Below are 72,089 nucleotides of genomic sequence, written 5' to 3'. Positions count from 1 at the left end.
AACCATGTTTTGAATTCTTAGCAAGTGCTTTCCGTCATTTGTTCCGAATGCCATCGGAATGCCCCTTCAGTTTTCAGAAAATGACCTCTGAACACCATGGATGTTGAGAAATTTGGGTAAGTAACTAAAATGATACAGTAATAAGTTGTAATTAAGAATACACAAGACAAACATTCGTTTGGTTTTTTTTTTGCCTAGTAATTTAGCTTTCAAGAGAAAAAGTATGATTTTAAATAATCGTTAGACTATAGTTAGGTATATAAAATCCTGAAGGAAATTCGAAATAAAGTTAAATGATAGGCCCCTATATTTTTTAATTCTTTTATGCAAGTCCACAAATTAAATATTTAAAGATTAGGCCGAACATTGAAAAAATAGCCTCGCAAGTTGACGCAGCTATTTCGAGCTTAAAAATTTAAAAAACTTTCTGTAAACATCATGTAGGACATGATCATCATGATATAGTATAAATGAAACAGATCCTGTAAGAAAAAAATAGCTGTAATTTAATAATTGTTTATTAATATAATGTGGTCCTCTGCTAATAGAATATATATGCTATAAAAAAAATCTGAATCAGGGTGAAGCAGATTTGATACATTACATGGCTGAAGGAATGGGGGGGGGGGGGGCAGGCCCCCTGTAGTTTTGCTGAAATTTAGGTATACTATAGAAAACATTGCTCCTTTATGCTTGGGCCCCCTCAATAATAACCTCTGATGATCTATTTTTCTTTTGCTTTTGGGCCCCCTCAATAATAACCTCTGATAATGTATTTTTCTTTTGCTTATTAAAAAATTTTTGGTTTGTAGCCTCCCCCAACCTGAAACTGAAAAATGTTTGGTTGTGCTCACTCCCCCCCCCCCCCCCCCAACTAAATTACGTACGGGCCTATTCTCCATCCCTGAGGTTTTCTTTCACCAAAGAAAGATTAATTGGTAACAGTTCAGATATATATAGCAATATTTACGGAAGGGAATATTCTCGTTTAATTATGAAGATGTGACAGTAACTCAGTCAAAGCCACAGTGGGTGTTATTGTTAATGTTTACAAATAGTGAAATACTGATACTGTGAAATTTTAATGGATATATAGAAAATATAAAAGTACAACCATTTATTGTAAATCACATACATGAAAAGCTTCTTTTTTTCAATCAATTGGAAATTCTTCATTTTTTCATGAAATTATTTTATTTCGTATGTATGATAATTTATTTCGTATTTTAATTCAGTCAACAAATCATTGTCGCAGCCTAGTTCCCTTCATTATTTTCAGCAGTTCAGTGACAGAGATAAAATGATCATTTGAGGTTTATACCCCCCCTCCCCACCAAATGAAACTGAAAAATGTTTGGTTTTGGTCCCCTTCAACAGAAATTGATTCCTACTTACCATGCTTACAGGCTTAACTATGAAGATGTGACAGGGAGTGTAATAACAATAATTGTTCAGACGGATACATATTAAGCTGATATACGTATCAAATTTTAATGGATAGATAGAAATTAATAAACAATTACAACCATTTATTATAAACTACATAAAGATAATTTTTCAAGCAATTTGAAATTCTTCATTTTTTATGATAATATTTTATTTCGTATATATGTTTATAGGTTTATTCGTATCAACAAATCTGTGTACGAGTTAATAACGCAGCCTGGTGCCCTGCATTTTCAGTGACAGAGAACCAGAATAAGATTGTAGGGAAACAAGCCTTGTCAACTCCTTGTTACAAGGTTTGAGGTTTGTTTATTTTATATTTTAATTTACACTTTTTAAAAATTATTAATATTATGCAAAAATGCAGATGAATATTTACATTTTAATGTTATAAGTCGTTTTGTGGTTCATATTTGCGGTGACTGTCCCACGTGTGTTTACCTGTTTACATTCACCTACTGACCTAGAGTCTTTAAAATATACCTTCTGTAATCATGACTGTTGTAATCTTGTTTTTATGTTAGTTTACCGTATGTAACTTGACTGTTGTATAGATTTATAGCGATCACTGCAAGCTTTTAATATTTAGGTGAAGAGAAATTTCAGACTATCAATCACAGGCACTTGTTTCATATACGGTGCACCCCTACTTATTTTTACCACAAGGTATCTAACTCAATTTCAGGCACCCCCGCTTCAAGCTCGTATTTTGTTCATGTATCATTATCAATCATTAACCTACTTTAAAATGACATCGTTCGCTTCAAGAGACTTTTTTCTTGTCAAATAAATCGTTTCAGACGTCTCTGGTCGAGTCTCTTTATTGTAAAGCACTCATTTATTCCACGAAAATTACCTCGATACATTTTAAGTCTTTAGATGGGATACAACTTCCAGTTGGGGGTAGAATAAAACCAGAGACTTTCGAGTAATTTCCATTCCGAGGTCTCTGGTTTTATCCTTCATTTATAACCCCAACCGCAAATTTGTATTGAAAATTACTTTGATACATTTTAAGACTTTAGATGGGATACAAATTTCATTTTTTTCACAGGTCACGAGGTTTCAACTTAAAAAAATAAAAATTCTCACCGTTAAGATATGTTGGAAATTTTAGCTTGATGTGTTGATAATTTGCCAAATTATTATGTAATAAGGGGACTTTATATGATCACCTGGCGCTGTCGCTTTAGTTCAGTCTTCACAACAATTCTTTTTCAGCAGATGCCCTTCGGGCATGTAGACCTATCATTTTTACCCAGCCCATTCAAATTTGTACATGTCCTACTCAAAATTCTTACATTTACCAGTATTGTGCAACAAAAAAAACCCCATTAGGTACAAATGTTTTATATTAATTTTTTCAGCATCGTAAACCAACCATGACCTGTGATTGCCATTTTCTAAAAGCGTTCTAAAAAGTCATAAATAACTTTTGAGTTGTATGCTGGTCATTTGTTGGCCGGTTTAGCTGAACTGAATTTCAGAAATGAGATCATGACTGTAGTGCCACAGTATGTGGCATTGATGAACATCTCGAAATTTAGCAAGCAACTTTGAGAAAACAAATAGGTTAAACTAAACACTTCAATGATTAGATTGACAATCATTTGACAGGTCGTATCGAGAATGTAGACAGGCAATCCATCGACATTACATATAGCAACGTTTAAGCGAATAATGGGGGAAGGACAGAATAAATGGCAAGTAAAGATCGTACAATGAAAGAAGATTCACATATGCCCTCTTCGGACATGTAATTTGGCAATTTTTACATGCCCGGCTGCAAATTTAACAGGTCCCTGGCATTGGACTCCCAGGTTATTTGGAAGACTGTTAGTTTAGTTTCATGAGGTCCGACAACATTGATTCTCAATGTCTCCTCCCTCTACCACATACACTTATCTTGATAAAATTATATAAATTATATTATTAATTATATAAATTGATATAAATTATATAAACCGGTCTTGTTTATATAATTTTACAATGTCATAAACAGCTGCTTAAGTGCATATAATATTGTAAATGGATTTATATATAGGATTAGGGAAAGATCATCACTTGATTATGGCAGCATATTTAGCTCGTAGGAGTTTATTATCTACCACACATGATCAATGTCACTTTTGGACGTGAATGACTTTTGACACCTTAACTTCAGTTCAAATCAACGTTAACTTTATGTGACGTCTCTCTGAATCTTTTTTGGCATGTAACTTGGGTAAAAACAATTAAGTACTCTTGATGCATTTGATTTCTCTTAGCCCGTTTAAACATTTCCAAGGTCTATACCAGTTTTTGCAGGGGCGAAACTATGTAGAAGTTGGAAAAGAAACCTATCCCCTTTTTGACGTATTTGGTTGTCGAGGGGTGAAAATTTTCAATATTACACTCAACTACATGCAATATTTATTATATTATACTGAATGTTTTATACAAATACAAATAATAGTGAACCTTGAGCGCATAAATCTGTGCAGTCACTATTTTTTGGAATATCACCCGTCGTCAAGCATTGTTGACTGTTGCGACACTGGGCGTGGCTTCATTATTCAGCGGATAATAGTGCTTTTTAACAAATGTTTCTTGACGAATCAGATTAATTCATCTAATATACCTGAAAGTACAATATTAATTAATTGTCATAATTTTCCTATATTACCATTTTTACTGGTAATGGTTTTGAAATGATAGGAACATGCACTGTTCAAAAAGTCTTAAAATGTTGTTTTGGCTCAATTTCTTTGTTAGATTACTGTGTTGAACTAAGGCAGGTCAATTAAAGTAACATGATCCTATAGATTCCATGTACATTTAGTACTGTAAAGTAGACAAATTTATTGTTTTCACAAGTAGTTCTCAAACATTGATTTAAGTTGGTCTCCTGAAGGATGTAATAATGCAATTGGTCTGCTTAAGGTACAGTGTATAATATAGACATGCATATTTTATTTTGAATTTGTATTATGTCAATCATTAGAAATATATGGATCTTAATTAAAAAACATTGTTTTCATTAGAATTTAAGATATATATAATAGGCATATATTCTTCATGCTTTTCCATAGTTAAGTCCTTTTTTACAGGGTCTCTGCTAGAATCATGTGGACCCCAGTGTAACAAATCTATGGAAAGAAAGAAAATCTCAGCTCAAGGGTCAACATGTCTTTATTCCAAGAAAGGTAAATTGATAATTTTTTCTGCTAAAATACTCTTTTATAAATTATAATATCAATGCAAAAGAATGAACAAACAATGTACCTAACAACATTTTGAAAATGAAAGTGCAATAACAGTTAATAATTATGATCAATCGAATGAATGTTAATAATCCAATCAAAGTCCTTGTTGTATATCATTTTTGCTAGGGCTGTGTATTGAGCAAAAAAAAGAAAGACATTTTTTAATGCGATATGCAATATATTGAATTCTTTAACAATTCTGTCAAAAAAGTCTTATAAATCATTATGTATGAATTTTATAAAAATAATAATTGTTTTTTACTCATTTTTAATTTTTTTGTATCACCGTCTTTAAAAATTACACTTCAAATTCAAACTTTTCTTGACTGTAGAATCAACATGTTAAGTAAAGTTGTCTATGTATTTTTATGATTTTGTAATAATCATTTAAGATGTGCTACCTCCTTAATGATTATGTCATTTTTGATCAGTTTTAATTCAAAACAGTTACCGGTAAATATAATCTTTGGTGATTGAAATTCCCAAGTTTTTCACAGAATTACATAAAAAAACTGCCTGCCCAAAATGTATTGGAATTAAGTCACTGTTATTTTTAGCTCACCTGAGCCAAAGGCTCAAGTGAGCTTTTCTGATCAAAATTTGTCTGTTGTCTGTCGTCGTTGTCGTCTTTGTCGTTGTTGTTGTTGTAGTAAACTTTTCATATTTTCATCTTCTTCTCAAGAACCACTGGGCCAATTTCAACCAAACTTGCCACAAAGCATCCTTGGGTAAAGGGGATTCACACCCTCTTTCAAGGGGAGATAATTAAGAATTAGTGAAAATTTAGTGGTATCTTTTAAAAATCTTCTTCTCAAGAACCACTGGGCTTTAAAAGTTGAAACTTAGGTGAGACCTTCATTACATAGTGTAGATTCAAGTTTGTTCAAATCATGACCCCCTGGGGTAGGGTGGAGCCACAATGGGGGATCAAAGTTTTACATAGGAATAAATCTTTAAAAATCTTTTTCTCAAGAACAACAAAGCCACGATTAGTCATATTGATATGGAATCATCCTCAGGTAGTGTAGATTCAAGTTTGTTCAAATCATGACCCCAGGGGTAGGATGGGGCCACAAGGGGGGATCAAAGTTTTACATAGGAATATATAGAAAAAATCTTTAAAAATCTTTTTCTCAAGAACAACAAAGCCACAATTAGGCATATTGATATGGAATTATCCTCAGGTAGTGCAGATTCAAGTTTGTTCAAATCATGACCCCCAGGGGTAGGGTGGGGCCACAATGGGGGATCAAATTTTTACATAGAAATATGTAGGACAAATCTTGAAATTGTTTTTCTTAAAAACAACAAAGCCACAATTAGTCATAATTTATATGGAAGCATCCTCAGGTAGTGTAGATTCAAGTTTGTACAAAATCACGACCCCCGGGCGGGGGGGGGGCACAATGGGGGATCAAAATTTTACATAGGAATTTATAGAAAAAAAATCTTTAAAAACCTTTCTCTCAAGAACAACAAAGCCACAATTAGTCATATTGATATGGAATCACTCTCAGGTAGTGTAGATTAAATTTTGTACAAATCACGACCCCCAGGGGTAGGGTGGGGCCACAATGGGGGATCAAAATTTTACATAGAAATATGTAGAAAAAATCTTGAAAAATCTTCTTCTCAAGAACAACAAAGTCACAATTAGTCATATTGATGTGGATTCATCCTCAGGTAGTGAAGATTCAAGTTTGTATCAATCATGACCCCTCGGGGTAGGGTGGGGCCACAATTGAGGATCAAAGTTTTACATAGGAATACATAGGAAAAAACTTCAAAAATCTTCTTCTCAAGAACAGCAAAGTCATGTTTTGTCATACTGATATGGAAGCTTCCTCAGGTAGTGTAGATCCAAGTTTTTTCAAATCATGACCCCTGGGGGTAGGGTGGGGAAACAATGGGGGATCATAGTTTTACATAAGAATATATAGGGAAAAAAAACTTCAAAAATCTTCTTCTCAGGAACAGCAAAGCCATGTTTTGTCATATTGATATGGAAGCTTCTCAGGTAGTGTACATGTAGATTCAAGTTTGTTCAAATCATGACCCCTGGGGGTAAGGTGGAGCCACAATGGGGGATCATAGTTTTCCATAGGAATATATAGGGAAAAAAACTTGAAAAATCTTCTTCTCAGGAATAGCAAAGCCATGTTTTGTCATATTGATATGGAAGCATCTTCAGGTAGTGTAGATTCAAGTTTGTTCAAATCATAAACCCCAGGGGTAGGGTGGGGCCACAATGTGGGATCAAATTTTTACATAGGAATATATAGGAAAAAATCTTTTCATCAACAGAAAAGCCACAATTAGTCATATTGATATGGAAGCATCCTCAGGTAGTGTAGATTCAAGTTTGTTCAAATGATGGGGGGGGGGGGGGGTTAGGGAGAGTCCACAATGGGGGATCAAATTTTTAACAAGGAAATATATAGGAAAAAATTTTTTAAAAATCTTCTGCTCAAGAACAGTAAAGCCATTTGTTATATTGATATGGAAGCATCCAAAGGTAGTTCAAAATCCAAGCCCCCTCCCCTTTAAACTTTTCAATACTGAAGTGATTTGTGCTTTTTCCTAGCCAATGTGCTCAGGTGAGCGTTGTGTTACACCGTTATGTCGAATACCACGGATATCTCGAAGTGAATCAACGGTCCCGGCTGTTTTTATTATATTTATGATTTTAAAAAACCCCAGTATCTCGAACACGGAAATCTCGAATACCTCGCTTATCTCGAAGTAGATTTACGGTCCCAAGTGCTATAAACACATGCGTTATCTCGAAGTCAAACAAATTCTCGCTCCGCTGAATTCACACCTTAGTACACAATAATCCCATTATGCTAATTTTACGGTCTGTTGAACGTTTCCATTAGGTCTAGCACAGGCTTCATGGGACCATTGCTGATAATAACACCTTATTAGTCCCAAGCTGTTGTTTTTGGTAGTTAAATTTAATTACGCAGGCCAGGTGATTTGGAGGTGTTAATAAAATGCACTCTCAGAGATACTATGACACGATAATGAAACAGCAGCTTGGGGACGATTACTGTACTAGAAATTTAAATTATCGAAAATACACGCTTATACACATCATTACATATCAAAGTAAACACTGAACACATCAAAGTGATATTGAACTCAAGAAATTAAACAATTAAAGACATTATTTTGAGTATAAAAGTCAGTACCAAAAATCAAATCTTCAGTAAATATCATGTCCGATAAGGCCAAATAAAAAAAATTTGTGTGGTTCCGGTTACCCGACCGTCCCTATTTTATACCCCTGACCCTAAACTTTTTTTGGGCAATTTTCATATTTTTTCCGGAATTTTCCCCAATTTCCATCAATGGCTCCGGTTTAAGTTTTAGTTTCAGCAATGACGGCCCCCCTGCACAACATAGTGCAAGTGTTTATTAGTGTTAAATCCAAAGCAAGCTAGCATGTAGGTGTCCCCTACCAATATTGACTAGTATATTATCACACCACATCTAAATGTCATTTGTAAAGTAGTGATAAGTATTATTTAGAAAAATTAAGAAAATCATTTTGTTAAAAAAAAAAAAAAAAAAAAAAAAAAAAAAATTCCCTACCTACCTACCCTAATTTTTTTGGAGGTGTAACCGGAACCACACATATTTTTTTGTTTGGCCTAAGGCAGTCTAACGAAGGACCCCGGTAGCCAACCAGGGGGGATAGTTAGATTATCTGGTGTAAAAAGAAAACTTAAAGTTCATACAATCGAAACAAAGTTTGCTTTTGTTTATTCATATTGGCAATTTCAATAAATTATTGTAGAACGATAATTCCTGTTGTTACATTTAGGCATGTGGGTATATGTACATATCCTGTTAAAGTCTTTGTGTATCACATTATATCATGATATACTTCAGACAAATTAGTACACCTGTAGTTTTGAATACAATTCATACATTGATTTCATTTGCCACAATGGTCTCTTTAATATTGCAATAATGCATTTGGTCTTCCTAATGCATGTATAATGCAGGTACTGTATATACTCTATGTCCAGCTTATAGGTGAGTCATAAAAAGACTAGTATTTTGAAACCAGGTTAAAACATCAGAGCATTGATTTGAAATTGTCAATTGATTCTGGCAAAAAGTTGTACCGATTTATAAGCGGGTCAATAGCAAATCCCTCCAAAATAACCTCAAAAAATACAACTGACTTATAGGTGGAGCACCTTATAGGCAAGTATATATACGGTATAGTTTTTGTTGAATTTTGCTAACAGCAAAACACTATGAATAATGAATTTTGGAAAAAAAAGATTATTAAGTTTAATGATGCATGTATGTAGTATAGAAATATTGTTCATATGCCTGTACATGGTACAAATATGCATTTTACAGAGTGTACATATGCCAGAATCATATGGACCGCAGACTGGCCCTGGTGATTCCGTTAAGAAAAAAGAGGAAAAATCAGTGCTTGTGCTCATTGGTCATTGGACAAAGGTAAATAGATTTATTTCATGAAACTAAACATGTAAATTACTAGGATATTAAAATATCACAATTAAAATACATGTACTGATTTATATATATATGGATTTCAGTTGGTCTCCTTGATGGAGTTAAATGCATTTGTTATCCCTTTTAAGTGGATCATTTAAATATTATGCAGTTTATTTAGAAGCTCTTTATTATCTGCACTGTTCACTTTTACAGGGTGTATGCCAGAATTTTTTCAAGAACAGTCTGAATCTGACATGGAAAAAATGAAGAAAAACAGCCTTCCTGTTTATAAATCTACATTCTGACAAAGGGTAATTTTGTTTAGTTCAATTAGAAGTGCACATTTAATTTCAGTTGCTTTCCTTAATGATATATTATAGCATTTTTATTCCCTTATGAACAATATGTATACTTGTAAAGCATGTATCACAAAATCTTCTGCAAACAAAGTTTTGGGTGTATAGTGTTTGTTGTTTAACGTCCCTCTTGAGAATTTTTCACTCATATGGAGACGCCACCACTTGTCGGTGGAGAGCTGCAAATTTTTGTCCTATACTCAGCACTTACGGCCATTGAGCAGTGAGGGATCTTTATCGAGCCAGCACCTACTGTGACATGGGACCTCTGTTAATACCTCTGTCTCATCTGAAGAACGGGTCTCCACGTCCCACAGTGGGATTCAAACTCGCAATGTAAGGATCAGCTTCTTTCTCCGCGACTCTAGAGTAGACGCTCTAACCACTGCATCTGCTCTACTTTGGTAACTTTGGGTGTATATAAGCATAGGAATCATCATGTCCATCTGTCTGTTCATGTGTTTGGCCACTTTTATGATTAGTTTTTTTGTTCCAATTCTGGCTGAGATAAATTGATTTAAGTCATCTAAATACAAACAAATTAAGGGAAATTACTATGGTATTGGAATGAACATTTTGGAATACTGTCTAATTGTTCCATTGCAGTTGGTTTCTTTAATGTTGAAATAATGCATCTGGTCTTCCTAATGCATGGCATACACTGTATGCATGTGTAATGTTAAAGTTGGCTGAATGTAAACCAGTTCTTGCATTATGACAAAGGTAAATAGATTTAGTTCATGTAACTAAACATGTAAATTATTAGGGTATAAAAATCTCAAGTTTTGAATACTGATTTACATGTGGAGAGTAGTTGGTCTCCTTAATGCAGTAATAATACATTTGGTCTCCCTTAGGCCAACATTTTTTTATTTTCTGTTTTACGGGAATTTTTTTTAAAAATTTGAGTCGGGGGGTCGAAATAAAAATAAAAGCTCGAAATTTAAGCAGTCGGCCAGAAAAATAAAAATAAAATGAAAAAATGCAATGAAAATTTTTATTTTTAATTTAGGATGGAATTTTTTTTCTATGACCTTAATTTGTTAGGAAAAAAGTGTTATTTGAAAAACTTATGTATACGAAACGCAAAATTGGTACTGTTAATGTATCAATGAACTATTTTTAATTTAACTGTCTCTTTGATATTTGGGGCAGGGGGTTCATTTCTAGTATTAACAGCTTGCAGTTTCTAACATTAATGCAAATCAAACATTGAAATCTATAGTCTTCCCTCAGTTGTCAAATATCATAGTGTCACCACAATAAAACTTATAGGACTTCTTTCACATCCCTCATTAAATTTTCAGAATCTTTTATTTTTTGGTATTCAGCAAATTACAAGATCTGAGGATTTTGGACTAGCTCTGGCAAACTTATGGCAAAAATACAGTGAGACATTAAATGGATCAGCTAAAATAAATTAATTCACAGAAGTGCACGTGAGACATGATAAAAAGAAAAGTTGTATAATATTTTTTTCAATGCAATTCAAATTAATATGGTGGTAGTGGAAAAAAGTATCCCAATCTCTCTGCTGAAAACATATTCAAACTTCCTCAATCTGTAGTATATTTGATCTCTTTTTATCCTTATATTTTTCTTTCTGAGCATGCTAACTTTCAACATAATTGTAGAAAATATGTACATCTTTCCCATAGTATACACATGTAAAATACACATGACAATATTCTGTTTACTGCAGAATTCAAAAATTTAATTGTTGAAACTGGTTCTAATCCACAACTTTTGAATGAAAAAAAAAAGAGAAATCAGGTCTTGAATTTAAATAATATTTTTAAGGGCGTATCATTTACAACAATACTTTTCCCTAGTGGTAAAAAAACTTGTCTTACTAAACAAGAGATACATATACCTGTATACCGTCACTATATCAGCTGTTATTAATAGCTAATGTATATTAATTTGTTACATAGCACAGTCAGGGGTGAGACTGAAATCCGTCATTTCTGAAAAATGATGGATAATCGTCATATTTACTAACTACGTATTTTCGTCATTTTTGTCAATATGACTTACTATCGTCATATTTTCTTTTTCAACTTAATTCTGCTATCCTGGTTACATAAAAGCGAAATTTGAATTCACCGCTGAAAGAAGAGTGTTTACGCAAGTTTCATTTCATCCGGGTCACTAATTACTGCCGACCACGTGCGTTAGAACATCAACATGGAAGGTGAAAGTTATTATTTAGCGGTAAAATGTCGAATTTTGGTAGAACTAATTCGCCATTTTTACATGGCTTTTAAACCTATAAAAACATATAGTACACCGTCTGGAAGAATACGTACTTGTAGAGAAAAGTCTCGACAAAAAGTTAAAGCCGTAAAAAAGTAGTGCGCCCCGTAAAACAAGCGAGATATTTCAGTGCGCCCAGACCCTCCATTTTGAAAAAAGACGGCATATCGTCATTTTCGTCTTCTTTCCTATTTAATGCAAATAAATTGACAAATAACTCTTCCACTCTTATTTTTGCTTGGGAAATTTGTACTGTCGACATAACCAGTATTGTAGTCAACTGTATTAGAGAAATGAAGTTTGTTTACGATGTTTTTTGTCCTTTTTTCGGTTGGTGGATCTAACATTTTTCAAAGAGAGGTAACTCGGTATTCTAGAAACACTCTAAATTTTTATGACTGTTTTTCGTCATTTTCTTAAAAATGACGAGTTCAAGTCATAATAAAAATTTTATTTTATGACTAAAAATCGTCATTTTAAAAATGACGGATTTCAGTATCACCCCTGACTGTAGCATGCAAAATTCCATAAAATGACAAAAAAGGATATAATGTCTTGTATCAATCAAGCATATATTTTCGTAGGTAATTTTGAATCTAATATTTGTCCATAAAACGAGTGAACCAGTTCTACAGTGTTCTGTTCTGTCGTTAATTGTAAAAGAAAACATTATTGTTTTAAAATTAAGTTTAAAAAATCTTCAAGACGTAATTCAATGTATTGAAGCAACTGTCAAAGATAATATGTACTCAAAACCTTTCAAAACAAGCGGTTCACAGAGCCTCAATTTCCACGTGGCCCTCTGCATGACATTTGATCACGATTACTGTTTCGTCTATTTCATTCAATCTTTCATTAAAAGTTAATCTGAAATTTATACTTTTTCTAATATATGACACTGACATGTCACTTTTTAAAATGACTATTTAAAAATAGATGAAACCCTCCGGTTCTGACATTTTGGCGCTATGCTCTGCAGTGACTATTCACACTTCGAATACTGTGATTGGATGAATATATTTACCTCAGCCAATGACAAATCGCATTTTGAAAGGATTGTGAATGTTTATTTATATTTCTTTTATTTTTTCAGTGACTATAAATAAACTATCGGCGGGAGAAATAAAAATAAAACTTGAATTAGGGACTTTTATTTTTATTTCATTTTAGCCCAAATTAGGGTCGGCGCTCCCGTAAAACAGGATATAAAAAAATGTTGGCCTTATGCATACTGTATATTATATAAATTTAATGACTGACATGTACGAGGGTTGATCCAAAAGTTCATGGAATTTATTCATATTTTATTTATTAGTGAAAGTGGTTGAATACTGATTTACATGTGGATAGTAGTTGGTCTCCTTAATGCAGTAATAATACATTTGGTCTCCCTTATGCATACTGTATATTATATAAATTTAATGACTGACATGTACGAGGGTTGATCCAAAAGTTCATGGAATTTCTTCTAGTGTTGTACCGATAATCAGAAAACATCGATTGTCGACAAAAAAATGCTACCGATTCCGATGATCGATTATAGTTTTTCATAATCGATCATCGGAAACATACTTCTAATACAATACATTCCGGAATTATCCATTTCTGGTTTAAAATTTATTTCTTCTTAATGAAAGAAAATGGCATCTGCATCTGATACTAGCCAACTAGCACGAAGCAGAGGTGATTAAGAACCGAAGATGCATATATAGGACCTAAAAAAAATTATTTTTGTTTCCTGTAATAACCCGACCGACCCATTCAATTTACCCCCGGGTGAATTTTTTTTCTGCCAAATCTGTGTTTGCTCTTTGGTTGGACCAATCAGCTGATTCTTTTTATTCAAAAAATATTAATTGTATCTTTTATTTGAGATATAAAATATGCAACTTAGTCAACATTTACCTTAAATATAGAGTGATCAATTCCCCCCACAACTTTTTGAAGTTCGTTTTCTGCCGCTAGGCAGCCATGTTAGGTGTCCACTGTAAATATTTTTAGGTCTAGAAAGTGTAAAAGAAGCAAAACAACAAAGAAAATAATATATTATGTTTTTTATATATTCATGTTAAAGAAATAAATGAAATTATTGTAATAGTCTGCTTTTTGTATACAAAACTATGAAGAAATCCGATTATAATCGGTGAAATCGCATCAGAAGCAGTAACCGATTCCAACCGATGATCGATTATGAAAATTAACTGATGTCTCATCACTAATTTCTTCATATTTTTTTTAATTTATTATTGAAAGCGGTTGAATACTGATTTACATGTGGAGAGTAGTTGGTCTCCTTAATGCAGTAATAATACATTTGGTCTCCCTTATGCATACTGTATATTATATAAATTTAATGACTGACATGTACAAGGGTTGATCCAAATGCTCATGGAATTTCTTCATATTTTATTTTTTTATTAGTGAAAGTGGTTGAATACTGATTTACATATGGATAGTGGTTGGTCTCCTTAATGCAGTAATAATACATTTGGTCTCCCTTATGCATACTGTATATTATATAAATTTAATGACTGACATGTACGAGGATTGATCCGAAAGTTCATGGAATTTCTTCTTATTTTATTTATTTATTAGTGAAAGTGGTTGAAAATTACAAATAAGAATATAGACACTTGTTGAATTTTTTTAAATAAAAAAATATTTTAAATATTAATGATAGTAACTCTATGGCAGTTGCCATAACAAAGGATGTTTTAAATTGCAGGGGAGACATTTACTCGTTCATTATCATTTTAATTCTTAATATACGTGATATAAAAAAAAACCTGCGCCAAGTGGCAAATAAAATGAGAATTTTGTCATTATTACGATTGCTTGACCACTAATATACCTGTATGTGAGAGTTTTACTGATTTAACTTGATATTTAGATTATAAGTTGATGATTTCTTGTTCATCTTTTAATTGTTAGAGAACGTCACACTTCAGTCAAGTTATAAGTTTTGTTAAAATCTTAGGAACACTCTGACTTAAAGGGGTATACTACTGATACAGGCTGGAGAAAAATGCATTTAGCAACTGATTTTCCAGTGGCGTGAGAAATTTAAGAACAATAGAACTTCCATGGAGGTTGATTAAAGGTGTGGCTGCTTTTGGAGGGTCTGTTTTTCTCGTAGACAAATTAAGCGTTGATGGATGTTGACCGCTGACATACTGTGCTTGACTTTGCTACTGAAATTGGAACAATATCATATGGAAAGATGGGGAGTATTTTTGAAATACAAGTGTAATATAAAGATAAGTCGATTGGTGGATACCCAGGCTTTTCTTGAGAGAAAAAAGGAAAAAAAGGCAGAATATTCTGTAGAATTACTTAGTTGAATTGAACATTAGGGTGAGATGCTCCTATAACATGACATGACATACTTAACTTGACGTTACGTCGAAGTCTCCCCCGGATTTTACAACTATCAGTGTTCAGAAAGCTCATGTGACCTTATTGGTAATTGGAAGGTGGTGAAATTTTCCAGTATTGTTGCATAATGACTTTATATTATAAATATGCCTATTGTTTGCTTTCATCAAATCACAATAAAATTTTAGAAATAATTAAATTCCATAAACTTTTGGATCAACCCTCATATTAGAAAAAAGATGGATCTAAGATTGAACAGGTTGTAATTCACCTGAGTCATTTAAATTACTTATTGCTATCTGTTCTTGTTCAGTCATCATGTGTCAGGTATTGTCTGTAAACTATTGAACATTTTCAGCTTCTTTTCTGGAACCAGTTTCAACTAATTTCTCTGTTGAAGTACTGTATAGGGGATTAATTTCAGGGGTTGTAATTTTCATGTTTTTCTCTCCTCTGACACGATCGCGGTTTGTTGAATTCGCGGAATCGGTATATAACTAAGGTTACATGTACCTCCCTTCAATGTCTATATCCGTTTAATCCATAACATAGCTAGAAGGCATTAATCAGCGTTATGTATTCACTTCACGAACAACAGGGTAGATTTATATATACATCATCAAGTTTGATAGTTATTTGAATGATTTTTTAAACCAAAATGTCGATAAAAACATGATAATGCAGGTAACAAATACATGTCGTAAAATAGTTACGTACAGGTATTCAAAACCCATGACCCTAGTGTTTTGATTGGTGAAACATGTAGCGTTGGCTATTAAAAAAGTTTTTTTTTTTTTTACAAATACAGGTTATTATCTGCTGGGTGATCAAAATTAATGTAAAGCGTGATAATTAAAATATTTGAATGACAAGTACGATTCGTAATTACTGAAATGACCATGTACTGCACGTATATTTACCTATCGTAGTCTATTCTCGAATTTCCAAATATAACATGTAGGTTATTGAAAACTTATTCACTGTTTCTTGAATTCACGGATTTTTTCACACCGTGAATATAGCGAATACTAACACCACGAGTTATTTTCCCCCTATACAGTATACAGACTTAATATAGAAATGATTTTATCGACTTTCTCAATCTATCATGAATTTAAAAATGTAAATATAAGCATTTAATTGTAAATATTAAACATTTAGCATCTCATAACCAGAGTTGGAAATTACTGACTGCCTGAGGCAGTCTGTTTTTCAGGTAGGCAGGGACAAACTTTAGATTAACCTCAGTGGTCGGAGTCATTTAAAAAGGTAGTTCCTGTTTTCCTTTTTTTTTCAGGGTATAGTAAGTCTATAGAAATTAAGTAAAATATAGTGTATCAAAGGAACACTTCTAGTTAAAAATATGAGATGACCTATAGGACCAATATTGGTTTCAGTCTTTAGAAAAAGCTTACCGATATATGTTCCGGTCACTGACTTTAGGTCACATGTGTGAAGTTTCTTGTTTCTCATGTATTGCTTTCTACATTAATGGTAATCTAACAACCAAGCTTTATGACAAACGTGATGACTTTAACTTTTCAATCGTCAACTTCCCTTACTTATTCAGCAATATACCTTCATCACCTGCATACGGGGTTTATATCTCTCAGTTGATTCGATACGCAAGAGCATCCTCTATGTATGAACAATTTTCAGAAGGAGGTAAGTTATTGACAAACAAATTGCTGAAACAAGAATATCAGCAGTCTTGTTTAAAGTCATCATTTTGTAAGTTCTATGGTCGATACAATGACCTTGTCAGCAAATACAATTTATCATTAAGTAAAATGCTGACTGACGTTTTTCATACTTATTGTTAGGCCATTATTTACACAGTCACTGAATTGTGTATGGATTTTTCTATTGTTTCCCAGTCGTGACAAGGAGCACACAGCTGGTGTGACTGGTCTGCAGGGGATGCTCACTCCTCCATGGCACCTGATCCCACCTCTGATGTTTTGGAGGTCCGTATTTGCTCTGCTCCTATTTTGTATTTTTTGATGGGCTTTTGAGCTTGAATACTGATTGTTATCTCGATATATTTCATTCTACTCAACTGTGTGTTCATGTGATCCTACCTCAGTATTTACAGAATGATACATCCTTTGTTTGAGGGTCATTCTTGATGTCTGACTGAGTAATGGCAATGGGACATAAAACCTTAACTGACCTTACCACATTCTTTTCTAATCTGAAAAACCTCATGCATTTTTAGCATAACATATCGCCAATGCACACATTTTTCCCGAGGAATGAACTGCATCTACTCTGCATAGAACAGTATCTCTCCCACTGGCACAACAGTACTATTACACGTCATTATGTTCTTGAAAGGCAAACACAGCAATTATTGCTCGGCATGATTTTTTTTCATGACACCTGCAGTATCGAGTAACACAAAGTGAATGATTCATGTCCTCGAACAAAGTGTGCTTACAATGAGGTTTAGTTCCGGTTGATTGCGTTTAGTTAAAGAGAATTTATGATCTGCATTTCCATAGATGTCTTTTATATCAACACCAAACATGCATTTAAGGAAGAAAATATATTAAGTAAAATGCAAAAGCCTGTATTAAAAAATCAAAGGACAAGTGCACTTAAACAATGCTTTATGGGCCCTTTTTCAGTGCCATATTACTTTAGAATGTATTACCAAATTGTTCTCTTTTGGCAATAGTTAAACACAAGTGGACATTTCTAATTAAAATCACATTAAAACATCACCTAAATCAGCATGGATTTGAAACAAATGAATTTTTTTAAATGCCTATAGATACCCCAAATCCGGAAAAGTCGTACCGAACCTATTTTGAGTTTCGTTTATTTAAATCATGGGGAGGAGACATTTAAATCAGACACTTGAACAATCTGATGGTGGATCATTGACAGGCGCGTTTGCCGAATGATACTTCTTGTGCTATTTTACCTGAGAAAAAAATCGAATGAAGTTGTATAGATACCTGTGTCCATAGTGATCAAACTAAGAAATTTGCATGCTTGCATTTGAAATAATACAATAAGTACTAACATTAGTTCCTTTAAATTTTAAAATGAAAAAAAGCGTATTTAGGTGGCTTTCAATACCAGTACCATTGTCTTGCATGAATGTTAAAAATGTTTGACACTTTTATTTATGATGACATTTTAACGACACTAAACTCTCCTAACCATCCCGTGTTCCTAAAACCAAATACATACAAACTTCTCTATGCGGCTTGACTTCGATATAATGATACAAAACGTGGTTATGTTTTACAGTGAGCATCTTTGAGGAATGTTTACCTGGGTAGAACTCACGTGACTACCAGTATTTTAAATAATTTATTCCACGGGTGGGTTCAACATAGGTCATACAGGTAAATAGCTCTTGCTTGTTATAGGAAAAACATTGAACTTTTCATACATTTTTAATATTTTAAGTACAAGCCTAATCATGTACAAATTTCCTTCTTTCACACAAGTTTTATATATGTATAATGCATTTTTTGTCAATCGCACAAGTTTGTACAATGTTAGGCTGACAATAAACAAAAGCTTTGAAATGAATGACCATCCTCGATTTACTATAGAAAATCACGAATGTTGGCTGACCCCTACCACATTGTATGGCTTTGCTCTTTGTATATTCATGAATTTCAGCGATAAAATTTGTTGAATCTTATGGTTTAGATATCAATTAATGATCTGAGATGGAAAATTATGCTTAATATAATTCTTCATTTTTTCACATTTTACCGGGGCCCATAAGTGCACTCGTTCTTTAGTGTTTATACAGGTAAAAAGTTTGAAAAAATAAAAATGTGCCAACAAATGGTTTCGAACCAGGACACTAAAAATGTTCATGGTGAGAGTCCGCGGTCTATCGCTCTGGGCTATGCTGACTATGAGGACATTTGTAATAAATATAAACCAGTATGATAGAAATAGGTTTTCACGTTTTTTTGTAGGTTTTTTTTCTATGAATTTCGACCCTAGGCACCTCTAAAAGAACCTTGTTTTAAATAATTGCTTACTAGATCAAAATCTATCAAAATTTCATAATTTAATTTAGGGGCAGGCAAAGGGTGATTATATTGCATCTATCGGGTATAATTTTCTTATCAGAAAATTGTAGAGATATGCAATGTTAATTAATGACAACATTTATTTTTCCTTTTTGCCTAATACTTTTATGATTTTCACTAATAAATTGATTATTGAAAAAAGCCTTTAATATGACTGCTGATTTTATCTCCATCTGTTAATTTTCAACACCTTTTCTCATGATTATAGTAGATAGAGAACAGATTATGATTTCTAACATTTACTGTTACAGATCATTTTCTTGAGATAGGTGGAACCAACAGTCAAATACACACACTTTTAAGAAAAGTAAAAATCTGGCTCAGGTAAAAAAAAAAAAAAAAAATCATTTACAGTTTTAACAATTAGTAATTTTACCTTAATTAACTGGAAAAATCTTATTTGACGAAATACAGGTCAAGAATGAAGAGTTTAAAGCCTAGTAGGGATTTTGGTCAATCATTACAGGTAATCTGCAGTCCCTCTCGAGAATTTTACACTCATATGGAGACGCCACCACTAGCCAGTGGAAAGCTGCAAATTCTGTCTTATACTCTGCACTCATGGCCATTGAGCAGTGAGGGGTCTTTTTCATGCCAGCACCTACTGTGACATGGGACCTTGGTTTATAAGGTCTCATCCGAAGGACTGGTCTCCATGTCCCACAGTGGGATTCAAACCTGCGACATAAGGATCAACTCCTTACTTCGCGACTCTAGAGCAGATGCTCTAACCATGGCGCCACGCTTGTGACTAGCTCAGTTTTAAAGAAATCATTCAAGATATTTTTTATCAAACTTAATATGCTGATACATATATAATTAGTAAGACCTATTCAACTATTTCAAAAACTTTTGACCTTTCCCATGACCTCACTTTCCTTCAATTTGCATTTTGCATGGTTTTAAAACCATTTAAAATATTGATATCTAAGGCTATGCATCTATACATAATTTGGTGAGAATTTATCATCTATATCCATTTTTTTTAAATTTCAATTTCAATTTTAAAGAAACTTTTCAAGATATTCTCATCAAACTTCATACACTAACACAAAATTTCATGTTGCATTACTATACACTCGGCGGGCATACATGTCCTATGGACATATTTCTAGTGTATTGCTATTTCTGTTGTTTGTTTACTTCCGGTCAGTAAGTGCCCCCTAGGGGCAAGCCCCAGTCCCGTTTTCTTCTCCAGGGTTGCAACAGCGCCCCCTAGAAAAACAAGTTGCACCATCCAATCAAATCATATTTTGTGCTGCTTTATGCCAATGAAATTAAGGCTGGACAGCATATGTATTATATTCTGACCAATGGGGTTGCTGTATTTTCAAATAATTAGGATAGACTTACCACTTCAGCATTCCTTTCATCACTGAAGTGATATACATGGTCAAAATTGACTAACTTTCATTTTTGTGTCAACTGCAGAGCAGAACGACACTTAGAGATCACTTAACCTGGTGTCTGTCTGTCCGTCTGTCACACCTTATATCTCCAAAATTTTGAGAGGCAGGGTTTTGATAATTAGCATTTATATATGTTTTTGAGCTCATGATACTATACTTTGAAACTGTATGAAATTCAGTTACCACACAAACTTATATTTTAATACTATGAAAATACATTGGGATCAGTATTCCACAATGAATCGTGTTGACTGACAAAGTGACAATTAAAAAAAAGACAGTCTGAAATTCCTTTCCTCCGAGGATTGTTGGAAGCACCTACATGTGTATTAATAAAATGATAAATAGTAATTCCTCATAATTTCAATTAAATTATTCATTTGAGGACTGGGGAACCATATTTTCTTTGATTGCCAGATTCTATCCCAGTCTTTTAAATACTTTTGGACCCTTTTTTTCCTTGCAGGCAAATGCTTGAACCTCCATGCTAATATTAAATTAATAGCTGACCACTCTTAGATTTATTTACCTCTTTAATGACGATACCTAGCAGGTGACATATACATTCCTTGAAACACTCTAGTTCCTATTTGATTTTCACTAATATAAAGATTATTGAAAAAAGACTAAGGTGCTCTATAGTGATCAGTCTATTCATTCATCTGTCTGTCAAATACACATATCCCTTGTTCAGAATACAGGTGACTCTAAATACTTCAAACTTTATATTTTTTAATTAGATACATGTAGCTGCTTTGGAACATCTGAAATGTCTATTACATTATCACTAGTTTTACTAGTTTTCTTCATGTAAGTTGAATATATTTTAAACTTTTAAATTTTTATTTTTTCCAGGTAAGAAAGAAATTCAGGAGTTCTTAAATTGCCCTTGGAGTTCTTGGATTGCATCAAACTGCTAAAAGACCTTAACAAAAACAGCGTCTTGAAAATAAAAATGAAAATATTCAGTGAAAAAAAATGATGAAAGAGCCACTAAAAATCTTCAAGCCTTTGAGCTGAAATCTGGAAGTCAATCTGTGGACTTTACTAGTAAGTCATAATTACTAAGTCATCATTTGTGTATAATAAATACACTACACTGTAAACACTTGTTAAAATGTGTATAATTTTTAGATATAATTTGTATCTCATAGACTTCAATAGTTTCATGTAATTTAAGTAATAATGAAAATTTCCTGTTGTCTAGCTAGATTAGAAACTATTATTGTCCAATTTTGGATATTGTGAAATAATTCATCTAGTATGCATACACGTGTGTACACTTACGTGTAAATTAATTGTTATAGCAAATTCAATCGATCATTAAGTTGAATGTTGACTAATGTTTTTTACCAAAATTGTTTACACTGAATTGTTTGTGGATTTTTCCATTTGCCCAATCATGTCAAGGAGCACATGGCAGGAAATGCTTTCTCCTCCATTGCACCTGGTGTTTTTAGAGGTCTGTGTTTGCTCTGCTCTAATTATGTATTGTTTCAATGGACTTTAAAGCTTGATCACTGTTGGTAATCTTCATATTTCATATACTATTAGAGTACTTGAAGAAAACTGTAAAGATTTAACATACAGTATAATGCATGTATATTGCACTTTAAGTACAGTGTATGTGGTTAAGAAATGTTAAATCGTCTCATAGTGCATTGAATTTGTTGAAAATTAGAAAATGTGTTGAAATTTTTTTTGAAATAATGTTAGATTGCAGATTTTTTTAAATCATGCAAGTAAGAAATTGCTAAATATTTTTTAGATTTTCTGGACAGTCTAGATGAGTTCTTACTATATACCTAGCATTGTCATCCCAGTTAAAATTTAAGGAACAAGGTTCATTCCTAAGCTCTACCTGGACAAACTTGCATGGATTAAAGCACATTAACAGATTTACTTCAGATGCTTGACCTGATCTACATTTTCCTCATGTGTTTTTTTGTTTTGTTTGTTGTTTAACATCCCTCTCAAGAATTTTTCATCCATATGGAGATGCCACTACTTGCTGGTGGAGAGCTGCAAAATTTGACCTATACTTTGCACTCAGGGCCTTGAGCAGTAAGGGATCTTTTTTGTGCCCACATCAACTGCTAGGCGGGACCTCGGTTTATATGGTCTAATCTGAAGGATTGGTCCCCACATCCCCAGTGGATTTGAACCTGAGACTTAAGGATTAAATCCTTACTCGCGACTCTAGATTACAAACTCTATCCTTTGCGCCACATGGGGGACTCCACAAGATTATGTGTTTTGAGCAGTCCTATTCTCATGTAATTATAAACTCTATGTTGAACAAACCTGCAAAGATGATGTATGTACATGTAAATGTTTCAGAGTACCAATCCTTGATTTGACTTAGATTTTCTGGATTAATGACCAGTTTTTTAGAGAAGGTTCATTCAAAGTAACAATATACTCTTTGGTGATCAGTAAACATAGATGATGTATCCTGCTTCTGATGCTGGATGTAACATACATTTTCAGGGTTATTGAGCAGTTAAATCTAACCCAGACCAACTTGCATAGATTTTGGATCCAGGTGATATACATTACCAGAGTGTTTGTTGAGTGAGACTTTGCCTTACTAGTAGATAACATTTATAGAAGTGAGCTTTGTATTCTTTGATTAGGTATGTTTTTTCTTTGCTCAGGATATATATACCATCAGTGCCAACTACCATACATTTTATATAACAGATGTTAGTAGCTGTTGTTCAACTGAATATGATAAAACTGTGGATGAAAATAATTTGATTTTTGTACCTTTGAATGTATTGAATTAATTTGTAAAAGCTGTTATGATACAATGTTTGATATTTTATAAAAGTTTTTAGCATATGCAATCAATAAATGTATCAACATTTTTATTTTATTATACTTTTTACCCTGCAAACTTCTTAAAAACAGAATAGTAATGATCCATTTAACTGATACTAGGTTAGTGTCACATTGTACTGGTATATCATGTACACTGAACTGTAAATAAGAAACATCTAAATAGGTAAAATCACAGCATGAATCATTGGATTATGTAAGAAGTGCACTATCTTGTGCTTTGGTATGGTATTAATAATAAGTGTTAAACTATCTTTTTTTTTTCAAATTAACAAAGGATATGCTTGAGTGACTGTATTTTGACTAGCAGTAAAAATAAAATGATTTTTAAGCATTTGAATTATTTTGATTCATGGTCTCTGCAAGTTTAATGATAGCAAATATGTATATTGAACATGGCATCCACATATTGCTATACTGGATGGGGCATAACTTTTACTGAATCTTAATCACAACCTTGAAATTTTATGTAGTACATGTACTCTTGGTTTCAACTGGTCAAATGTATTCTTAAATCAGAAAGAATTTAAACTAATATAGGCATAGGTCAGAACTTCATCAATTAGTTGGAAAGCGAATGCTCTCAGTGACTATAATGTTTAAAAGAAGCTGGGTATAAATAGCAGGAAAAACTACTTGATGTCCACTGTGAACTTTGTGTCCTCAACAAAACAATACGGAGTATACTATACTTGGTCTAAAGAATAATCTGTGTCTGCATTCACTTTTAGGTTAAACTGTTTTGGGCATTGAGAGTTTGTTTGTTGTTTAACGTCCCTCTGGAGAATTTTTCACTCATATGGAGATGCCAACACTTGCCGATGGAGAGCTGCAAATGACCTATGCTCGGCACTCAGGGCCAATGGGCAGTGAGGGATCTTTTTCATGCCAGCATCTACTGCGACACTGGACCTCTGTTTGTACGAAGGACCGGTCTCTACGTCCCACAGTGGGATTCAAACATGTGACAAAAGGATCAACTAACTCCACGACTCTAGAGCATAGGCTCTTTCCACTGCACCACGTGGGCGACAGCATTGAGAGTTAAATGTGGATATCAGAACAAGCTACTCTGGGCTTATACTCTCTATATATTGATTGACTGTATGTTGTTTAACATTCCTCTTAAGATTTTTTCACTCATATGGAGACACCACCACATGCCGGTGGAGATCTGCAAATTTTGTTCTATACTCGGCACTTACGGCCATTGAGCATCGAGGGTTTTTTTCGTGCCAGCACCTACTGCGACACAGGACCTCGATTTATACGGTCTCATCTGAAGGACCGGTCTCCCCATCCCACAGTGGGATTTGAACCTGCGACGTAAGGATCAACTCCTTACTTCGCTACTCTAGAGCAGACGCTCTAACCACTGCGCCACTGGGGCAACTACTCTCTATTTAAGTCACTTGTGCAATGACTTTAGTTTAATTCAAAGTTTTGTACTGATCATGTTGAGTCACATAAGCACAAATATCTTTCTGCTGACCTTGACTTATGACCATCCACAACTATTCTGGTTGGAAACAATATGTTAATTAATGCATAATAAGTGAAATTACTATGAAAGAAAAATGGTCTACTTAAACCACAAGTTATATTTATAAAAAATATACACTGGTCTCCTTAAGTCATATGAGAGAAACATAAAATATTAAGGAGACCATTTTTTTCATATATTTTTAGGAGGCATTTATTATGAAAAAATAAAGCAAGAGTCGACTAAATGGTGTTCTATAGTTCTTTGATCTGGTATTTCTTTTTAGAAAAAAGCAAATTTAAAAAATCTGTATATTGTCTCCTTAAGCCATATATAATGGTCTGGTCTCCCTAGTCCTTAAATCAGAGTTATATATATATATATATATATATATATATATATATATATATATATATATATATATATATATATATATATATATATATATATATATATATATATATATATATATATTCTGGCCCTGTAACTGCTTCATGCAAATTGAGCCATTAAAGTGATAAAGTGATTTCTTCGAGCAACAATTACCGTTCACGGTAGCTCAGTCGGTAGACCACTCGCTTCGTGATCGGGAGGTCGTGAGTTCGAATCTCGGCCGCGACTGAACTAAGTCGATACTGTTTCTTCGCCATGCGCTCCGCACTTTGAAGTGAAAGTTGCGGGTCCTTCGGATGAGATCTTAAAAACCGAGGCCCCGTGTCACGGCAGGCGTTGGTACAATAAAGATCCCTTACTGCTCAATGGCCCTGAGTGCCGAGTAAAGGTCAAAATTTGAAGCCCTTCATCGGTATATGGTGACGTCTCTATATGAGTGAAAAATTCTCGAATGGGACGTAAAACAACATACAATCAATCAATCAATCGAGCAACAATTGTTTTAACATTTTTTTGATATGATACAAGATAGTTGGAAGACTTTCAAAACAGCTCAAATGTAACTATTTGAAGAAATAACTTTTCTTTTAACTTTTTTTTTTCATCTACAAATGCTTATTGGCATGAAAATGAATTGAAAGTTTTTTGTCGTATCTTATAACTGTATCACATGCTATTTACTCAACATACTACAGCTAAATCTTATCTTCATAGTAAATAGAAATACAATGTAAGTATTTTAAAAATGGCAATTATTGTCAGTAGTATGAATATCAATATTTTTTCTAATTGTAAAAATATAGTTGTAGATCAGTTTTCTACTAGAAGATGCACAGCTGATGTTTTTATGTATTCCATAACCATATTTGAGATTTGTAGTTTTCCTGTATATATAATTAACTATATTGATGACGTTTGAAAAAAAGTGCAGTGGTAGGTATTCTTAAACAACATCTGATTTAATATTCCATAAATGATTATGATGATGAACTTTGACAAAAAATGCATCGGTAGGAGAAAATCACCATGTCAATTTAGTTACATTTTTGTGAGCAATCTCAGTTACTTCACTGCTGTTTTAACAACCTAAGGAGCTACGCTTCAAAGCAGTTATTACTGGATAAATATATGAACTGAATTTGCCCACGCCCATTAAATGTATGTAAGAATTACATTAAAAATTTTACAGAACTTGAGTCACTAAATGGAAAGTATTTATCCATAGATTGATTTATATATTTTTATGCTTATTCGACAAGATTTATTGGAAAAGAATGACAGTAAGTTTTGATTTCTATTTTTTTTTTTACATTTATTATCTACATGACTTCAGTGTTATGTTATTAAGCTTAATATGTTTTAGTTCAGAAAAAAAAAATTGCATGCGTAAGTGTCAGTTAACATTCGGAAGTTTACCTACTTCTACGAGGGACACGTTGTCTGTAAAGTCGTCGTCGTTATTTGATTTTTCAGGCTTTTCAGTCTGGTTCTGGCCTTGAAAATAAATTTTTCAGCACAATGTGAGTGAGTCATGGACTATACACACAGTGTCAGTTTGACTGTTAGTGCTACTATAAATTCTTAATTACATGATATTTTGTCATTAATAGAGAGACCTTTCTTCGTCCTCATTTCTCGGCCTAGTTTTTCTCAGATTCCGACAGATTTCTCTTCCTTAAGCTGTCCTATTCTAACTGTTAGTGGTCCAATAATAATAAGACACTGTGAGGGTTCAATTGTTTATTTACATGGTAATCAGATCTTGATGACCCCTAAAATTGAAAATATATTATAAACACATGTAAATCTGTATAATAAAGTTACAGTTCCCTGTCAATCTCCACATTTAGTAGTAGCATTCAATTAAATGATGCAGGAATGAATTTAAAATCTCACTACAGAATACTGGTTCTGTTCAACGTTCTAGATCTACAGGTAATTGTAAGTTATCTTAAAATTCTTGACAAAAATGTCATACTTTCACCTTGGAGACCAATAAAAAAAGCCTTACAAAGTCATTTTACATATTGCTGTTGAATATTACCCACAATCCAATTATTGTTTCTGCATTTCAAGACTGTAAACATACAACACATGATACAGGGTATGCATCACAAGATTATCGAATATACATGTACATTACAAGATTATCGAATGTATATCACAATATATTGAACGTACACCACAAGATTCTAGAATATACATCACACGATATTGAACATACATTACAAGACTCTAGAATATACATCACACGATGTTGAACATACATACAAGATTATCAAATATACATCACAGGATATAGAATATATATCACAAAATTATACAATATACATTACAGGCTATTGAAAATACATCACAAGCTATTGAAAATACATCACAAGCTATTAAAAATACATCACAAAATATTAAACAAACATCACAATATATTGAATGTATATTACATGATATTGAATATACATCACAAAATATATACACATCACAAGAAATTGAATTTTCAATAATTCAAAACAAGAAAACTACAAAACTTCCATTATATATTATGTTATGGCAACTAACAATGTCTTCAGATCAAAGCAAAACGTTTACCGACAGCAATTGTATGAATTCTTTGGATGACTAGTTAAATATTAATAAACCTTATCGATTACAATCATTTATATTTTCCCATTCCAGAAAAAAAGCATTTATATGTTGGGATACAAGGCGACTACGTGTATTTATATTTCCCGTTATTACATTCTGCGTCAAGAGCAATGCAAAAAAGTATTAATGCAAAACCCAATAATGGATATTTTAATTTCTTTAATTTTTTTTTAATGGAAAAAAAAAATAAAAATGGAACTCGTAATTAATTTACATTGCCATTGGTCATATGCAAATTTATTTTGTTAAAAAACAATCTGAATGTACACACAAGTACTCCGAAGTTAATATTTTAAAAATGCTTGAGTTTCTGACTGACAGTATCTATGTAGTTTTTGGAAATCAGTTTTTCCAAGAATCTGTTGGAATCCGCATGGGTACAAATTGCGCCCCGTTATTAGCAGACCTATTTTTGTATTCATGTGAAGCAGAATTTGTTCAAAAACTTGTACATGAGAAGAAGAAACGCTTGCTGAGTCTCTTCAACTTGACCTTTAGATATATCGAGGACGAATTATTAATGAACAATAGTTACTTTCATTCATAGATCCCAGTGAACTTGAAACAAAAGACACCACAGAGTCTGACACATGTTTCATATTTGGATATTATTTTGCTACAAAAAGACATTTAGTTGTAACCTGACAACAAAACTTTATGATAAACGTGATGACTTCAAATTTTCTATCGTCAACTTTCCTTATTTATGTAGCAATATATATCCTTATCACCTGCATATGGGGTTTATGTCTCCCAGTTGATTCGATACGCAAGAGCATGCTCTACGAACGATAAATTTTTAAAACGGGGCAAGCTATTAACCATCACGTTGATAAAACAAGGATAACAACAGTCTCATTTCGCAAGTTCTATGGTCGATACAATGACTTTATCAGCAAATTCAATCTATCATTAGGCCAAATGCTGACTGAATTTTTTCATACTAACGAGCACACGGCGGGTGAGACCGGTCGACAGAGGATGTTCACTCCTCCATGGCACCTGATCCCACCTCTAATATTTTCAGAGGTCTGTGTTTTCTCTGCTCCCGATTTGTATTGTTGAATGGACTGTGAGGTTGAATACCGTTCGTTATCTTCATATTTCATGCAAAGGGTATGGTCCTAGGCCGTGCAACAAACAAAATAAGGGCTTCCTTGGAAATAGCTTCCCTCATTTTATAAATTGTTCGTACGTATAGCATGCTCTTGCGCATCTTTTTAATATCAACTTCAGAGTATTTGTGTGTACAATTAAAATGTTTTAGCAAAATAATTTTGGAAATGACAATTGACAAGGTAAGTATATTTACGAGTTCCAGTTTTATGGAAAATGCAGCTGTCTATGATGTCAAAAAAGCCTGGACTTTAATTTATCGTGGGGAATGGTTGTAAAAAGTATTGGAAAGTCGTACGATTTGATGTTATTGATTTTGGTAAAATTTTGTGATTACAAAATTTTCTACAAATTCCTTGAAGTTTTCAAGTATCCAAATCTGATTTACACCACTTCCTGAAAATACTGTAATACAATATTCCTGACGTTTCCCCTTCACTGCTGCAAATACTTTAGTGAGGAGTAAAGAAAGAGGCTTGGAAGAACATTTACTGGAACCCGCTATGTATCTTTGTATGGATTTTTATGGAGTTTGGGAATCCAGTATAAGTATGGTAACTCAAATTCATTTTGATTGTTGGGAATATTAAAAACATTTAAAACTGACATATGGTTTTGAAGAATATCCTCCTGAGAAAGGGAGCTATGGGTATAAGTTGGATTACAACCTGCAGAATTAAATCCTAGTTCCTCTTTAAATGCAATTCAAATAATAAGCCTTGCAATGACAATGTTGTTACCTACTTTGTCAGCTGAGACCAGTACATACTGATCGTGTAATTTATCTTAATATTCTTGTTTCACTTCTGCATTGTGGAAAACAGAAGGAACTCAACTATGTTAAGGAAGGAAATGGAAAATACGGTTTTAGTACATTCTTGATAGGTATTATTTTTAAAAATGTTTGTAACAAAGTAACTGTAAACATTTAGAAAAGGTAATATAGAAATCCATAACGGATAGGTTTGTGGCTTACTCAGTACCAGTTACATCGCATGTATCAGCTGTGTGTCAAGTGAGTGGTATAAAAATAGATGTGTTCAGCTGAATGTAGAAAATGAGGCAAGTGCAAGGGCGTACACATGTTTTTGGAGAAAAAATTGATACATATTAAAAAATATTTACATAGGCTTCCCGAAAAGTGCTGGGAGCTACTTTGAGCTGTTTCTTAAAATTTGCCTAAAATGCTAATAATAGCTCAAAATTTCCACTTCGCCTAAACTCTGTCAAGAATAAAAATAATGTTATGCCGACCAGAGTTAGTTCCCAACACTTTTCAAAATACACATGATATAAGCATTGATATTCGATATTTGAGCTCAAACAGTTTCGTCTATGCCCTTGCACTTTTGGGGTTAGTTAGGACTACGCTTATCGTGTTAGCGATATATCTTACATTCTCCGTCTTTGTGCAGCTCCATATAACACCTAGATAAGTTAATAATCTACATTATTGTTTTAAAAAATTATTTCCTTTTAATTTTGTTGATTAGATTTAAACATTTGCGACGGTTTTATACTTATTTAAGCATTTTTGTAATTATTAAACCAATGGATCCACTCCCCTGGATCACTTGTACTGCGTCAAGTCAAAGCTAGTGACGTCATTTATGACAAAAGATTTGCCTTTAATACTCGGCAGTATTGCTATCAAATGTGATTTTACATGCGTTTATTAATAATTGATAAATAAATGAATGCAAGTTGTTATTTTCGCATCGTGTGGTTAAATAGATTTGTGTCGCTTGTTAAATTTTTAATGACGTCACAATGAAACTTCCCATACGGTGCATCACAAACGTGAAATCAGGCCTTCCTTAACGTAGCTGAGAAAAATTGTTTTCATATTGCCCCTCAATCGCTTAATGCGAGGTTTCAAAATCCATCTGATACTTTTAATCCATTCTGACAAAGGGTCAAGGCTTTTTTTTCCATATTTGGCCAATTGTCTGGCGTAAGCTTCCACAGAATTCGTAAAATTTATGAAATTATGACGCCAGTTGAAAGACGGGGTTCCCTACGCAGGTGAGTTAAGGCTAGGTATATGCATTTCTATGCAAATAATCTAATTAAAATGCCTAATGACCATATCTATTATACAGAGAAAGTTAAAACTTACTGTCTAATACATACTTGGTACCCACGACAAGAGATAGCCAGTTCACATTATGACGTCATATTATGACGTCATAGTTCTTTACTACACAAGCTTATAAGGGATATCAACAAAAATGCTTCGGCGCAAGGGCATGCTATATTTTATTCAACTGAAACAAGGTATATTTAGAAGCAAAGTTTGCCGGTATTGCTGCACAAATATCAACAGCCCAGTCGACTTGCGATCAAATGAGAAAATGCCTAGGATTTGTGCAGCAGTTTTGTTAATCTATTGAATATTCTTCTTAGCATTATACAATTTTTATGTAAAAATAAATAGGGTAATCCCTTGCGCCGAAGCTGTTTTGTTGATCTGTTGTATACCCGCCAGTAAGTAAGATCAATGACGTCATAATGTGTACTGGCTATAACATATCGTGTGTACAAAGTATGCGTAAGAAAATAAATCAACACTTTCTCTGAATAATAAATATACCTCTTATGCATTTTTATTAGCTCATTTGCATAGAAACGCTATATTTTATTCAACTGAAACAAGGTATATTTAGAAGCAAAATATTTCAAAGTTTGCCGGTTTTGCTGCACAAATATCAACAGCCCAGTTGTATAATTTCTATTTGTAAAGTTTGAAGTTGAATTAGGGTAAAAATGTACTGTCCGGTATAACTTTTCTCGACTTGCGATCAAATGAGAAAAAGGCTAGGATTTGTGCAGCAATTTTGTTAATCTATTGAATATTCGTCTTAGCATTATACAATTTTTATGTAAAAATAAATAGGGTAATCCCTTGCGCCGAAGCTGTTTTGTTGATTTGTTGTATACCCTCCAGTAAGTAAGATCAATGACGACATAATGTGTACTGGCTATAACATATCGTGGGTACAAAGTATGCATAAGAAAATAAATCAACACTTTCTCTGAATAATAAATATACCTCTTATGCATTTTTATTAGCTCATTTGCATAGAAACGCCTATACCTAGTCTTAACTCACATGCGTAAATTTTCTTTTATAAAATTTGCTTAAAGGTCCTGTATGTATACCAGGTATTTGTAATAAATACAAGGTGTGGACTTCAATTTGAAATGTGGTGGAAAACAAGACTGGACCTTTTGTGATTAAAAATATTGCTTATATTAACTGCGTCAATTCTTTTTTGGTATATTGAAGTTTAAGGAACAAATTGTTTGAGCAGAATTCTCTTCCGTGAAACGTGGCGGTTTAAAGAGTCTATGATTTGCAATATTCATAATCACAGATTCTAGCCTGTATTCTGGTGTCAAAGAATCCAAATATGGACTTTCCTTGACTTATACAAATAGACGATTTAAAACTTTCAAAGGCACAGAGTAAAGTAGTAGTGAATCAAAGGAGACATCGTGTGTAATAGGTTTATTTTAAGACCGATGCCCAAGACTACGCTTACGTCTCTGAGTATTGTAAAAAGTCCCATAAATTCACATTGCTACACTAAGGACTTGAAAGATTCCCAACACTATCGACATTGTCATTGCTACCATATGGAAAGGTCGTGCTTAGTTTTCTAATCCAGTATTCTTCTCGTTGTCGACGGAAAGGTGTACTCAACGATGGACTGTGAGTATGATGGTGAATCTTTTTTTTAGAATTCTAACTTTAATTGACAAAATAGAATGATCAGGTAAATTGAAATGCTTGTACAGAAGCTGCTGGCCCCCTTTTAAGTTGCTTCTGGCCCCCATATCCAAGCATAAGAGAATCTTGATTCTGTTTAATTTTAATTATCAATGATATATATGGCGTGTTTTAGCTAAAAAAACACGAAATTGAGTGCAGATATTTTTAAAGTATATTTAAATTACTCGGATAATCTCACAATTCTAAATTTAAATTCATTTGACGTTAAACTTTGCTGTAGTTATGTTATCCACCATGCGCATGACTGAGGAAAAACCAGCAATAAAACGGTGATGGAAGGAGAAGTACACATAATTATTAATACATTATATTCTCTTTAATTTTCTCTTTCTTCCCTCAATTTCTACCTTCTCTCTCTGAATCTGTAAAACTGCTGGTTTCCGCTGGTCTACCTGTCTCTTCCTTTGTCACAATTGTTTTTTGATTGCATAAATATAGTGTCACGCGATCGAATTAAGAACGAGTAAATTCAAATCCCCATTATTTTTGTAGAGTCTATAAAGAAATCGGTAATTGTTGAAAATTTGGAAATCTTGGTAATGTGATTGACTTAGAGAAAATTTCTATCTTTATATAAGTTTTAGAAAATAAATTAAGATGTCTTTTAATTTTGGTTTATATAAAAAATATCCAAGATTTTCTCAAATATGAAAGAGTTTATTTAAAAAATATAGATTCATTTGACTATTTACTGCAAAAATCCTAAATAAGTAGCATCATATTTTCCTTGTTTTTCTATTTAATAAAAAAAAAAGCAACAAAAGAACCATGGGCCACAACGCTCAACTTTGGTCCTTCTTTTTTACATCAGCAGGTTCTTTTTTCCCATATATTCTTATGTAAAACTTAGATCACATATCGTGGCCCAACCCTACCCTAAGGGGGTCATGATTTGAACAAACTTGAACACTACCTGAGGATGCTTCCATATAAATCCGAATAATTATGGCTTAACTGTTCTTTTGAAGAAGATTTTCAAAGATTTTTCCTTTAAATTCTTAAAGAAAAAAATGATTGCCCATTGTGGCCCCACCCTACCCCTGTGGGTCATGATTTGAAATCCCGCAGTCTACACTACCCATCCTATGTAAAACTTTTTTCGCCCATTGTGGCCCATCTTACCCCCAGGGGTCATAACTAAAACAAACTAGAATAAACACTACCTGATAATGCTTCCATATCAATCTGATTAGTCAGGGTTTTGCTGTTACCGGGAAAAAGATTGTTAAAGATATGTCGTACGTATTCATAAGTCAAATTTTGATTGCTCAGTGTGGTCCCTCCCTACCACCTGGGGTCATGATGTAAACAAACTAGAATACACACTACTTCCATATAAATGATTGATTCTGCCTTTACTGTTTTGAGAAGTTTTTTAAAGATTTGTTTCCTTTTTATTTCCACTTAAAGAGCTTTGTTTGTTCGTAGTGCCCCCCCCCCCCCCCTTATCCCGGAGATCATGATTTGAACATACTTAAATCTCCACTATATCAGGAAGCTTTCACTATTAAAGTTTCATCTTTTCTGGCCTAGTTGTTCTTGAAAATAAGATTTTTAAATAACCGAACCATACTTTAACTATTTCTTAATCTCTTCTTGGAAGAGGGTGGCCGTTCATTTGAACAAACCTGAATCCCCATCACCCAGGAATACTCTGTGTAAAGTTTGGTTGAAATTTACTGAGTGGTTCTAAAGAAGAGTATAAATTTTAGAAGGTTTACTATGATAACAACGGACAGTTGTTGTTTTTTTTTTTGTTTTTTTTTTGTTTTTGTTTTTGGTTCGGCTCAATTGATCAGCAAGGAGATGAGAAGTGTCTCTTACCAGTGTAATCTGTTTAAAAAAGCTTGCATATTTGTTCTTTTGAAGCAGAGACAAATTTAAAAAAATGACATATATAAATAAGAAATATATGTTTTTTCCCCTTGAAAAGTGTTTCATACCCTCGACCTGATTTCCGAATATATGTAAATATAACTAATTATATATTCTCTGTCCCTTATTTGCTGGAAAAAAAAGATCCAGGAATAATTGGAAAAAAATTAAACTGTTCATTGTAATGACGGAACCCTGGAAGCAGAAAATGGGATCAGGTGCATATAACGAGACACTCTCTTTAATATATGATGTACTTAATGACGCTTGATGAGCATCATCGTCCCTCTCACTTGTGTTCCGTACCTAATTACAGGACTCCACACCTGTTCCCAGTCTGGTGAGGACCAGGGACCATTGAGGAAAGCTTGGTGACAGGCGTTAAACCACCAGCCTCCTCCAAGAAGTAGAGCACAGTTATCGCTCGTACCGCTATTATCGTTACCCAATCCACCGTAAAAAACGTCGTTATCCTTGTCTAAGGTACTGAAGTACATCCCAGACAAAATACCATAAAAATCTGTGTCCACCATACTGTCACCTTAAATAAAAATAAAATGAAAGTAAAACAAGGTATATATCATTACAATACACATACTGTCACCTTGAATAAAGATAAAGTGAAAGTAAAACAAGGCAGTGTATACATCATTACAATACACATACTTTCATCTTAAATAGAGATAAAAGGAAAGTAAAACTATGCAACGTATACATCATTACAATACACATACACGTATTTAGCCCTTTATATTTTAACATTTAACCCATTTAGCTTTTAATAGTCATATACCTAAGGTTCCTTTGATGCTTCCCATCAGGAAAAGTTTGTATTTTTCTGCTTCATCGGAAACAGAGAATCCATCGTACAACTGATACATTTTGGTACCATTTACCAGTGTGATGGAAACATAGAGGTATGAGTTCTTTCCCTTTGTTAACTGATGGATTATGTCATTTCCTGTATGAAAGATATCCTTAAAATCAATTGATAGGTTACTGCAATAAAATAGCATTCTCGAGCTATGACATCTATAAACATTACTTTCAATCTTTTTTATGTGTAGATATTTCAATAAGGAAAATCGAGTATGGTCATGGTACTCCGAGAGATTGTTTTGCTATATTTCTATCACTCTTTCATTTCTTCCCTTTAAATTTATTCATGAAATTAAAAAAAAAGCAGCATAGGTAAGGCTACAAAAAGGAGGCGAGGCCAAATGTATACGGGAAATATTAACGACGATATCACACAAATCTAACATTTTTTTTAAAATACCACAAAATGAAATGCTTTGCGAATTTAAATTGGACAAGAGATTTAAACTACATTAAAACTTATTACAACATGCTGTTTGTCGTTAGTTAAATCCCACATAGAAAGGTTAAAACAAGTCACTATTCGTGATGCATTGTTGATATGACGTCATTTCGTAACTTGACGCAGTTTGTATGCGTCGAGAGGCGGATCAAGTAGTATTTTCACAACGAAAAATGCATTTTATAATAAAATAAAATATTCTTTTGATTTTATTAATATTTTTTCCGTACATTTCCTAGTTAACTGATACTGTCGTATATGTGTATGCATGTACACTGGAGAGTAATGTAATGGTCTTAATAAATCTTCCTTGTGCAAGGGCATACACCACAAGATGAAACACTTCCTTTAAGTTTGGCTTAATGGTGGCTTATAGGTCCTTAATGATGGTTTAATGGTTGTCTTTAAGTCACCATTAAGCACCTTTAAGCTACATTTAAGTAATAAATACACCACCATTAAGTTACCATTAAGCCATCTCAAAGTCCTTAATGGATGCTTAAAGGTAGCTTAATGGTGGCTGAATGGTGGCTTATAGGTGCTTAATGGTAGCTTCTAGACAATCATTAAGTCACCATTAATCCACCATTAAGCCAGACTTATAGGTGCTTAATGTCCAAACTCCATTAAGCTACCATAAAACACCTTTAAGCCACCATTAAGTCACCATTACGCAGTCGATAAAACTGCTTTTACGGGTTAAATATTATTTTTATAATGATTTCTTCACAAAAATTATAAATATCGAGTTTATACATTTGTTAATTCAGCGAAAATAATGTAAAAGAAAGAAAATTTAAAAAAAAGAAAAATAATGAAAAAAAGCATTCCCAACAGGATTCGATCCCACGACCTTAAGATTGGAGGGCGAACGCTTTAACCACTGAGCTATCAAGGCTGTTGAAATTCAAATGAAATATAAAACCTTTATTTTTAACAAAACTTGTTTGGAATGGTTACAGGTACCTGTATATGTATTTTTTTCTGATGTTTATATTTATTAATCAATAATACGAATAATTATATTTATATATATGTATATATTTTAAAAAAAGAAGAAATTTTGATAAAGTTTTATATTACGTTAATATTTCTTAACCGTGGACCGGAGTTCGGTGTGATGGTGTGAAACAACTTTTTGATTTTAAGTAACCGAATTCCTCGTTCTGTTATTCGCAGATTTATAAGCATGAGAAGATTGAAATTCAACAGATATAACAAAAATTCTTATTAAAAAGGAATATATCATCGAAAGAGAACGATTGGGAAAAAAAAACAGATTATAGTTCTTATAAATATGCTGCGGATATTTACGATTTTTGACAATCTTTGCGTAACAATTAAGTTATAAAATATTTTTGTAACATATCATCTTCAGTTTTAATTCTTTTTATATCATTATGGGTATCAAAATAATTGTCTTTTTGTGTACAATTATAATTTCTAATTTGTTATATGCTTGCGTAAATTTTAAGTTTTGTAAAAAAAAAAAAAAAAAAAAAAAATAGATCATCAAAATCTGTCACTGTACATTCCCGTGTATAGTTTCCTGTTAATTGACCGGGGACTTGTGGGGACACCTAATTAAGGTCTATTGTCTAACTAGTCGATATACTGAACACTGATTATTTTACCCCGCTTCTCAATGTGTATGAATCTGGTCGGATACCCTGTTTAATCTGATCGGCTGTTCTTCTGAAAATTGATTTTGAAATAACAAACATTGAAGACCGACTATATTTTGATTAGTTCTTACTTCTGCATTATTTTAAATAAATTCTTACTTCTGCATTATTTTAAATAAATTCTTACTTCTGCAGTATTTTAAAAGAAAGGAAAAAATAATGGCACTTAACCACGAATTAATTCAAATTATTCATGAATTAATTCAAAGATTGGCAATATAATCTATACCTATATATTTTTTTTATATCTTAAACATTTCTCTACCCAAAGAACAATTAAGAGACTTAGAGATATTCCAGAAGAAAATGACTAATCACATTTCCTATGAATTCGGCAGTGGAACGTGGCTCTCCAAACACGAAAGAAAAATATGTGATTTTTTTTTAAATTAATATATATTATGTATTTATGGATAAAAATAATTTCAAAACAAGTATTCAAACAAACTGATTTTAGGGAGCGAAAATTTTAAGGCATTTGGTGAAGCTGTTCTCAGTTCCCGAGTTTATACGCATTGACAAAAATGTTAGAAATAACGAGAAAAAATTATGAATTGAATAAGTATTTGCGTAAATGATACTGAAACAACTTCAAACTTAACAAGTTAGTTTAAAGAGGATGCGTTAAGGTGGTTTAATTAAGTTTGGACATTAAGTCACCATTAAGCTGCAGCTTAAAGGTGGCTTAATGGTAGCTTAATGAAGTTTGGACATAAAGCACCTAGAAACTGCAGCTTAATGGTGGCTTAAAGGAATTAACTTCCATAAGCCACCATTAAGCTACCATTAAGCGATTGCTTAAAGATGGTCTTTCGTCCTGTGCACACAATGGATCATACTTATATTTTTACACACAGACCCTAGAAATATTATGCTATTCGAAAAGTCCTGCAATCCTGCTGAAATCTTGAAATTGAATGAATTATTTGTATATTTAATTTAGTTGACCGACTAAAAGTTCAGCATGCAGCCAAACAAATGTGATTTTAACAATGACATAGTATATTCTATATAGGATTGCAGCACTTTTCAAAAACTAAGATTGGTATTGAAAATATTTATGAGCTAAATTTAGAATGTTAACTTGGTTTTGCCCTTGTACTTCAGAAATTGACGAGTGACCTCAGATCTGCAGATGCTAATATCACGTGACTGCCACATGTGAAAGTCTAAATGAAAACTCTTATCGTCTTAAATGAAGTTTGGTGATAACAAACAGTAATCAAACCCAATAGTCCACTGAAACAATACAAATCGGTAGAAAAGCAAACACGGACCTCTAAAAAAAACATCAGAGTAGGGATCAGGTGCCATGGTGGAGTAAGTATCCCCTGTCGACCCGTCACTCCCGCCGTGTGCTCATTGTCATGATCGGACAAAAGGAAACAAATCCGTAGACAATTCAGTGTTTCAATGATGGCCTAACAATTAGTATGAAAACCGCCAGTAAGCATTCAACTTAATGATATATTGTATTTGCGGACAAGGTCATAGTATCGACCACAGAACTTGCGAAGCAATGATTTTAAACGAGACTGTTGATATTCTTGTTTCATCAATTTTTTTTTATCAGTAGCTTGCCTCATTTTAGAAATCGTTTGTACGAGGAGCATGCTCTTGCGTATCGAATCAACTGGGAGACATAAAACCCATATGCAGGTGAGATAGGTATAATTCTACATAAGTGAAGTTGACGATAGAAAAGTTGAAGTCATCATGTTTATTAAAGATTTGTTGTTAGGTTATCATTAAAGTCTTTTTTCTAGTGAAATATCCAAATATGAAACAGTTGCGTCAGACTCTGTGGTATCTTTTATTTCAATTTCACTGGGATATAACTTGTCGTACATGAAAATGGAAGTAACTATTGATAATTAATTCTGTAAACCAAAACTGTATTGGGTTCATTCCAAAAAAAAAAAAAAAAATGACGACCAAACTGAATTTTTTTTGAAAAATTCAACTACTTATAACATTTTTTTCACTTATATCATCATATTGCACATGCATTCTAGTTACAAATCCTGAAGTGGCAATAGAATAGACAATTGGATTAAAAATTTTCAGAATTTTTATTAGTAAAATTTCTTTTGAAAAAAGAAAATATCATTACACCTTAAAAGACTATCTAAAATACATAAGCACAAGAAATTATAGTTTTCTATGCTTCAAAATGGTAAAAGGGGTATAAATGATTAAATGTAGACCTTGATCGAGTATCTTCTCTTGTATTTGTGACAAAAAAATGGCTTTTTGATTGTTATTTTACATTATTTTTTCAATTCTAGTTTGAAAAGTTTTGATATGAAAAAAATATGAAGCAATAAAATTCCCCAAATTCACTTTTTTGTCCGTTCATGTCAATTCTTTATATCTAAGCCAAAAAAGAATTTTTATACACGAGTTCTCTTACAAAAAATACGAGATTTTGAAGTGACCCTATGTTACATTATTGTGTTGCACTCCAGACATCTGATGTGTATTTTATTTCACATTGTTTTAAAAATTATAATACACAATAACCCATTCTTACTTTGTAAATTAATTTGTCGTTTTGATATTTTTCATCGTATACAACAGGTTTTTCATATTTTGAAGACCTTAAAATATGATTATTTGCAAAGTGTAATATACATAGATTGTATTTAAAAATATATGTGATATTATGAAAACTATTCCCTGAATTGACTGTACAATTTCTCTACGTTGTTGATAGACATAGTGTTGTGAACATCAAATAGTATCAAGCATTTTTTTTCAACTTATTTTTAGTAAAGATAGTTAAAAAGCATTGGTAATTATAAAACAGTTTTGTTGCACGTAAAATTTAAAATTAAAATCATAGAACACAAAAATTCATAATGTGTTGGCAACATCAAGTGGTAATGAAATTGTGCAATACTTATAGTCCAATACTTCATAATTAAAACAGATGAAAGTATTTGAAATTCGCATTTTATCTGGAATTATTCCCTTCTTATACCAAAAACTAGCTTAAATGTATATTTAGAAGATAAAATATATTTTATAGCATATTTTCCTTTAGAGGACAAACACACTAACCCACCAGAGTAGCCCGCGTGGCGCAGTGGTTAGAGCGTCTGCTCTAGGGTCGCGGAGTAAGGAGTTGATCCTTACGTCGCGGGTTCGAATCCCACTGTGAGACGTGGAGACCGGTCCTTCGGATGAGACCGTATAAACCGAGGTCCCATGTCGCAGTAGGTGCTGGCACGATAAAGACCCCTCACTGCTCAATGGCCGTAAGTGCCGAGTATAGGACAAAATTTGCAGCTCTCCACCGGCAAGTGGTGGCGTCTCCACATGAGTGAAAAATTCTCGAGAGGGACGTTAAACAAACAAACAAACAAACAAACACTTACCCACTAGAAAAATTCTACTCATCATTTTTTCTTTATTTTTATTCTTATTGGATGATTTATAATTCTAACATATATTTTTCATTCCTGACCAAAAGCATTGGGGCCTTTAAAGTAGAATAGTGAAGTGAAAATTACATAAGAACTTGTTCTGTTGTTTCAATGAAGTTGAAGAGGAATTACTTGAATTTAATGACAATATTTTAGTGTGTTTATTTTCAACATTCATTAAAAAATCACGAAAAAGATAAAAACACCTCTGAATTGAAAAAAATTAAAAAGGAAGGATTTTAATAACAAAACTGCCAATAATTTAGTATTAAATTATACAATAAGATAATTATATATTAATGAATACTTCTAAGCATGAATAGAAGTGTTTTCGTCACACAACTTGAATCTTTAAAACATTGTGTTGCACTCTTGACCATAGAAATATAGATCTGAAGCACAGACAGATCCTGTAATTGATAAATCTATTTGGTAAAAATGTTCTTTGTGTCTTTATTTTCCAAAATAAAAATCAGAAAATCATATAATGATAATAGTTTTTTCATGCTTGGGAGCAAAACATCAAATGTTGCACTCCAGACATTACTGGGTATGCACATATACTTGACTCTCATTAATGCTGCTTGTGATTTATCCACATTTATAAGTTTTAAAATGTATATCAGTTATTGTTTTACACTTCGAAAATTCTTTTTTGTCTTAATTGTCCTGACATGGTATAACATTTTTTTAAACATCAACCATGACCACAACTTCATTAAACAAAAGTTACTACAGTCCACATTTAAAGCTCAATAATTTGAATATTATCAGGAAAGTCTTTATTTTCAACATGAAGCATTATTATTTATTTTACAGTTCTCCAACAAATATTGAAATTTCAAAATGTCACAAAAAGATGTTGCACTCCTGACAATTTTAGCATCATTTTTGGGCTTAAATTTTTTGTTAATTGAGATATCAACAGGATATTTGGCAGGTATTTAGACACTATCTCAACACATGCTGAGACATAGAAATCTATTTTCGTTACCTGTATTTTTAGTGTGGATTGATAAATATGCGTTAGGTCATTTTTTTTTTGAATTCACCCATTGATGATTAATACTGTATTCGCGTGCGAGAAATATCCAAGAGTTTCGCGACCTACTTTAACGCGAACCATTCATTTTGCTTTATTTTGCTTTGTATTTGTAGAGAATGTTTCCTAAGTCGCGAAACTTCCTCGTCGCGGATTGACTTTAAACGGACTAATCGCGAATAAACGATGACGCGAAGAACAGTTGGTTTACAGTAATACCTATGTACACATATGACAGTCGAATATGCGGTGTATGTAAATGTCGAGTAATGTCGAGTAAATGTAAATGTCGAAAGCCACAGCAACTGGATATCCTGATTAAAAATATATTTTTCCCACACACAAAAAAATCACCGATTTATTCATTGGGCACCTTAACTGTACTGCGAGATAACAACTCCAACATACGGATAATATTTTAATTCCATTAGATATCGAGAAACATGTAATACAGTTTAAAAATCAGAATCTTGGATCGCTTCAGAACTTATGTTACTACAAACATCATTTGAATTTTAATCAAATTTGTTCTTACCGATCCAGACATCCTGTTCCGGTGAACCAAAACCATTCTTATATTCTGCCCAATTCCTGTTAAAGCTGACAGATCCGTCAATTCGTTTTTGAATGGCCTTAAAGAAAAATTAAAAAAAAATAAATAAAATCTTCAATATGACGATTACTTGTAGAGTGCCAATAAAATAATTAGTTTGAGGAGATACTCACAAAACTTTATCCAATACTTTCTGTAGAAATTCCTATGACTACGTACATGTACTTTTCTACAGTAATATCATCATTTCTGAGTAATAATTTCAAGAGTATAAAAACTTTCACTATGTTTGATTATGAGTAATCTCCAAAAAGTTTCCTCACCCTTTTTTAATTCTTGATTAAATTCCTAATATTTCATTTTATCAGAAGTTAATCACAGCAAGTAAAGAGAGAAGATAATTAATTTAATACTCATAACAACGTTCTCCATGAACGTGTCATACATCAGCTTTATATTTAAATATCATACCGTCCATCCTCCGTCCATTGTGTCCATATCACAATCAACTCTGACAGGATGGGAGCTGGTACCAAAGGGATAAATGTCATACACCCCTGTCTTAGTGTAACTATTATCACGAAGGTCTTTACAGTCTGTAGGAAGAGCTGAAAAGAAAGGAAATAGAAGATAACGCACAGTAATCAAGCTCGAAAGTCCATTGAAACAATACAAATTGGGAGCAGAGCAAAGAAGGAATATAAAGTTTGTTTGTTGAAATTTATAGAGGGTCTTATTTGACAATCTTTTAATATAATTTGTGTGACTTTATATCTGTTTCATAGATGAGTCGAATTTCCGTATATATTTACAATACCCCATAACAGGTTTACCTTTTTGCTATGAAACAACCGTTGTTGAAGTTAACTAGAAGTTCTGTGACCACTGAGCTCACAGAATGATACCCAATACCCACCCACCCCTCCCATATGATTATAATGGCAAGTCCATGTTTTGCTTTGGGATACCCGAAATAAGTGTCCCATCAAAAAGTAAAATAGATGCAGAATAGAATTATATAATAAAGATTCTGTGAAAGTATCATTAAATTTTATTCAGCGGTATAGGACATCAACTTATCTTTCAGTAGCTTGCCTCCGTTTACAAAATTGGTTCTACTCAGAACATTCTCTTGAATATGGAATAAGCTGGGAGACATTAACACCATATGCAGATTGTAGCGGAATAAAGAAAGTGGACGATAGAAAATCTGATCATCTCGTTTGCCATACAAATGAGATGGCTCTTATCATCCATTTTTAAGTCACAATAGTTGTTATTTGCCGAAATATTTGCTGTTTTGTCGATTTCGATTTTGTTCATAAAGAATAGCCAAGTGATTGTTACTATATAAAAGCATTGAAGCAATACATGCCGCCCTTTAATACTCAGCCAAGGCTTTGCATTGACGCGTATTCGAATGTCATATGTGTACATCCGGATTTTTTTCATATTTTAACACCAAATAAATATCTCAATTTTAAATTAGTATGCATGTAAATGTTATTTGAAGAAAGCTTTAAGATGGCTATAAGACTGTTTAAAGGTTGTTTAAGGGTTCCTTAAATGTGGTCTACAGACGGCTTATTGACGTTTTGACATTAGGGATCAAAGGGCGTCAGGATAAACAACGTCGTCTTCAAGCAATTGCTTGAAAATTCGTAAAGCCCTATCAAAGATAAGTTTAACGGCGTTGACTCTGCTTAGTTATTTTCTTTGGCAGAAAACTCTTTAAATAATAAATATCAATGAAACTCTTCGACAGTTTTCAAGACCTGTCATAATCAATATTGTCTTTCCAATTATTTCTGTGAAAAGAAAAAGAATAAGAAGTCTCACTAGCGATACATACAATTATATGAAAAGTATTTCCAACCGGCCTCATCAGACATGTCAGACGAAAAAATTGTCTTGTGGGTACGGCATCTCATTAATTTTCCATTGTATCCAAAGAAACCACAATTCTTTTGACACATCATAGAACACTCGCACAACAAACGAACTTTGTATTCTCCTAAAAGTTCATTATCCGACCTTCTGTTATTAAATTCAAGCTTTGCTGTATATATTCTCGAAATAACCTTAGCTTGAGACACTGTAAAATAGGCAATAATTGAGCAGACAACCCCAAAACTGCTCATATTGTAAGTAAAGCTAACGTTCCTATAAGAATCTGTTAGTTGATCTTTTAGCTGCGAATTATAGACATCAGGTCCTTGTATATTACGGAGAGGTGATTTGATAGTTTGTTATGCATTCTGTATTTTACAATTGCTTATATATCGATTTGATGGACGATAAAAAAAGGTTGGTAGGACCTCTTTATGACCTCATTATGAATGATGATATATTCACAGAATGATTTGAAAATATATACTCTGGGGGGCGTTCTGAGTCAATCCTTGTTTTCATTGGATAAAAATGGATTTTTGCACTTGTTTTTTTTTTTACAGATGGAATATTTTAAGAATAGATTTTTGGTGTGGTGCCCATCTAAAATATAGATTTGGTTTTAGCTTTAGATAAGGTTGTAGGTCCACAAAGTGTTACGGTAAGAATTGTTATATACAATTATATATAACATATTTAATGCAAACAGAGAAGATTGCTAGTATGATTTTTGATTTTAAAAATGAGTAATTAATAAACTATGTTTTATTATCCGTTTTTTGTTGTAAATTCAATTCATAAATAATGAATTATTACTTAGAGTCTTACAGACCTAGATGATATTTTACCGGAGATAGATTTAAAGGCAATTTCCCTCCCCTTTTTTTCCTTTTATCACATCATAGGTATGTATTTCAAAAACTTACATGAAAAACAACTAAGATTTTAAAGTGCAGGTGGTATGTATCGAACGAGAAAAGCAAAATAAATGAATAGATTGTTTAATGCGTATATCGGGTTAGAGACTTGAGCACTTGCTTTAGCATTGAAATAAGAAAATATTAATACACTTCATTGACACAATAAGCTACAGACTAACAAAGCCTTTCGAACTGTTTGGTGTTCAGAATAGTGGATCTTCAGTATGGCGTATTTATGACATGTAAGACACAGGACCCGTCATGTATATGTGCATATACTTTGATACCCTACAAATAATTAGATACTTTGATATAACATACTTTGTTCCTAAAGTTACATGATATTCAACCCAAACAAGCCTTGTTATTCGGTGGTTTAGTTAATTAAACAAGAGACCCAAGATGGGAATAAACAAAGCAATAGGTCTAGAGCATTATTAGTTAACACATTTCATCCCCTCTCACATTGGCCTCTCTTAGTGTTTGAAGATTTCTTAATGTACAAAGATACGGTATTTTTGTCCCATTTTCATTTATCTACTATTTAAAATCCTACCTGACCATTAAAAACTATGAATGTACTTTTTATCAAATATTATAAAAACTTTTATAAAAACCTTTTAAGTTACATTATTTACAGTGATTAACTATCGTGAGTGAATAGCAAAGGAGAATAACTTCTTTCAGTAGAAATTAATAAATGGACCAAAGGTTACAGAATTTCAAAACACCCTTGCTTATTTCAACTTTATATACTCTGTTTGCCTCCTAGATGCCCAGGAGCAGAAGAGTAGATTTTTCAGAGAAATAATACATTTTCACTATAGATTCAATATAGCCCCAACCTAATACAAGAGCCCCTTATCCACGTGCCATGATATTCACAATTTTGGAAGAGGCAATCTTGTTCATCATAAACATTCACTCCATATGTCTGGTTTATAACAATGGGCAGAGAAAATTTTCAGTTTGAGGAATAAAGCACTTTAACCATATAATCAATAGAGCCCCCCCCCCCTTCCCGCAGAACCCCTCACCCTGGGGCCACAAATTTCACAATTTTAGAAGAGGCACCTTTGTTCATCATAACCATGCACCTAGTTTATCTCCTTTACATACAGGAGGAGAAAAGAAGATTTTTTGAACAATTGATGAATTTTTACAATATGATCAATAGAGCCCCGCCCTAACACAAGAACACCTGATCCAGGGGCTAAGATGTTCACAAATTTGAAAGAAGCACCCTTGCTCATTTTAACTATATACTTGGTTTATCTTCTACATACCTAGGAGCAGAAAAGAAGATTTTCGAAGAAATAATGTACTTTCACTATATAATCAAAAGACCCCCCTTCATCCGGAACCCCTCACCCTGAGGCTCAAATTTTATAGGCAGTTTCGGAAGAGGCACCCTTGATCAACATGGACATGTTTATCTCCCTTATACACAGGGGGAAGGGGGGGGGTGAAGAAGATTTTAAAAGAATTAATGTATTTTCGCTATATGTTAAATAGAGCCTAACCCTAACTCCAGAACAACTGACCCTGGGGCCATGAATTTCAAAATTTTGGTAATAGGCTCAATGTTCATTACAATCATGCCAACAGTTTGACTGCTTGATGTACAGGAGTAAAGAAGAAGATTTTTAAAGATTAAACTCATTTTGATGGATTTGGCCCCACCTCTCAGGCCCCAGGGGGGCAGGGACCATGAAATTCACAATTTTAATTTCCCTTTACTCATAGATGTTCTATGTTAAAATTGGTTGAAATTGGTTCAGTGGTTGCAGAGAAGTAGCTGAAAATGTTCAAATGTTAACGCACGACGCATGACGACGGACGAAAACAGATACCAATAGGTCACCTGAGTGACTCAGATGACCTAAAAATGATTAGATCTAAACTCTCTATAACGTGCATTTCAGATTTAGCAACAGGGGATGAGCCCTACTGAGTCTGAGAGTATAAATCTTCAAAGATTAAGAAATCTGTGCGAATTCACTTGGATTTTTCAGAAATTACCTTATTCGTCCGAACGAATTTCTAATTTGTCTAGGCATAAAAAATCGTTCTTACAAAGAACTTATTAAAAGAACCAAAATTTTACTTATGCGGAGGAAAATCTTATCCGTGTTTATGAACATACTCGCCCGAACAAATATGTAACTTGTCTGAGGAAATGCCTAATTTCTAATTTGTCCGACCGAAAGCCAAAACAGAACCAAAGCATCTCGTAAAAGTTGATAATTCCTAATTTCGAAAGCTACATTATCGGTGCTTCTATCTTGGTGCTTAGGGCGCGATCTTGGTGTATGGCAGTTAGATCCTCTTTGGTGAGGACACATACATGTTCAGCTGACAGTTCAATACAGAAGATTGATTATGTCACTCTGTTTTTCCGGATGTCAACGTGATCAGACATGAACAGCTGACATGGACAAACAGGTCATGTAATGTTGCCCCGAAGGAAGGGCAAATATCCAATGAACCTCGCGGCGGATCAGGAAGGAGTTTGTTTATGAACTTGTATAAGCGGATCTCATAGCAATTCTTATGTTTGCCAGAAAGAAGGTGGATCATTATCACTGAAGATGATAAATATGGGGATAACGAACAGTATTCAAGTTTAAAAGTCTATTAAACAACACGAATTATAGAGCAGAGCAAACGCGGACCTCCTAATTATCAGAGGTGGGATCAGGTGCCAAGGAGGAGTGAAATCCCCTACCGACCGGTCACACCCGCTTTGTGCTCCTTCTCAAGATTGGGAAATAACGGAAAAATCCGTCGACAATTCAATGTGTAAAATAATGGCTTAAATAAAAATTGTATGAAAAACGTCGGTCAGAATATGACTTAATGATAAATTCTATTTGCTGATAAGGTCATTGTATCGTCCATAGAACTTAAGAAATTACCACTTTATACGAGACTTCTAATATTCTTGTTTCATCAACTTATTTGTCAATATCTTTCTTCATTTTAGATATTGTTCATACGTAGAGCATGCTCTTGCGTATCAAATCAACTGCGAGATACAAACCATGTATGCAGGTGTTGAAGGTATATTGCTGCATAAGTAAGGGAGGGTGGCGAATGAAAAGTTAAAGTCATCACGTTTATCATAAAGCTTGGTTGTTACATAACTGTTAACGACTTTTTCTAGTAAAATATCCAAATATGAAACAGATGTTTCAGACGCTGAGGTATCTTTATTTTATGCTCGCCGGGATATATTGTATCGCCATTAGAATGGAAATAACTATTGTTGTAATTAACAATACATGTACCTCGTCGATATATCTAAATGTCGAGTTGAAGGCCACAATAAGTTTTTTTTCTTCTTTTCACGTATAAGATCTTGAACAAGCTCTGCTTAATATGAATACAAAAATAGGTCTGCTTATAACTGGGCGCAATTGGTACCCTTGGTAATTCAAGTAGATTGTTGAAAGATCTGGTCTTCAAAAACCACATAGGCATTGTCAATCAGAAACTTAAGCATCTTTTTAATATCAACTTTAGAGTACTTGTGTGTCCATTCAGAATGTTTTTAACAATATAAATTTAAAGACTGCAAAAAATTTTAGGAAAACAATGTTACTCGCTATACGACGTTGTCTCAGGTCGTTTTGTTTTTTACTCGTTGTGGATCTCACACTCTTCCTCCAAGATAATTTGGAAGGGAAGAAGTTGTCGGTTATCCACTTCTACAAAAATTGAACAATATCGTATGTACATAGTAAATAATTAACCTGGAACGAATTGTGGCTCATGACTCTTGCTTACATTTACAAAAAAAAGGAAAATAGACGGACTTAAAAAGGTATTTGAAATGCCAGAGTATTGTTGTTTCTAGATGTTCTGTCTAGTGTTCTAAGTTTCTAGCTTGTGTCAATCTGAACTTTGTTGTTAACCAGTTTGTACATGACACTGAGGCTGGCTATCCTTTGCCTCTCTTCTAATGATGGCCACTCCAGCTGATCGAGCATCTCGGTCACAGACGATGTGTTGTGATATCTGTTGTGTACATACCGAGCTGCTCTGCGCTGAATCATTTCAATTTTAATTTTATTTAATTAAATTTTAATATCTGACTTTTGATAAGGATTCCAGGCCGAACTGGCATACTCTACAGTTGGTCTTACTAATGTTTTGTACGCTTTCTCCTTGATGTTGCCATTACTTATATTGATGTTTCTTTTGAGAAAGCCGATGGTACTGTTTGCTTTAGCGGCGATGTTATTTATATGTTGAGTCCACTTCAAATCTGACGAGATGGTAACGCCTAGATATTTTGCAGAAGGAATATGCTCTAATTGGTGGCCATGTAAGATATAGTTCTTCTTGATGACTCTACGATTCCTGGTGATGCTTAGCACGTTACATTTTTCTGGTCGGAACCTCATGAGCCATTTATTTTCCCAGACTGCTAGTTGGTTAAGGTCTTGCTGCAGCTTCTCTGCATCTGGTGTGATGGTCATGTATACTACGGTATCATCAGCGTAGAGTCATACAGTTGATAGAAGGCTCTCTGGCATGTCATTAATATAAAAAAGAAAGAGACTGGGTCCGAAGATCGAACCTTGGGGTACGCCTAGTCTACTGACACCTCTTCAGATGATTCCCCCTCCACGACCACCCTTTGCCTGCGGTTGGTAAGGAAGATTTTGATGCACTGATTGGTCTTTCCATTTATTCCATAATGGTTGAGTTTGTGAATTAGGAGACTATGGCTCACTTTATCAAATGCTTTGGAGAAGTCCATAATAACGCAGTCTGTCTGTTTTCCCTTGTCTATATTGATAGTGATATCATCAATGAACTCTATAAGTTGGGTATCGCATGAAAGACCACGACGGAACCCATGCTGGAATGGGTATATGATGTTGTTAAAATCGGCATGGTTCATGATGTGGCTAGTGACGATGTGCTCCATGATCTTGCTGGAGATGCATGTTAATGACACTGGCCTATAGTTCACTGCCACATATTTCTTTCCTTTTTTGTATATGGGGCAGATGTTGGCTGATTTCCATACTGCTGGTATCTCTCCAGTTTGATAAGAATGATTAGAAATCATAGTAAGTTCTTCAGAACGAAAAACTTAGCTGTCTAAACAAACCTATCCGGTCAAAACAAATTCTGCGTTGCCCAAAAAAAAAATCAAAATGATTCGTCCGAAGAAATGCATTATTTGTCCAGACGTATATCTTATTGGCCCAAACAAATATCTAATCAGGCCCTTCTAATATCTTACAGGTATTCGTCTGCGCAAATAAAATCATTCTTCCGAACAAATATTTTCTTTGTCCGAATAATGTATATATCGTCCAAACAAATATCAAAATCATTCCAAAAATTAATCAACAATTACGAATTAATTAATAGTTGCCTGAATAAATACATAATTCGACCAAACTAATATTTAATTTGTCCTAACAAAGAACTAGTTATTTTTAGTAAAAAAAAAAAAGAAGCTATTTGTTCGATCAATATTAAATTCATCGGATCGATTTTTTTTTATCTGGCCTTCTAACGCCTTCGTACAAACTGAGCCATGAAAGTGATTTCTTCGAACAGTATTTGCTATATCATTCTTTTTTAATATGATGCAAGATAGATAAAAGACTTTCAAATGGGCTTGTGAATATTTGATATGCGCTTTCCATAAATGTGCCAAAAATTGACTTTTCTAAAGAAACCACTTTTCTTTTAATTTTTTTTAATCTTAAAATGCCAATTACCATGAAATTAAATTGAAAGTGATCTGTTCAATCTTTTAATTGTATCACAAGCTGATAACTCAACATATTAATAGAAGAAGAGAAATATCACCTAAGTGTAAAAAAGCTGAATTGTGTGTGTGATAAATTATCTACGGATCAGGCTTAATAGTATATGTGATAAATTATCTACGGATCAGGCTTGTGTGAAATGTGTAACGTGTGTAATTGTGTGTGTTATAATTATCTACGGATCAGTCTATAGTGTGAAATGTTTCGATTCTCGAAATAAAACATTTAAGCAAATGCCAAAAAGTTGTTCCTTTTGAAGAAATGATTATCTAATTTTATATTAACTAAAGTCAATTATTCAAACAAAGGTTCAGTTTATCTATTAGATGAATGTTATATGCATGTGCTAAATGTGTATATTTTAATAGATTCTGCTAACACAGGACGAAAGACCATCTTTAAGGTCAAGATCTAGTAAATGAAAAGTGCCTACAGATTTCTCAAATTTAACAAATGAATTCCTTTAATGATGCTTTATAATTTACGCTTGGTTAAATAAGGTGTTTCGGGGCAAAATTTGTAGATAAATAAGATGAAAAATCGTATTTTAAACTGTCATTTTCAATGAAAAAATAAGAAAACCTGTCATGAATACCGGAGTTTTCTTCCATATAAGACAAAGGAAATGTATTCAGATTGCCTAAAGTCTCTCAGAAAATGGTAATTTGTATGTTCTTGGCCTCTTCTTTAAAATAATATTAAATTTAATATAGGTATCGGGATTACTTTTCACATGATTACAAACTGAATTCCATGAAAATACTTTATTTTCTACATAATCCTCTTAGAGCCGTAAAGTACGGGAAAAAGAAAGTTGAAATTGATTATGACGTCATAATGGACCTAGCACCAAAAAGTTAGTCTAAAGTCATTTACTAGATCTTGACCTTAAGCAATCGCTTAATGGTGGCTTAATGAGGGCTTATAGAAGTTAATTCTTTTAAGCAACCATTAAGCTGCAGCTTCTAGGTGCTTAATGCCTACACTTCATTAAGCTACCATTATGGCACCTTTAAGCTGCATCTTAATGGTGACTTAATGTTTACTACAATATCAGCAGCACCGTTAGCACAGTGGTTAAAACGTTCGCCCTCCAATCTAAAGGTCGTGGGAGCGAATCCTGTTGGGAACGGCTTTTTTTAAATTTATGTATTTTTATTTATTTTTCTTTCTTTTATATTATATTCGCCGAATTAACAATTGTGTAAACTTGACATTTATAATTTTTTGAAGAAATCATTATAAAAATAATATCTAACCCATTAAAGCAGTTTTATCGACTGCGTAATGGTGATTTAATGGTGGCTTAAAGGTAGTTTAATGGTAGCTTAATGGAGTTAAGACATTAAGCACCTATAAGTCTGTCTTAATGGTGGCTTATTGGTGACTTAAAGATTGTCTAGAAGCTACCATTAAGCACAAATAAGTCACCATTAAGCTAACATTAGGCTACCTTTAAGCATCCATTAAGGACTTTGAAAGGCTTAATGGTAACTTAATGGTGGAGTATTCATTACTTAAAGGTAGCTTAAAGGTGCTTAATGGTGACGTAAAGACAAACATTAAGCCATCATTAAGAACCTATAAGCCACCATTAAGCCAAACTTAAAGGACGTGTTTCATCTTGTGTAAGCAATAAATGCTGTGCACGCTTTTCAGCGGAGGAACATGTCAAATGCACCGATATTTATTTTCTAAGTACTCATGAACTATCAAAAAGTACGTAGCCATTGTGTGAAAGAAATTCGAATATCATAGCTTTAAAAGTTGCCTTTTCGTTTAGAATAAAAAAAAATCTCGCGAGAATCCTTCACAATAGTTTAGTCTATAAATGCTTGCACGATTTGGTGTAATGGTTGAATTAAACTGCACCATTTGTTGGCTTATCATAAATTGTGCAGGGACATTACCAAAGTAATGAATAGAACGTGGCTATCTGTTTACGATAATTGAGGTCCCCTTTTCATTTCAAACTAAATAATTTAAATGCTCGTGACATTAATCTTTTGTATAATCGTCATTGTTTAAAACTGGTCAATAAATGCATCAAGTTTTCTACTAATCAATCAATACTGTTTTTATAATAAAGGGGACAATCACCACATACGTTGAATAAATCATTACATTCCTACATTTTTTTTAAAATAAAGCCAGTTCATGATGCCTACAGTTATACATGAGTGGAGTAACGTGATAACAACACAAACTAAATATAATAGGAGAAAGAACCAAGACGTTAATATTTCATTGACTTTTGTCATTTATTAATCAGTTTCTCATATTTTTTTTAAACTGCACAGAAAATTAAAACACGCTTTGGAATAGAAATATAATGATGTTATGAATTATTTCATTTGAGTAAAAAAAAACCTGATTCACTGCTCATTTTTTCACAAACATTATATGATTGTCAGTATAAATTCAATTCATCTGTAAACACACTATTTTAAGGCTAAGTCTATTTCATCTAAGGATACGTTATTTCAAGTTCAAATCTAATTTATCTATAGATATACTATTACTTGATATAGTTCATCTATAGATACACTATATCTTAATCTAATTCCTCTATAGATACACCATATCACCTCTAACTCTATCTCTCCCTTTAATACACCATTCCACCTCTAATTCTATTTCTCCCTTTAATACACCATTCCGTATTTTCACCCTCTGATTCAGTATACATGAATCAAAGGAACTTTCCCCTTCATATAAAGAAATACACGTAAAGTAGATACTCGTTGCAAAGAAACATAAGCACCTGAAGAAGAAAAAAAGGGTTAGAGTTATGTGTTAAACGGTTCAGCGGTCGAGGGGCATTATGAAAACCATCTATCCTTCTTCAGTAATTCAGAAATGATAAAGAAATTAGATAGATAACATGATCAATACTGTCCCAGGTACCAATATAATCTTTGTTTGTAAGACTCATTTTTACAATAATTATTACAATATTACTGCTTAATTATGACATATAAAGGATTTAAATGGCATGAAACATGAACATAACTTTATCTAAAAGTTGCTGAACATATACTGTAACTTGAGAGAATTCAATTTTCTTTCGTTTTTAAGCTTAAATTATAGTGTTTACTCAATCGTACGTTGAAATTGAATTAGAGCAGAGTTTTAAGAATGATTACATTCAATTTTGGCTGAATAAAATATAACGACACAGTATCAATTTATAGGTATAAACATTGTGACATGTTTAATTGGAAACTTTTGTAACCGGTATAAGCGATGTCCCAACTTATTCGATACTTACGAGCATGCTCCGAGTACGATCAATTTAAAAGAAAAGAGGCAAGCTACTTACAGATAAGTTTAAAACAACCTCGTTTAAAGTCAACATTTTGTATATTCTATGGTCGTTATAAAGACTTTGGAAGATTTAGAAAATATAACCTGTCCTTGGGTCATATGTTGGCTGAGGTTTTTCATAGTAATTGTTTTTTTTTTTTTGTTTCTATACTGAATTTGACTACGGAATGTTCCGTCTCTCTGATATACACATGGGCTCACGGCGGGTGTGAACGGTCAACAGGGAATGCTTACTCATCCTTGGCACCTGATCCCACCTCTGGAATTTCCAGGGGTCCGAGTTTTATGCCCTGCTCACAAATGTGACTTCATTATGGATTTTTATTGGATCGATCACTGTTCGTTATCTTCACCTTGTCACAGAAAAGTTATTTGATTTAAGATCCAAAACACGGTTAAAACTGTGTTTTCTGATTTTCTGATTTTTAAAATGTATCGCCGTTACTTCCGGTCGTGACAGGAAGTGGTGCAAAAAAGTGAATGGTTAATGGTTAGCACGTTGGATTTTCTCGCTGATGACCAGGGTTAAATCTTCAGAGTGACTGAATTTCTTTTATCACCTTTTCAGCTTGAATTTATGTTTTTATTTTCAAAATCGGACGGAAGACCTCTCATTGCTCGCAATGAGTTTCTAGTTTTTATTTATTTTTTTTTTGGTGCCCCCCCCCCATAAAAAAGCTTCCTTTGAGCCTGAAAATGCGAGAAAACACACAAGAGTATTAAATATACAAAATTTTCTTTATGGCCCGGTAACATATTGTTAATGGTACGTTTCCTCGACTGGTGGCATCAGACCTACGTTTACGTTCAATACGTACTTAAAACTTTCTTCTTTATACTCATTCAAACTTTCTTTGTACTACTTTGTCCTACTTTTTTAATTTCAACTTTATTTCTGCTTATATTTGTACCATTAAAATTAAGGTAGGAATAATGAAGCAACTTAAATCTATTTCTTAGATAGAATACAGTCTCTGTAAGACTCTGTGGTGTCTTTTATTTGAAGATCACTGGGGTAATTAAAATCGATATAAGAATGGAAATAACTATTGATAATTGATTGTATGTTGTTTTTATGTCCCATTTCAGAATTTTTCACTCATATAGAGACGTCATCAGATACCGGTGAAGGGCTTCAAATTTTGACCTTTACTCGGCACTCAGGGCCATTTAGCAGTGAAAGATGTTTATCGTGCCAACGCCTGCCGTAACACGGGGCCTAGGCTTTTAGTTATTAAGGTCTCACTCGAAGGACCCGCAACTTTCACTTCAAAGTGCCGAGAACTTGGCGAAGAAACAGTTACTACCTATTGACAGCCGAGATTCAAACTCACAACCTTTCGATTACGGGGCGAGCGCTCTACCGACTGAGTTTTCGTGAGGGTTATTGTTAATTGATATAATTAATATATCTTAACATCGAGTTGAAAGCAAGTTCTTCCCCTCATGTAGAAGCTTTTGAATGAATTCTGCTTCATATGAGTACACGAATAGGTTTGAGTATAACGGGCCGCAATTAATATCCATTTGAATAACTATTGTTAATTGATAGAAAAGTCAAACACCTGTGTTTGAAAAAAAGGAAGGCGCTGTGTTATGTTTCATGTTTACTTTTTACCGAGTGTGTTCAATTTGTAAAATTTGCACATATCACTGAGCACGGACTGGCAATGCTATTGACCCGGTTTTGCTTTTCTACTCCGAATTTGCTGATTTTTGTTTAAATAGTTTTCATTTTCATTTAGCAATTTTTTTTACATTAAGGGTAAAGTATATCTCAATAAATTGCAATTGGATAAGATGCAATGAAAAGGGTATATATAACGACAAATAATCGATCTAAAAACAAACAACGTTACAATCTTTGATCAGTGCTTAGATTCGGACCCGCAGAAATACCAGAGGTGGGATCAGGTGCTTAGGAAGGGAAAGGCACATCCGGCGTTAGTTTATTAAGGAGACGAGACATTTAAATTCAATTTGTTTTAAAATCAAACGCATTTTGAAATTTGTAGTTTTAATAATATCGAGATCAAATAAGTTTCTAACAACACTTTTATTACATTTCAGTTGCTTTTGCAACATGTATGTCATGATATTTAGAAAATTTAACTTCAAGTCTGAGTCTATGCCACTTTGAAACAAACTAAATTTATCTTTTGAGGAACCCCTTAGCCTTTGATTGTACATGTCCGGGAAAGTTACAACCAAGATAAGACCGGTTTGGCTTGTTTTGTAGTAGCCGATGCAGGTGTTCTAAAGTACATCAAATATTTACAGGAATTATATTGTAAGTTGTAAAATATGTCAATAAAGTTAGAATCTACACATATTAATATGATTGTTCAAATATTTTCCCTTGGTCCAATTTCCTAGGGCTTTCGTCCCGTATATTGACACATGTATGTCAATGGTGCTGGGTTTTCTATTGCTGCTACAGTACCCTGTCCAATGTGAAAGTGCGTCGGTTTGATGCTGAAATAACAGCATATGGTAGAGAGAGTTAAAACGGTAGTCCTGACGGACACCTCGAGAGCAGCGTACTCTATATGTTTGAATTAACTTTGGAAAAGAATTGAACATTTATCATTGAAATTCGTTGTTTAATTCCAAGACAAAAACCCTACCATAAAGGCATTGTGAGAGCTTAAAAAAGTGATTTTTTTTCCAAAATTTATCTCTGATCTTATATGTGAAAAATACACCAAAGGGAAAAATGAAATTCTGAACAGAAATCTGAATTTTATAAACAGTTCAACATTTCATTTATTTTATTTTAATTTTTTTTTGTTTCTTGTTCTTTGTTTTGTTTGTTTTGTTTTTGCATAAATTTACTTTTATTTAATTTTGTATATATTTAGTTCTCATTGTTTCCTTGATTAATTTATCCTGCCTCTGAAAAAATGTTCTTAAATGTAATTGAAAAAAAAATTACTGAAATCAACATATCATATATACTTTTCGGCATTTTTCTGTTTTCTCTAAAGAGGATCTTCATAAATATTATCAGTTTAGATTCAAGCAATATTGAAGGATTCTAACGTTTGCGTCGATTATCGAAAATCTAAATATATGTATAATCTTTGGCAGGATTAACCCATTATTTTGACAGAGAAGAAAACATGGAAGTATTTTGCCTCACTAAAAATGGACTTTTTAAAGAAAACCACACTTAAACTTTAGTATCTTGAACACGGATATCTCCAATACCATGGATATGTCGAAGTGATTTTCTAAAAATTTCTAACCCTAGTATATTTCTTATTTTAGAACGATGATGCAGTAGTTAATTATTTGGCCCTATCCGAATTCCATATAGAACAACAAATAATTGTCCCAGTTGAGACTGGAAGATTGTGTGGAATTAATTAATCTGTCATATCTGTAATAAGGAACAAAAAAGCAGATAAGGATCACTTTAGAAAGTCAATCATTCAGAAAGGTGGATTTTGTATCTGTCATATCTGTAATAGGGAACAAAAAGCAGATAAGGATCACTTTAGAAAGTCAATCATTCAGAATGCCGGAAAAAGTATCAAATCCAACAAAATTGAAATAAACCCAGTTTTCCGAAAGTTCTCGCAGTTAGTGTCAACAGATGTATTGATGTATATTGTAGTACTATATCTTAAGGATAGGAACAAGTCCCATCGAGATAACGAGGTTTAACTGCATATATATTTCAGGTTATCCCCTCTAAATATCTTGTTAATCAAATGATGCATACACTAACTATTTCTATGGAGGATTTCTTCACCTTAAATGTCTAAATGATTTTTATTTTTTTCGCGCATGTATTTCTTATAATAGAACAAATATACAGTAAATTAGGCTCCGCGGTATTCAATTCTTAATATATATATGGTACAATTTGTAGAAACCCCTCATTTTTAACATTTTAAAAAGTCTTATGCTTTAAAGTTCTTATGAAAGTTCAATGCTACAAAAACTTGAAATCAATATTTCAAAAAAAAAAATTATAGAATAAACAAAATATACATAATTTTTAATTTAATGAACAAAAGCGCTACAAAAAATTACTCCAATAGTATTTCTATGAAAAGAGCTTGATAGATTATCCCCAAAATCTAAAAATAAAAATAAATTTGAAGGCTAATAATGAAAAAAACCCACCAAAGGCATTGGATTATTTAAAAAAAGAGTAACAAGAATGTTGAACATCACAAAGAAGTCTGGCAGAAAAGATTTACATTTGATAAATTCTTTGGTCATTATAGGGTCCTAGTAAGAGAAAACAACCTATCATTTGGTAGTCTTTCATATCAATGGTACGCTTTTTTTAGTATAAAATTTGACTATCCTCTAGTCTAACCTATCAATAAAGGAGGCTTTGACTGGACAACAGGGCATGTTTACTCCTGCTAAGCACCTGATTCTAAATAATAAGTATCCAGGGGTCAATGTTCTATGCCCTGTATACAGGTTTGCATTGTTTAAGCATTTTTTAGATCGACCACCGTTTGTTATCTTCACCTCTTTTAAAATTGACATTTGCAAATTTTAACTAATTCTCATGAAAAGATGTTGCTGACAACTTTTTAAGGCTTTAAAGCATAAATAAAAGTTAAAGCACTTGAACATTGCAAAGTAAAAATTTATTATAATTCATATCCGATTCCCACAAATCAATATTTCAATGATTGAAACAAATAGAGTTTGTAAAAGTTAGCCAATCACTTTTCAGTAACTGATATATGCTTAGGTATTTATATTTAGTGTTTGGTATACCATATTGCAAATTCTTACAGGCACGCAGCAGGTAGTTTTAAAAACAAATTACGATATGGGCGCTCTTTGGGCTATCTACTTATTTTTTGTCTTCTTTGCGGGATGTCAGTCTACCACTATTTCGCGGAAATTTACTGCAAAACTTGAAATGGATAATCAAACCTCGTACGAGGTATAAAACATGCCCTTTTATTTTCCTAAAACATTATTTAATTCTTTTATTATTTTTTTTTTTTTTATAAAACATACCCTTTTATTGCTCTTTAACATTATTTAATACTTTTATTTTTTTCAGCAGATGAACATTCAAAATTGAGAGACCCGGCTTAAAATTAACGAGGAAAACCAATTAGTCAGATGAAACATTTCTGATAAAAGAGACAATTTTAAATTTATCATGGGATTCTATTCATTCTTTTTTTTTAAATAATATTATATATTAAGATAGAAAACTGGTAAAGGATTGTGTTTTGTGGAGGTTTTGTGGTTGAAATATTTGCTGAAGCCATAATGTTTTAATAATTTTCCTTACCGAATATACCCAGTTAAAACTGTACATAATATGTGTTGCAATAAATTTGAAATTAGAAATATTTCGTTCTTATTTACGAACATTGCCACATGAAGATGCCTGGACGGATAATTGGGATAAAGATTGCTCTATTATTAAACGTATTACAGTGGAAACTGTTTTCTCCGATCGACACCTGTACAATCTGTGAATTCCGACATTGAATTTCATTCTCATTTCTACTAATTTCTATTATCTTTACAATGTGCAACTTACATCATGTTCTTTTTCTCCCAGTGCATGTCGGATTAAACAGGTTTCATTGTATTAAAGATATTTTATAGCCTAATCATAATTAGTTACATTTGAAGACCATGTACATTTATTGAAGAGATATCCCCCATTTTTTTTTCCATGCATGCCGTATTTTGAATGGATGAGCAGACATCATCCATTATATACTTAATATGCTTTATATACTTCAAAATAATTGCTCAATTTGATGCTCTTGTTCCATTTTTATTTTGTGGCAAAAATGAGCTAAATATTTGACGTCAGATGTACTTCATATTTCTTTCAACAATTTGAATTATACCATTAATATATTTATTTGGCTTAAATTTTTTCTGGCAAGAATCGCAATGATGCCACGTTCGTACCTCTGACAGGTTTTTTTTAGCAAGGGTATATTATGAGGTTAAAGTCAAAACATCACATTTTCTTTTATTGCTACAGATAATCATTTAAAAAGAATAAAAATTAGAGTTTTTTCCGCTCTTGAATGTACAAGATCCGTCATCGAAGACTTATATCGACACTGTAATTTATGTTATTTTTACATTTCACAATTATTTTGCTTGTAAAATGCGTTGATAGCTACGCATTCACAACACAATAACAAAGACGGGGGTGCAAAATGTTATAGTATGCATTTTATTTTGACGTCAGAAAATGTCAAAGAAGTACAAGTACAATGTCATCATCGAAAATCAAAATTCAAGTTTACTTCTATTAATTGTAATTTACCCAAGGGATAATACAAATATTAAAAAAAAAATGAAGCAAGGCAAGGAGTAAAAAGAGAGTATATATAAGCGTTGAATCATTATTTTTTAATGATGTAGTCTCGAATCTGAAATTAGTGCAAACAAATATTCATAATGCGGTAGCGCGTGTTTCTCAATTTGATTGCACGCACAGTTAATATTATGAGACACCATCTTTTTAAAAAAAAATTATTCAATGCTTAAGTGTGCGTTAAGACAATTCATTCTCAATTATGCGGTGTATGGAGTATGATACATATTACCAAAAAATTTATAGACTGCAGTTTGGTACTTGAAATCCAATAAAGAAAAAAAGTTTTAGGAGCTGATGTTAAAACAACAAGATGTTTCGGGGAAACAATGATGCCTTCGTATGGCCGCTTATGGCGAAGGTTGTCATTCGGAAGTCAAACTCTAAAGTCAAGGTTAAGAGATCATCATTGTTTGTACTCAAAAAATGGTCTTGTCACAAGTTTACCTTTAGTAACTAAAGGCTATAAAAGCACCAACAGTTCAATAATTATGGCCAAAAATTAAAGATTTTCAAAAGTAAGTCCAAAGGACCAAAACAAATAGTAAACGAATGAATTTCAGAAGAAATACACAAGGTGAAATATGAAAGTGTTAGAATCAGCCATTAAAAAGTTATGAACGAAGATTTTAAAAGTAGGTCAAGTCTGAGGTCAAGATCTAAAGGTAAAAAATGTCGGTATTCAAGAAAAGCTCTTGTCACAAGAAATAAAGCGGTGAAATATAGCAGCCCTAGCACTAACCATTCAGAAATTACGATCAAGGTTTAAGTTTTTCAAAAGTAGGTCAAACTCATAAGGTCAAGGTCAAATGGTCAACATTGTTGGTACCTAAGAGGAGGTCTTGTCTAAAGAAATGAACACGCGGAGCATGCAATTACATGTACCTGATTTTACCGTTCAATAGATATGGCCAAGATTAAAATTTGGTAATTTTTTTTAAAGAGTGTGTCAAACTCTAAGATCAAGTTCAAAATTTCAATAATATTTACACCCTAGGAAAGGTCTTTTTGCATGGAATACACCTGAAAGGAATGAAAGCCATTCTTTAACCAATCAAAATTATGGGTAAGGTTAAAGTTCTCATTTTACGGACTAACAGACAAACAGATAAACTGACCAACAGACAGACAGAAAGACAGATGGACGGTTAGAGCAATATATATATGGCCACGAATCTTCGGTTACGGGTGCATAAAAAATTCCTATTAACACTTGGTGTTAGGATTTATTTTCTACGTATGGAAAGAAGAGATCTGAATGTAAGTTTTCCTGAAGAAGTGCAAAGATAACGAGACGCCACAATTGCATTCTGTCTACATGCTATCCGTATTTTATTTAAAAACTTGAGGACAAATGTCATCCGAGAAGACAAATATATTACATAAAATTTAGAAGATTCCATTCAGTTATTTACATTTTTTAATCACTTTTTTTCAATGATAAAGATATAATGGTGGTAAAAGTTTATTTTCATTTTAAAAAAATGAAACATTACGTAACAGAACATCCTTCCGGCTCCAAATAAAACGGAGAATCCTCACAAATGAAGGGAAGTTTTAGTCCGTCTTCTCCTATATAGTAGATCTAATTCCTCTCAGTAACCCAGCGCCACCTACCGTCGTTATGATAAGTCAAAAGGAGGCCAAAGATAGGGTCAACTGCCGTCTCACCCTCGTCGTTTGGATTCCAGTTCTGATACGTCACAGGTGTCCAATTATCAAAAATTAGTCTTTCATTGCAGTCAAATGTCAAGACATTGGCACTGAATGCAAAAGGGCCATTGAGATCAACTTTTGCAGAAGAAGGAAAGAAAATAATATCATTATTGAAATGCCGATATCGGTGTCATAACATATATAAACGTTCTAAGCTCCATTTATATAATTTGTTTGTTGTTCTACTACACCCATACCCTTTAAAAACTTATAAAAGGATAAAATTGAACTTATGTATCTTAAACCAACAGACATTCAAAGGGAAAGTGTCCATTTGCGACGTAGGTAAAAACACAATTTATTTTCTGATACATGTAAGCAAAAGCCAACCTAGGCATAACTAGAATTCAATTTGAAGAACAAAGGAAAATAAAAATCGTTGGATGGTGCTTGAAATCATAATCAACATCTTTTAAATGGAAAAACGATTGAAAAATTACAAATTTCATACACTGAAATAATTTTTGTTTCCAGATTTCAATGAAGCTAGTAACCTAAAAATTCTAAAATTTAAATTTGCAGAATGCAAAAAAAAAAGAAAGAAAAAAAATAAGGAGTTTACACATTATATGGATGAAAAGCAGTTCTTACTTCTACCCAATTACAAATTAGGGAAACTTAACAGAATATAATAATATAAGGTTAAAAAAAAGTTTCTTAAGGTAATATAATGATGTGATGGAGAAGTATTTAATTATCTTTCAAGAAATCAATGTATGTGATGTGATAGACTGTATAATTACCCAGATGTACACGGTTAACCTGATGTGATAGAAAGTAAAATTACCCTGATGAATAGGGTTTACCTAAAAATCTCCCAAGAAATCAAGTGGTGTGATGTGATAGATAATATAATTACCAGGATGCACGCGGTTAACCTAAAAACCTCCAAAGAAATCAAAGTATTTGATGTGATAGATCGTATTATTACCCGGACGTTCACGATTTACCACCAAAAACCTCCCTATAAATCAAGGATTGTGATGTGATAGATAGTATAATTACCCGGATGTATACGGTTAACCTGAAAACTCCCAATAAACCAAGGTATGTGATGTGATAGATAGTATAATTACCTTGATGTATAGGGTTTACCCCTAAAACCTCCCAAGAACTCAAGTGGTGTGATGTGATAGATAGTATAATTACCTTGATGTATAGGGTTTACCCCTAAAACCTCCCAAGAACTCAGGTGGTGTGATGTGATAGATAGTATAATTACCTTGATGTATAGGGTATACCCCTAAAACCTCCCAAGAACTCAAGTGATGTGATGTGATAGATAGTATAATTATCCTGATGTATTAGGTTTACCCCTAAGAATGTCCCAATAAATCAAGGATTGTGATATGATAGATTTTGTATAAAAGATTATTTTCGCCCATTCTCACTTGGAAACAAATCTGCCCCGTATTAAATTCGCCCAGTCACAATCCTGTTTAAGAAGTCATACTGTGTTTTTTTTAAATTCGCCCCGTTTTAAATTCGCCAACTTGTGAGAACCAAAGAAAGCATTTTATTTTTTGAGTACATACATTTACATTAGGAATGGGTCTATATTTAGAACTTTTTACACTTTTTTTTTAACGTATTATGCACAAACTGCAGAGAAAAGCAAAATTGCACTAGGACTGTCCTACGTATGCAAAGCATACTTTTTTCATTGGAAATGTATTATCCTAACAAAAAAGTGTTAAAAGCATCGGTTTTGTTAGTACCATAACAACTTGCTTATAAAGCACTGACTTTTTTCTTCACATCAATGCATTTAAAAAATAAATCAAGTGCGAGTTATTTTAAGAAAGTGATACTTTATTTTAATTGTGGATAAAAGTATCGAATTTTAAATTTCCGCACACGTTTTTGACAAATTTATTTAAGAGAAAATATGAACAAGACGCATTCCAAAATCAGAACAGAATCTCTTTTTTCTGTTTCAAGCCTTTTGCCCTTAGGTATTGACAAAATCTAACAAAAATGCAGTTTCATAAGATATTTATTGGTAAGATTGTGAAAATCAGCATTATGTACAATAAAAGGATGTCAAGGTTCTGTGGGGTAAATTTCCCCCGAAAGAAAATCATTGATATAGTATTTATTATCCGCAAAAAAGCAAACTTAACCTCTTCCTAATAGCAAGATTTTACGGGATAAATTTCCCCCCAAAGAATATCACTGATAAAGTATTTACTACTCATAGAAAAAACGTACATTACACTTAGAAAAATCGCAAAACTCTGAGTTTATTTCTGGTGATTTAAAGCAAAGACAACCATCTTGATGATAGCAAGACTTTATGGGACCCCCCTCCCCCCCCCCCCCCCCAAAAAAAAAAAAAAGAAAATCACTGATACACTATTTATGATTCACAACAATTTAAAGATAGTAAAATCTACAGGGTAAATTGCCTCTCAAAAATGACATTGATACAGTTTACCTACAAACCTACTTACAAACAAAGATACATAGCGGGTTCCAGCAAATGTTCAACCAAGCCTCTTTCTTTACTACTCACTAAGATATTAACAGTAGTGAAGGAGAAACTTCGAGTACTGTGCAACAATATATTCGAGAAGTGGTGTAAATCAGGTGTGGATACTTAAAAATTCCAAGGAACTTTTGGAAAATTTGAAATCACAAGATTTTACCAAAATCAACAGCTTAAAAACTTACGACTTTTCAACTTTATACACAACCATTCCCCATGATAAATTAAAGTCCAGGTTTTTTTGATATCATTGACAGCTGCTTTTTCAATAAAAATTGAACTCGTAAATTTATTTACCTTGTCATTGGTCATTTGCAAAATTATAAAAAAAAAACATTCAGATTGTACACACAAGTACTCTGAAGTTGACATTAAAAAGATGCTTGAGTTTCTGATTGACAATATCTATGTGGTTTTTGGAGACCAGGTCTTCCAACAATCTGTTTGAATTCTAATGGGTACCAATTGCGCCCCATTATTAGCAGAGCTTTTTTTGTATTCATATGAAGCAGAATTTGTCTAAAATCTTGTACATGAAAAGAAGAAAACACTTGCTGTGGCCTTCAACTTGACATTTAGATATATCGACGACGTATTGTCAATTAACAATGGCTATTTCCATTCTAATGTTGATACGATTTTCCTTGTGAGCTTGAGATAAAAGATACCACAGAGTCTGACACATCTGTTTCATATTTGGATATTGTACTTGAAAAGGACGTTCATGGTAATCTAACAACCAAGCTTTATGATAAACTTGATGACTTTAACTTTTCAATCGTCAACTTCCCTTACTTATGCAGCAATATACCTTCATCACCTGCATACGGGGTATATATCTCTCAGTTGATTCAATACGCAAGAGCATGCTCTACGTATGTACAATTTCTAAAACGAGGTAAATTATTGACATACAAGTTAATGAAACAAGAATATCAGCTGTCTCGTTTAAAGTCATCATTTCCTAAGTTCTATGGTCGATACAATTACCTTGTCAGCAAATACAATTTATCATTGAGTCAAATGCTAACTGACGTTTTTTAACAAATTGTTAGGCCGTTATTTACACACTGAATTGTCGACGGATTTTTCCGTTTTTTCCCGATCATGACAAGGAGCACACGGCGTGTGTGACCGGTAGGCAGGGGATGCTCACTCCTCCATGGCACCTGATCCCACCTCTGATGTTTGGAGGTCTGTTTGCTCTAGTCCTATTTTGTATTGTTTGATGGACTTTTGAGCCTGAATATTGTTCGTTATCTTCATAGATTTCACTTCAATAATTCAAAGAAAGAGCAATCATCATGATGATTCCAAGAATTTACTGGGTAAATCCCCCCCCCCCCCAATATCTCTTTTACACTGTTATTTCCCGATCATGACAAGGAGCACACGGCTGGTGTGGCCGGTCGGCAGGGGATGCTCACTCCTCCATGGCACCTGATCCCACCTCTGATGTCTTAGAGGTCCGTGTTTCCTCTGCTCCTATTTTGTAATGTTTAATGCACATTTAAGCTCAAATACTGTTCGTTATCTCCACACATTTCACAGAATTCACTACTCTTATAAAAAGCGAACATTGCACTTAGAAAATCGCAGAACTCTACAAGGTAAGTTTTCTCTCAAAGATGACATGGATAGAGTTTATATACAGTAATTCAAAGCAAAAGCAACCATCTTGATAAAGCAAGACTTTACGGGGTACCCCCCCCCCCCCAATGATATAGTATTTATGATTCACAACATCTTAAAGATAGCAAAAATCTACAGGGTAAATTGCCTCTTAAAAATGACATCGATACAGTTTACAGATATTTTAAATCAAAGCAAAAGCATCCATCTTTTAGATAGGAAGACTTTACGGGGTTAATTTTCCCGCTAAAGAATATCACTGACACAGTATTCTCTCCTCAAAGAAAACATTACACTTTGAAAAATTCTACAGGGTAAATATCCTCTAAAAATGAAATTGATATAGTTTATATACAGTGATTGAAAGCAAAAACAACCATCTTGATGTTAGAAAACTTAACGGGGTAACCCCCCCCCTCCCACACACACACACGCACACACGAAAATCACTGTTACAATGTTTATGGTTCGCAAACATTTTTAAAATAGCAACAATCTACATGATAAATTTCATCTCAAAATGACACTGACACAACTTATATACAGTTTTTCAAAGCAGGAGCAACCATCTTTTTGATACCAAGACTTTAAGGGGTAAATTACACCCATTGAATATTATTTATATATAATTTATGCTTTGCAATATCTTGGAGGTAGTAAATCTCTACGGGGTAAATTTCCTTTCAAAAATATTACTGATACAGTTTATGTCATTCTTAGAAAAATCAGACATTACTCTTTTAAAATAGCAAGTATGTACGGGTAATTTTTCCTCTAAAGGGTATCAATGATACAGTATATATTATTCAAAGTATAAACAAGCATTGCAACTTGATGATAGCAATAATTTACGGGGTAAATTTCCCCCAAAGAAAATTACTGATACAGTTTATTAATTCAGAGAAAATAAACGAACATTTCTTTCTGAAAAAAAGAAGAAATTTGCAAGATAAATTTCCTCTCATAAAATAAACTAATACTATGCTTTTTCTCAATAACTTCATACGATACAAACGATCACCGGAAACGTGAATTTACGTGTATATCTCCTGAAAAGTCTTATGATAAAATTAGATAACTCTCCCTATATATAAACAAAAAAGGTTAGGAACTGTGATCTCTTAAATCATGTTAACAAAATACATATTTGCAGTCTAACACAAACTTTTCGAAATATTTAAGTTAGGATCATGAGCCTACGACTAGTAAACATCCTATTGGATTGGATACACTCTACTTGTTGATCAGGACAATAAATGATGTACTTAATTACGCTTAATAAGCATCATCGTCCCTCTAACGTTTGTTCCATCTGTAATTAGAGAACCCCAGACCCGTCTCCAGTACGCTTTGGACCAGGGCCCGTTGAGGAAAGCTGTGTGACATTCGTTAAACCACCAACCTCCTCCGTGAAGAAGAGCACAGTGTATCATGTGATTGTCGTTATCCTTGTCTAATGTACTAAAGTACATCCCAGACAAGCGACCATAATATTTGTCCAACATACTGTCACCTTAAATAGAGATAAAATGAAAGTAAAACAAAGCATACCTCAATACATATACTGTCACCTTAAATAAAGATAAAATGAAAGTAAAACAAGGCATACCTCAATACATATACTGTCATCTTAAATGATGATAAAATGAAAGTAAAACAAGGTATACATCATAAAAATACACTTACTTGATTGAATCTCTTTTTATTTAAATATTAAAAAATTAGGTTTTATAAGTCACATACCTAAAGTCCCCATGACGCTTCCCGTCATGAAAAGTTTGTATTTTTCTGCTTCATCGGAAACAGAGAATCCATCGTACAACTGATAAAGTGTCGTGCCATTCAAGAGTGTGATAGAAACATAGAGGGATGAGTTCTTTCCCTTTGTTAACTGATGGATAACGTCATTTCCTGGATGAAAAATATCCTTGATATTAATTGATAGGTTACTGCAATAAACAGAATTCTTAACTATTTCATCAATGAACAATACTTTGAAACTTTTTAGTGTTGATATTTTAAGAAGTAATTGGCAATAAGGGAGACCAATCGAGTGTGATCATGTCACTCAGAGAGATTGTTTTCCATATCTCTATCACTCTTTTATTATTTTCCTTTAAATTTATTCATGAAAAAAAAACCCGGCACAGATTAGGCTACAAAAAGTAGGCAGGACCTAATGATTATGGGGAATATTTACAATAACAGCACACAAATTTAACAATTTTTTTAAATCCCACAAAATAAAATGATTTGTAATTTGTAATTTTAAACGGTACAAGAAAATTAGAGTTCCTTAAAACTTATTTTAATAAGCTGATTTGTCGTTAGTTAAACCCCACATAGCAAGGTATAAACAAGTCATAAATCGTGATAAATTGTCAGTATGACGTTTTTTCGTAAAACTTTCGTAAGAACGATGTTTTTATGCGGTGAGAGGCGGATTATTAATAAGTAATATTTTCGCAACAACGAAATTAAAGAAAAATTTAAAGATTTTAAGAGACCGTTAATTTAGAAGAAATGGCTTGATAATATTTTTATTAATATATTTTGGTACATTTCCTATTTAACTGTTACTGTCGTATATTTGTATGCAGGTACACTGAAGGGTAATGTAAGGGTCTTAATAAATTTCTGGTGCATGGGCATAACACATTTGTTCATAGTTAACTTTTACGCATAAACTGGAGAAATATTAAGCCATCCGAAAAGTGTAACGATCCTGGTGAAATCCTGAAAATGAATGATTTCTTTATATATTTAATTCAGTTCACCGACTAAAAGTTCAACATGTAGCTAAACAAATATCATTTTAACAATGATATAGCGTGTTCTATCTAGGATTGCAGCACTTTTCAAAAACTACCAGGGGTGTTGAAAACAATTATGAACTAAAGTTAGAATTTTAACTTGATTATTCCCTTGTCCTACAGAAATTTAAGAGTAACCTCAAAACTACATGTAGTTGTGAGCATATGTGCTAATATCACGTAATATCACATCTGACAAGTCTAAATAGAAAATCGTATCGTTGTCAATAACATATGGAGATAATGGACAGTAATCAAGCTCAGAAGTCCCTTAAAACAATACAAATTGGGAGCAGAGCAAACACAGACCATTAAAGCCATCAAAGGTGGGATAAGGATCCTTGGAAGAGTAAGCATCCACTGTCGACCAGTCAAGCCCGCCGTTTGCTCATTGTCATGATCGGACAAACTGCGAAATCCTTAGACAATTCAGTGTTTAAATAATGGCCTAACAAATACTATGAAAAACCTCAGTCTGCATTCAATAATGATAGATTTTATAGATTAAATGATGACTTTAAACGAGACTGTTGCTATCCTTGTTGGTTAATTGCTTGCCTCCTTTTAAGAATTGATCGAACGTAGAGAATGCTCTTGCCTATGGAATCAACTGAGAGACATAAACCCCATAAGGTGATAAGTGTATATTGCTACATAAATAAGGGACGCTGACGACATACATTGAACTCATCACGTTTATAATCAAGCTTGGTTGTTAGGTTGTTAGGTTACATGTACCATTAACATCTTCTCTAGAAATAAACCAAATATGAAACAGATTCGTCAGACTCTATAGTATCTTTTATTTCAAGTTCCCTGGGATTTATCGAATGTACATATGCATGGAAGTAACTATTGATAATACATCATCGATATGTCTAAATGTCGAGTTGAAGGCCACAGCAACTGGATATCCTGAATTAGAATGATTTAAAAAAAAAAAACGCCGATAAATCCATTGGGCACCTTAACTGTTCTGCGAGATAACAATTCCAACATACGGCTAACATTTCAATTGCTTTTGATATTGCAAAACATGTATTACTGTTTAAAAATCAGAATTTCGAATAACTTCAAACCTTATGTTACAACAAAAATTATTAGAATTTTAATCATATTTCATTCTTACCTATCCAGATATTCCCTTCCGGAGAACCAAAACCATTCTTGTATTCTGTCCAACTCCTGTTAAATTTTACAGATCCGTCAACTCGTTTCTGAATGGCCTTTAAAATATAACAAAAGAAATCCTCATTATGACAATTATTTGTAGTATATGTGTGAGGAGGTACTCGCAAATCTCTCTTAAATACTTTCGGTAGATTATCATTTCTGAGTCATATTTGCAAGAATATAAAAACTTTCATAATGCTTGATTATGAGTTATTTCCAAAAGATTGATACATGTACGAGGGTTGTCCATAAATTCGTGAACAATGACGTTTCTGTAAAAATAAATGGTTCTATATATATTTATTGTATATCAAAATCCTTTTTATGAAGATCCAAGTCAGAATAGTTTCATTTCTACTGGTGGAACTTAATATTTTGTAAAAATAGGGATCTTTAAAGGTCGCAGATAGTGCTCACGGACCAAGCTTAAAACGCAATAAACTTAGAAACAAAGTGTCCGGATTAAAATTATCATTTTCTATATAAAACAAGACAAAGCTTAACAAAAGTACATGTATCACAAATAGCCTCTTTCTGAGTATTGCTTACTCTTTAGACTGTGAAAAAACTAAACAAAAACTCCAAGAAATATGTGCTAAAATTTGACAGAAAAATCAGTGTCCAATCATAAAATTATGTTTTAATATGGTTGAAACAAGGTCAGACACAAAAAAAAATTATTCAAAGAACTCAAAATTATTGGAATATTTTTAATTTATTGACTTGAGATTGGTGAAGACAATATGCGAACCGTTTCTATTAATGACGTTCGTAAATTATTGTGGGTTCTTTTGAATTTCAAATATTAAATCAAATATAATCAACACATGAATATTATTGCTAGCACTTGGCAGTGAGGCATAATAAAGGAAATGTAGCGTGTGTCCATGAACGTGTTTAAAATTCAAAATTGCAAGTTTGACGTTAAAATGAAATTAGCTTTACGTCAGACTGGGTCGTGTGTCTTGCATCTACAAATTATTTACACCTATAACAATCGTTAATTAGAGTGTATTGTTTTAATTTTTATATTTTTACTAATTCATTATCTATATTAAAATATTATCGTACACATCTTCCAGTGTGGGCTTTATTAAGATAATATATAGAGGATATTCAATGTTTTGTAGATGAATATGAAATTTATTTCACGAGTGGGACAGGATTTTTTGATATTTTC

General features: G+C 33.1%; 2 protein-coding genes and 1 long non-coding RNA gene across 3 annotated transcripts in view; 1 reads left to right on the top strand and 2 right to left on the bottom strand.

Moving 5' to 3' along the window:
- The first annotated feature begins 9,075 nt into the window (after positions 1-9,075).
- Positions 9,076-21,905, top strand: LOC133198795 (uncharacterized). Its single transcript, XR_009722587.1, has 3 exons — positions 9,076-9,176; positions 9,390-9,487; positions 21,495-21,905. It is a non-coding gene; the product is annotated as an uncharacterized LOC133198795 (long non-coding RNA).
- Positions 21,906-35,043: 13,138 nt separating this feature from the next.
- LOC133198327 (fibroleukin-like) lies at positions 35,044-50,109 on the bottom strand. Its single transcript, XM_061334431.1, has 7 exons — positions 49,774-50,109; positions 49,515-49,674; positions 49,285-49,335; positions 43,287-43,423; positions 42,798-42,894; positions 35,580-35,747; positions 35,044-35,327 (listed from the first exon to the last, which is right to left on the bottom strand). Exons 1-7 carry the CDS (start codon positions 50,107-50,109, stop codon positions 35,044-35,046), a joined length of 1,233 nt encoding a protein of 410 aa, XP_061190415.1.
- An 18,079-nt stretch (positions 50,110-68,188) lies between these two features.
- Positions 68,189-72,089, bottom strand: part of LOC133198326 (ryncolin-2-like) — a 9,937-nt gene continuing 6,036 nt past the window's right edge. Inside the window, exons 3-5 of the mRNA XM_061334430.1 lie at positions 70,866-70,962; positions 68,667-68,834; positions 68,189-68,436 (exon numbers count right to left, since the gene is read on the bottom strand). Of these exons, the coding sequence (XP_061190414.1) occupies positions 68,189-68,436; positions 68,667-68,834; positions 70,866-70,962 (513 nt within the window). The remainder of the gene's footprint in view (positions 68,437-68,666; positions 68,835-70,865; positions 70,963-72,089) is intronic.

The sequence above is a fragment of the Saccostrea echinata genome, unplaced genomic scaffold (genome assembly GCF_033153115.1).
Source record: "Saccostrea echinata isolate AGI-Se365-2 ecotype Australia unplaced genomic scaffold, CSIRO_AGI_Sech_v1 ptg000033l, whole genome shotgun sequence".
NCBI classification, from domain to species: domain Eukaryota; kingdom Metazoa; phylum Mollusca; class Bivalvia; order Ostreida; family Ostreidae; genus Saccostrea; species Saccostrea echinata.
Note: the sequence above shows the minus strand (reverse complement) of the source record. Positions and strands in the feature narration are given on the sequence as shown.

What these genes read in the sequence shown, in the direction of transcription:
- LOC133198327 (XM_061334431.1), bottom strand. Translation starts at nt 50,109, where the DNA reads ATGACCATCACACCAGATGCAGAGAAGCTGCAGCAAGACCTTAACCAA. An exon ending in AGAAAGCGTACAAAACATTA is followed by an intron (nt 49,675 to 49,773) that starts GTAAGACCAACT and finishes GAAATGATTCAG; the next exon opens with CGCAGAGCAGCTCGGTATGT. An exon ending in CAATGGACGGAGGATGGACG is followed by an intron (nt 42,895 to 43,286) that starts GTATGATATTTA and finishes TTTTTCTTTAAG; the next exon opens with GCCATTCAAAAACGAATTGA.